The 72089-nt window shown below is 44.0% G+C and overlaps 2 long non-coding RNA genes across 2 annotated transcripts; one reads left to right on the top strand and one right to left on the bottom strand.

Moving 5' to 3' along the window:
* Window positions 1–32662: 32662 nt before the first annotated feature.
* LOC128322077 (uncharacterized) lies at window positions 32663–57535 on the bottom strand. Its single transcript, XR_008305508.1, has 3 exons — window positions 57431–57535; window positions 45087–45303; window positions 32663–33089 (listed from the first exon to the last, which is right to left on the bottom strand). It is a non-coding gene; the product is annotated as an uncharacterized LOC128322077 (long non-coding RNA).
* A 122-nt stretch (window positions 57536–57657) lies between these two features.
* Window positions 57658–70351, top strand: LOC128322076 (uncharacterized). The gene is made up of 3 exons (XR_008305507.1): window positions 57658–57774; window positions 67485–67680; window positions 69829–70351. It is a non-coding gene; the product is annotated as an uncharacterized LOC128322076 (long non-coding RNA).
* Window positions 70352–72089: the final 1738 nt, after the last annotated feature.

Below are 72089 nucleotides of genomic sequence, written 5' to 3'. Positions count from 1 at the left end.
GGACTACTTAATTTCAATGGGACCTCTGTCAAGTAATTTAGCCAGGATGTCAGCCAGTTGTCTTTTTCATTGTGAAGATAAAATCCAACCATGTGATTCCTCTATTGGAGTCTAAGATAGTACAGTCCAGGGTTACCACTTAATCTCTTATTTCTATTAAGAAGTACAGGTGGCCCTCATTCTCCATGGACTCGTGGATCACAGTTTCTTGTACCTGTGGTTGAGTTTTAGATAGAGACCCTACTTCTTTATCCACAGGTAGAAAAATAGGTGAAATCTGCCTATCTAAGATTTGAGTGGCCAGAAATATGATGGAAGATTATAACTATGTCCTGCATACTTCACAAACACGTCAGTGAAACATATTAACCCATACCTGAACATTTGGTATAGGATAGGATTAAATATGGTATAGATATAGGATTAAATATAAATTAGTCCAGGTCAGTGGTGGTGGGTGTATTTCAATGAATGCCTCTTGTACACTTGTTATACCATACAAGTTATGTTTATAAGCCCAGCTCCACGTTCTTTTAAAGGGTTGTGAAGATATTGATAACAGTTAAGATATTGATAACGTTCACTACTGGTAACTGATACAGCAGCTGGAATAACTCTGACTTTAAATAACCGATATCACAAAAACTGATATCAAAAGCTGATATCACAAATTGGCAAGTGAATGTATGCTAGTACTTTCTTGTGTTCAGATTTTATACAACTCGGAAACCAAACAAGAATATCATCAATCTATTATTCTCATCTGTCAGTCACAACTCTTTGCAGACTGTTTATAATGTTTGATCTCTATAATAACAACTTTTCTTACTGTATCCTTTGTTCTTGGTAATTCTAGTCATATATAAATAGTACTGTGGGAATTTTTATTACTAATATTCCCCTGTAGCCAGATTTTAGCTATGGGGTTATTGGGTCCTGATCAGCTGCTTCTCCACTACCCACAAAATGAGGTGCACCCTCCAAATATCCAATTAACATTTTTATTTGAACTACAGTTAGGACAATTTAGAAGAAATAATCTTTAAAAGTCTAAACATTTAAAAGAATTCAGTAGGCATATCACCACTCCTGCTGAATCAATCAGCAAATCACTCCTCAAATCAGTCTCAGCAACACTGGATAGAACCCAGAACAGGAGACCCAGTGAAAAATTAAAAGAAAAAGAAAAAAGACTATAGCTAGAGCTTGAAGCCCAAAGCTAGGGGAAAGTTCAAAAAGTTCAAAAAGTTGAAAGTTCGGAAAGGGGAAATTCTAAATTCTGATCCGTGAACTGAACTTTTATAATCCCTTGTTTTAGGGGAAGGTCCTAGCCTCCCAAGGACATGGTTTGACGTACTTGTTAAGTTGTGATTAACAAGTGCACTTCTAATTAGAAGATACCACCCATCTTAATCAGAAAGATATCATTATTGAATGATTAGATATTGATTAATATCGCTTTGTTTGCAAACAGTATGAATTGCTGACTATTATGCATCATGTGCAGAAATATATTAGGATTAAATGATCTCACTGTCAGTTGCTATGACCAAATGGCCCACTCTAAGCAGAAGAAAACCCTTTCATGTCTCTGGGGCCTTTCCCATTAAAAATTAAGCCATTTATGACATCTAATTTGCATAAATGACCTGTAACCATCTAAATTCATCTATCTGACTATATAGGTAAGTTAACTTATCTGTTCTTTGCAAAAAGCCAGGAAAGCAAAATAACTGTAAGCAGTAAGCCTGTAAGAACAGATTTGAGCCAATGTTTTCCTATATGGATTCTTGATTTAAAGCAAAGAAGCCACTTGTGTGATAGCATGGTTAAAATAATGTGATAAGAATATAACATAATGAGATAATCCTATGGTTATTTATTTATTTATTACATTTCTATACTGCCCCATCCAAAGACTCTGGGAAGTGCACAATAAGTAAAAGACGAAAACAAAACACACACACAAAACACCATTTAAAACAAACTGCTTAGAACAATACAAAAACAAATTTGAATCCATTCAAAGCCCTTTAAAACCAATTAAAAATACTTAAGAACAATTTAAAAATTTTGGAGGGCCAGGCCAGACAAGTAGGTTTTTAGGTCTCTCTTGAAGGCCAACAATGAGCCCAAGCTATGGATATGTGCCAGGAGTGCATTCCACATATATGAGCTGTATGTATATGTTTTGAATAACGGAAGCCCCATTCTCCTTCAGTATCACCTTATGAGAGACTCTAATATTTTTGGTTTAGCCGATGATTTTATCACTGGATCAGTTCAGTTAAACATACCATTCATATTGCAGTTGGGGAATGGGAATCTGCTTCTATTGATCAGGTGTACTCATCCCACCTCTGGGCACACTAGATATCTATGTATGGGAGTTACATTTCCATAGGAAATTCCCTATGCATTTATTTTTTTTAAATCCAAGACATATAGGCCCAAATCATGTCTCTGTTAACCTGCAATAAATCCAGGAAACAAGTTCATGATTTTGGACTACATTTGTTTGCTTTTTGGTGTGCATAGGATCTATTCAGATTTGGCTTTTAAATTTAGATATTTGGTGGGACTCCATTTGGCATGAACAAGTACACAGTCCCTCACCCTCACCATAGAGGAATGATAAGTTTGCCTGAAGTAGCTCACTATCTGGTATACCTTCTACAATCTTTAAAATGCTATTTGTAATAATTTTGCTAATGTGTTTGATCATCATGAACAATATATGAACCAGATAAATAAAATATATTTATCTGCATTTCAGGATGTTACATATGACTTCCAAATCATCCATGTATATCCATCACATATATAATCCTGTGTAAATGCTTTTTCTTATCATTTACATTTAAATTCTATCACATTAATAAATAAATCAACGCAAATGTGCTTGACAAATACATTTATGGAGAATTGGCAGAGGCGTAGCAAGGTTGGAGTGGGCCCAGAGACAAGATTTTAAAATGCCCCCCCCCCCGAAGCTCAGCTCGTGAAATAAAGAACTCTTAAATGAGGCTGAATAGTGGTAACAAAAAGCATAGTTTCATATATATAAGAACACACACATAACACCAATAAGGTTTTGTAAATTGTGGATGATGCAAGTCATTTAATGGTGCTAGAGAAAGACATGCTGCTCTGGTAGCTCCAGATCTTAACACTCACATCAATTTCGGAGGATGAATACAACTGAAGGAAGCCCAAGTGGGTTCGTGGCTGGGGGAGTCAGTCATGTGACTTCCCTCTGGGGGCCCCCCAAGGCAGTGGGCCCCCAGACAACTGTCTCCCCTTGCCCTATTATAGTTACGCCCCGGGAATTGGATTTTCAGAAGTCCTGGAAAAGATAGTAGGCCTGTTCACATGTCCATTTGGGAGTGGATTGGAGGGTCAGGGAGCTCTCACCCTAGTTGTAGCAGATGTTTGAGTCTGAAACCCAGAAAACACATGGGTAAGCCAGGTGAAGCCTCTGTTGCTGAAATCAGGAGCCAGAAGCATAGAAGACCCTCCAAATGCCTTGTTTTATGCTGCCAGTAGACTGAATTGGCCACAAGGAGCTGGAGTCTGACCCAATCCTGCTGAAGAAACAGCTGCATAGACTGGATCATAGAGTGCAGAGTGGTAGACCCATGGGTCAGTAGATCCTGTATACACAGTTCTCTATTGTTCCCCGGCCTGCTTTCAAGGTAGGAAAAGTGAGAGAATTCACACAATCAGAAGAGCAAAGTAGGAGGACTCTCTTTTCCTCCTACCATGGCTAAGAGAATGGTAGAGAATCTGAGTAACCCTGGTTTGAGAAACCTGGGCTGGAGAGAGTTTTGTGAGTTCACTCAAGCATTATAATGTGGGTAGCCCAGCTATTAACCTGCTATTGATGTGAAATGATTGTGTAAAGTAGCCTAGTGAGTGATTATTATGGGTGCAGCCAAATGAAAACATAATCCACAAATGCACCCTCTCATACCCAGCTCTGTTTCTAACACAAAACACACAGACCATAAACCCTTTACTGCTAGGCTGTATCGTCTGTCCTGGGAATCCAACTCCTTCTTGCTTTGCCTACATATCTACAAACTCTAGAGCAGTAGACACAATTACTCCTAAGCATCTTCTCTGACCTGCTTCAAAATTAGCCCAGTGGTATTCAGAAGAACTACAGGAGCTGAAGCAGCAAGGTAGATGACTAGAGTGCAAGTGGAGGAATACTCTGTGTGAATCTGACAGATCACAACACAGACCACATTTGAAGATCTCTGCTCTGGCAGAGCAGGCAGCAAAGAAGCAGTACTTTTCTGCCTGCATTGCTTCTGCAAATTCACATCCCACAGAGTTCTTCAGGGTTGTGAGGTGGCTTGTATGTGCCCCCTAATCCTTGAATTTGAACTTGTGACATTTTCAATGACTTTTTTGTGGATAAAATCTCTCAAATTTGGGCTGAACTGGATTCCACAGTTACTGCAGAGTCTACTGTGTCGGTGTCCACCAACTCTTCTTATAGCTTAAAATATCAAGAGGAATAAGAAAACTTCTTTAAATACATCGGAAGCAGGAAACCTGCCAGGGAGGCAGTTGGTTTGTTAGACAATGGGGGAGTATAAGGGATTATTAAGGAGGATATGGAGGTTGCAGAGAAGCTAAATGAGTTCTTCGCATCTGTCTTCGCAGCAGAGGATACTGAGTATATACCTGTTCCAGGCTTCTCAGGGATGGAGGCTAAAGAACTGAGTCAGATAGAGGTGAGATATGACATTCTAAACTGTCTGGAAAAATTAAAAACTAGCACATCACCAGGGCCAGACAGCTCTTTAAGGATATCCACTAGTCCTTAAAGAGCTCAAATGTGAAATTGCCAACCTCATAGCAAAAATATATAAATTGTCCCTACAATCAGGCTTTCTACTGGAGGTCTGAAAAGTAGCCAATGTAACAACAGTTTTCAAAAAGGGATCCAGGGGTGATCTGGGAAATTATAGGCCAATTCACTTAACATCTGTTCCAGGTAAACTGATGGAAAGTGTTCTCAAGGATAAAATAGTAAAGCACATAGAAGAACAGTGCCCCAAGAGGAAGGCAAGAAAGGAAGCGCTCTGGCCAGGGGAGAGCATAACATCGGCTCCCATAGAGATCAGCTCTGGCCCGTGAGGACTGTTGGGGAAGCCCCTCCCCCTCCTTCTCAGGTACTGAAAGACCAGTGTGCCCTGAGAGGAAGGCAAAAAGTAGGCACCCAGGCCAGGGAGCTCTTGTCCTCAGCTCCTGAAAAGACCAACAGCCTGAGATGTTTTATTATTCTCCTGTAATTTGCTTCTTTTAACATTGTAAACTGCTTTGGGTGCCTTTGTCAAGGCAGAAAGGTGGTATTAAAATGTAGCAAATAAATAAATAATAATAACAGGCCCTGTTGGGGGAGAACCAGCATGGCTTCTGCAAAGGTAAATCTTACCTCACAAACCTTTTGGAGTTCTTTGAGAGTGTCAACAAGTGCGTGGATCAAGGTATTCCAGTTGACATAGTATGCCTGGACTTCCAAAAAGCTTTCGACAACGTTCTTCATCAAAGATGCCTGAGGAAACTTAGCGGTCATGGGATAAGGGGACAAGTACATGTGTGGACTGCTAACTGGTTGAAGGACAGGAAACAGAGGGTAGAGATAAATGGAGAGTTTTCACAATGGAGGGAAGTTGGGTCCCCAAGGGTCTCCAAGGAACCGATGTACTGGGACTGGAGATTTTTAATTTATTCATACATGATCTAGAAGTTGGGGTAAGCAGCGAGGTGGCCAAATGTGCAGATGACACCAAACTTTCACTCCTCCTGAAATATCAGATATGTAGCTTGGGAGTGCTCCTAGAGAGAGATCCAAAACTCTCAAACAGCGTGCTGTTGCTGGCCCCACAAATGGCATTGACCCTGCAGTGATTCCCCTCTTCTTTGTCATGAGTGATTAGGCTTCACATATTCCAAATTCCTTGTTCTGCCCAGGCTGAAATCTCCATATTCACCTTGAATATTGCATTAAAGGTAAAGTGTGCCGTCAAGTCGGTGTCGACTCCTGGTGACCACAGAGCCCTATAGTTGTCTTTGGTAGACTACAGGAGGGGTTTACCATTGCCATCTCTTGTGCAGTATGAGATGATGCCTTTCAGCATCTTCCTATATTGCTGCTGCCCGATATAGGTGTTTCCCATAGTCTGGGAAACATACCAGAGGGGATTTGAACTGGCAACCTCTGGCTTGCTAGTCAAGTCATTCCCCCGCTGTGCCATTAGGTGGCTCTTGAATATTGCATTAGGAAACTATAATTCTAGGGAGTGCTTGGTTCATACAGTATTTTCCATGCCAGAACTGCAGCTTCATGTAAGATACGGTTTGTGCTGAATTTGACAACCTGTAAACCAGTTCACATGGCCATATGGGAGTGGGGAAGTAGAAAACATCTTACTGTGGCGAAAACAGATGATAGTAGCATCAGAGGATAGATCAGCGGGATTCCCGTGCCTGCACACAGGCCTGTATACCTGTGTTTACTGCCCCCCTGTCTGAAAATGCAGGTCCTGAGAAGAGCCCCTGAATGTGAGAACAAGTCAACCAGACCAGACTTAGTTCTTTGGCCTTTGCAGCAGTCAAACCAAAGTATGCAATAAAACCATGACCTGCAAATACAGTTGGAGTATCCACTGAAAGTTGACACTGCAAAGTACTGTTTTCAGCTCTGCAAAAGTGAATACATTCTGAGGCCATAGTTAAAATAATATGAGTGGGTTTAGGCATTCATTATAATAAATATATTATGGAAATGGAGAAGTTTAAGCAAAGGGCAATCAGATGTGAGATTCATAAGATTGTAGTTATTCAAAAAGGTTAGAGTCTCTTGGTTCATATTCCTTGAGAAGAAAAGGAGATTGTAAGCCGCAGTGAGGTATGCAGTACTCTGAAGGGAATAGAGTAGGAAAATTCAAACAAAATCATTTGAGCTGGTGTCAGAAGGAAGAGCAAGAAGACATACACTTTAGCCATGGAATGTTGTTCATTTAATTTTTTTTTATTATTATTATTTTGGTAAAGACTACTTTGCACACCAAGCAGTTCATAAATAAAACAATGGATGGATATTCTATACTATTGGAAAACCTTATTTTAGAGAAGAATAGCTTCTTGTGAATAACTCAGTGGTTATTAGAATTGCTTTCTACAGAAACCTGAAGTTCCTTGGCAACTTATCAGGGCTTCCTCAGTGTGTAACCCAGAAATGGCTGACAAGCTTTTCCAAAAAACAGAGTGCCTAGCACTATCGATTCTCTCCAGCAAGACACAGCTGCAAGTAAGTGCTGGGTGTGCTGCAGATTATACTCTCTGTTCAAGTCAGACAACAGTGAGGCCTAGCAGGCATGGTCCGTGCTCCTGCATGAACTGAGTTTGCAACTTAATGAGGCTGTTCACACAAGCGAAAACTGGGTAGGGCAAGAAGGAGAAGTGATTGTGTGGCAGACAGGGCAGCTTTTCCTCCTACCTTGGTAAAATACTGGGTATGAAATCTGGGTAAGACAGAGCTATTCTACCCACCTCCTGTCTTCCATACAATCTCGTCTCTCTCTTCCTACCTAGTTTTTTGCTTCGACACAACCAAAAATTGAGAGCATGCATAGCTCCCATACCTGGGTAAGACACTTTACCTACCCAGTTTTCACTTGTGTGAACAGCATGAATGTGTCCCTAAATCCTTTGCAATTCATTGGTGATTCATAATAGATATGCAGAGGTCCCTTGGCAGATGGATCAGTAAGAAAAGGGTCTGCTGAAAGCAGAGTATTTGAAAACTACTGGAATACACAGGGATGGGTGGAACAAGCCAGTTCCACTCTGCAGAGTTCTTCACTTGTAGCTTCTGCAACTCACTCAGGGCATGTGAAAACAACATGACTGAGCCTCTAAGGTTTCTATTTAAGTGAGAGCACATTATATGGGGCACGCTAGCACAGCACATCCCATGCCTGTAACATTGAATGAGGAAAGGGAGAAATGTTTTCACGCCCCCTTTCCATGCTGGGAATTACAAGCAGCAAGTGGGGATCTAGTGTGGCCCAGAAATGTCTCTAGGTTGTGTCTCCCCCAAGACTGGGAGACGGCGGCTGCAACACCATCCCCTCCCTGCACTGGTGACCATAAGAGCTTCTCTCCCAGGCAAATAGTAGCTTCAGGTGGGCATTTTCATCATGGGGAAATGGTTAAACATATCCATCTCATGCACTGTGGTACCAATTTTGATTACCCTGTAGCTGCTATTTAAGTTTTTAAAAAGCAAGGGCCAGACCGCACATAGTTTGGGCATTAGAGGGCAGGTTCTCCACCTCTTTTGACTAAAGTAAGTCCCATTATTGTAGATGTTAGGTTGGATGGCAGATTCTTGACTATCTTGGAAGCTGATTAGCATTTCTAATTATTTATGGTGTTTTTGAATGTCAAGCACTTTTTAGATCAAGAGTAACATTTTCTTCATCACAAATTTTATAGTGGTTTTAAACCACACATAATTGAAACAGTTGGCAGGTGGAACTCCAGGGAATCACCCTGCAGTATTTCAAAGTTTGTTCTGTTTCTTTATGGCATCTTGCTTCAATGCAAAGCAGCTTCTGCCTGATGGAATCTTACACAGTCACTACACTCATAAAAATGTACTGTTATGTTCGTCCTACATCTGATTGGCTGAAAGTTCCAGGGGCAAAACTTGCAGGGTCTTTGTGAGATTTGCTTTATTTACAAATATACAAGCAGAACATAAGAACATAAGAATAGACCTGCTGGATCAAGCCCAAGGCCCATCTAGTCCAGCATCCTGTTTCAAACAGTAGCCCACCAGATGCCACTGGAATCCACAGGCAGGAGTTAAGGGCATGCCCTCTCTCCTGCTGTTACTCCCCTGCAACCGGTATTCAGAGGCATCCTGCCTTTGAGGCTGGAGGTGGCCTATAGCTCTCCAACTAGTAGCCGATGATAGAACTCTCCTCCATGAAGTAATCCAACCCTCTTAAAGCCATCCAGGTTGTTGGCTGTCACCACATCTTGTGGCAGAGAATTCCACAAGCTGATTAGGCACTGTGTGAAAAAGTACTTCCATTTGTTCGTCCTAGATTTCCTGGCAATCAGTTTCATGGGATGACCCATGGTTCTAGTGTTATGTGAGAAGGAGAAGAATTTCTCTCTTTCTCCACCATGCATGATTTTATAGACCTCTATCATGTCTCCCTGCAGTCGTCTTTTTTCTAAACTAAAAAGCCCCAGGTGTTGTAGTCTTGTCTCATAAGCAAGGTGCTCTAGGCCCCTGATCATCTTGGTTGCCCTCTTCTGCACCTGTCCCAGTTTTACAATGTCCTTTTTTAAGATGTGGTGACCAGAATTGTATGTAGTACTCCAAGTGTGGCCGCACCATAGTTTTGTATAAAGGCGTTATGATTTTAGCAGTTTTATTTTCAACCCCCTTCCTAATGATCCCTAGCATGGAACTGGCCTTTTTCACAGTTGCCACACATTGAGTCTACACTTTCAACGAGCTGTCCACCACGACCCCAAGATCCCTCTCCTGGTCAGTCATCGACAGCTCAGATCCCATCAGCAAATACTTTACGCTGGGTTTTTTCGTCCCAGTGTGCATCACATTGGGACATAGTGGAGGCAAACAAGCTTACCTCCATGCTGACAATCATTCTGCCATCCCTGGACGGGTGGATCACCAGCCCATATGAGCACTGACTGCTGCCAGAAGCTCTGAGGGTTGGGGTGCCGGGACACATTGGGGTGCCGGGACACATTGCTGCATGTTGGCCCATCCCCCGGAGCTCCAGTAATGTAGCATGCAAGTGTATGGTGCATTATGGGAATCACCCTCCCCTCCTGAGTCTGCCAGCAGTGGCTGCTTGCAGTCACAGCTGACCCATGATCAAAGAAATGGCTCTCCTAAAGAGTGGCTACTTAGGTGGGTTTGCCGCCATGGTGCCACCAGTCAGGCCTGTTCCTGGTGGTTCACACAAAGGTGAAAAACCAAGCTGGGCTCCCTTAGCCCAGTTTTGCACGCACGTGTGAATAGCCTCAGCAACTTGTGCTACCCTCCTGCAATGCTGCATCCCACCCCTGTCCATTCTCTTCCAGCTAAAAACTCCCCATCCTCTCTCACTCTGCTTCTCTGCCTTTGCCCTTTACAACTGCAAACAATGAGGGGCTTCTTGTTGTTGTTTGTTGTTATCTAGCGGTGTCTTCTCAGCTAGAAGGGTGTTACTTTCCCTGATAGGTCTGTCATTTGGAAAGCTCAAGAATGATTCCTAGATATCAGGAGAGCATCTCCTCTCATTATCCCCACTGACAAAACATCAACCCATCATGCTGAACTATTAGCATCCACTTAGCTTTACAAATGGTAGTCTGTCTGTAGCCATAATGCCATCATCTTAACATTCTGTGGAATGTACTGATGGGCAACACTGTGAATGCTTATTAAGCATGTGGCAGAACTGACCAAGGAAGCATACAGTAAGCTTCTTTAATCAATTTGTCAACAAGCTCAGTGCTTTATATTGTGGAGTGCAGGTATAGGCTGAAATCCTATACACTCTTTACCTAAGTCCCATTCAGTTCAGGTGACTTGCTTCTGAGTAAGCGTGCACAGCATCAGACTGTCTAGCCTTGCACCTTGGAAAGGAGAGCTTCTCAATAGACCACCCTCATTTTATGAAGAGTGGCCCACTAATGGGGTGTGATGAGGCAGCTGCTCCCAGAGTTGGATTGGCAGAGGAGGTGACAAGGTGCACCGTGCTTGCCTCCACTGACTGTCTAACTGCATCATTCAAGGCCAGCGAGGAGCAGTGGGGCATTTGCCTCTTGTGGCAGACTGATGGAGGCAGTGCAGGAAATGCCCCACATGTGCCCACCTCCACCAGCTGCCTAACCACACCATTAGCTACTGCCTTGCCTCTACCCTAGCCTCATCAAGCCCATTACTGCCTCCAGGCAGGCATTTGGGGAGGTTGGGCCTCAATGCCATCATATTGCTCTGTGGAGACAACACTGCAAATGCAACATTAGCACCACGAAAGCAACATTAACACCACTGTTGCTGTAACAACAGTAGGGCCACTAATTTCCTTGCATTTTGAACAGGCGGAGGATGGGGAATGGATTGGAAGAAAGTGGAGTTTTAGAGTGGTGGTCTATCAGGTGAAGGGAGCTAGATTGCTTCAGAGGATGGCAGAAGATTGCCGGAGAGGAGGGCATGTGACACTCTTTGCATGCTACAGGTGAGGTGGTGATCAGGTGAGGGGACTGGTGCACAGTATACCCACCATAGGGTGGGGTCAGCACCATGCTGCCTTAGGCACCAACAGGGGGCATGGGCTTTGGGTAGGCTTGCTTTGTTGACCTAGTTTTCAGCAGGCCTAGCCTGCACTAATGAAAATGGATTTATATTTGGTACTGTGTTTTTCAGTTGATGACCTGATCACAAGCAGAAATCAGTGGGAGTAGCAAGTACATGCTTTGGTTATGTGCACTTATGGTACAAAAATACTCATATTGCACTTCACTTTATGTCACATGGAGATAATGCCCAAGTAGGTTATCAGTAAAGGGTGAAGTAGTTCTTACTTAAATTGAAGAGTATTTTAAAAAATAAATCCTAGAAATATTGACCTACTAGAGATGAAGTTTGTCTTAAAAGGTCAATGGAAGAACAGAATTTGCACAAGAACATTGTCGTACATATACGTGTGCATGTGCACACACAGACAGACACGCAGAGACAGCATAATCTTTGAGAGGACTCATTTCCTCCTGCCAGCTCTTGAAAAAGGATATGGAGTTTGAGCGGAGATTTATACATGAAATATAGAATGGGTACATTAACTTTCATTCTAATATTTCTGTGTTCAAAAGAGATCTTAAGGCTATGCACACAAGCAGCCCTACCAGGTTAGGGAAGCCTTACCTGGGCAGGACTGCTCGGGTGCAGCACCGGGAACGAGGCCAGTCCTGGCACTGCCTCGGCCATGAGCCTGGGTTTAGTACCCAGGGTTTTACCTGGGTTAAAGGGCATGAGTGTGCCCTTTACCCCAGGTATGAGGTCATGTGTATGCTCAGACTGCATGATCTTAAGGCTGTGTTAAGGTTATGCACACGAGCAGCCCTACCAAGGTTAGGGAAGCCCTACTTGGCACTGCTCATGTGAAGTGCTAAACAAGGCTGATCCTGGCACTGCCTCCCTTGCAAGCCTGGGTTTTGTACCTGGGCTTTGACCTGGGTAAAAGGGCATGAGTGCACCCTTTACCCCAGGTATGGGGTCGTTTATATGCTCGGGCTGCACACAGCCAGAGTATAAACAGAGTCAGGTGCCTAGAATGCCCGACTCCTGAGGGAATCCCACAATGCACTGCACTCACTGTGTGATGCATTGTGGGATTCCTGGAGTCCTGGCCTCTGGAGATCGACACTGCATGGGTGTGCAGTGCCACACCAAAGGCAAATTCTTCAGTCATGGGTAGATGAAAACTTGCCTGCCCCCACCTGCCCCCAATCATAAGTATAGCTTTGTTGCATTGCATTGAAAATGTGTGCAGGGATCAAGCTTCTACTCAGTCAAGGGGTAACTTGTCCTGAATGGGCAAGGAGGAAGTCAATCCAATGTCTCAGTCTAAGGGGCTAATTTATGACTTTATGTTTTGCATTTTCCTCTCTCCCTTTAAAAAGGTATGGGGGTCAAATTGTTATTTGAATTTGAAAGGTATAATTATGCCCTGAACATGTATACCAACTTTCATTCCAGTATCTCAATGTTCAATTGAGCTATTGTAAACAGACAGATTTACTGACTTAACAGAAGGAATTTTGAACAGGTCAGTAGTTGAAGCAAAGTCCTCTCTTAGCTCCTCAAAAAGGCAGTTTACACCTTCCATCTCTTGGTCTCACTGAACTTCCTGTATGCACAGCATATGCCAGTGTGGCCAGAGGACCACTCTAAGCTAGAAAACTAGCTTGGAGTGGCCTCTCCTCAGTCTCTGGATCATACTCTCAAGTTGCTTGTAGAACTGGCCAAGCCTCTTGTCTCCTTACTGGCTCCCATACTGTGCACCAGAGTTTGCTTAGTGTTTTATAGCTGCTTCCCTCACAAATACTAAGTAATCTTATGTAGATTTCACTAAGAGTTAGAGTCACCTCCAAATTCTGCCTAATTTGGCAAATTTGGAAGTTCCTGCTTGAGCACAAGGTTATGAGAAATTTGGAAGGCAAATTTGGAAGTTCCTGCTTGAGCACAAGGTTATGAGAAAAACAGTTATTTCTGTAAGTGAAGCATGTTTTCTGTGCATCCCTAAACACACTCTGTAATCCTTTGTGTAGCAGACTATTTACTGTATTGTACTTTATTGTAATGTTCTGGTCAGCCACCTAATGGCGCAGCGGAGAAATGCTTGACTAAGAAGCAGAAGGTTGCCAGCTCAAATCCCTGTTGGTACTATCTCGGGCGGCAGTGATATAGGAAGATGCCGAAAGGCATCATCTCATACTGTGAGGGAAGAGGCAGTGGTAAACCCCTCCTGTATTCTACCACAAGAAAACCCCAGGGCTCTGTGGGCACCAGGAGTTGAAATTGACTTGATGGCACACTTTACCTTTACTTAAATGTTCTGGTCACACTCTCAGTTCACTGAGATAACTAGTGAATTGAAAGAGCCTGACTAGCTCCCTGAACAAACTGGGTCAGCAGATGCAGCAGGTTGGAGAACTTCACATCCTACCACCTCCCTCCATTTTCTCACTGCATTCCACCCCAGCCTGTCTTTTTGACAGACGTTGACTGGTAAACTAGTTTTTGAAGTGAGAGAAACTGTATTTTTAAGCTTTGGTTTTCAGACTCCAACTGCTTTATGACAAAGACAGATTATGGGCAGGCAGCTTTTTTCATTGCGTCTGTGACGTAGGCTTCCTAGCTATAAAATCTGTTGTAAAGTGAGTGCTCTTGCAAGAGATAAAAACAGAAGTTTTTCATGCTGAGACTGCAACCTGTTATGATTTCCCATGCCAAAGAATGTGAAGTGCTTAGTCCCAGTTCTAAATGATATCTCGAGTGAAGACTCTTCTCTGTGGTGAAGAGAAACCATCATATCAAAGAACCACAGATTAGAGGGTCTTTTCATATGAACGATTGTGTGGGGTCTTATATAAACCTGGGTAGCTGTTTATGCAGTTTGGCTCCAGTTGATCCTTGTTTGGTCCTGTTTGATTCCTAGGCCCTATTGGCAGGGAGCCAGTGACCCTTGCACCATAGATTGGATGTGCAGGGGTGTCCACCAGGAGCTGGGTAGGCTGGTTCAATCGCTTGGTGGGATTGTTATCTCGCACTGGGCCATTAGAAATGGTGATCAAAACTTTAAGAGGGAGGATGGTGTTCACCTTTCTGAGCAGGGCAACAACATCTTTTTGAAGGATCTGCAGCAGGGCATTTGTGAGGTTGTTGGTAGGATATGGGGAAAAGGAGGCTAAACTGTCGTTTGCCCCCTTTTTGTGGCAAGTGACTGTGGGCTTTGGTGGTTAAGATATGGACTAGTGTTCAGCCGTAGGCACCTTTAAGGTGATTAGTGGTTTCATGGAACAGCCCCTCAGGCTCTTGCGGCCCAGGTGATGTCTGGGAAAGGACCACTAGTGGGGCGCTGTTCAACTCACCCACTCAGAGTCTTGCAGCTTGGGTGGTGGTGACCTGGACAGCTACCTCCTTGACACAGGTAACTCTGTGGTTTGGTGGGGCCATGATGAGGCTTCAGCTGGCATTTGCCAAGCCCAGCTGTTTCGCCCAACAGTCAGGGGAGGCCTGTCCTCTATAGGAGGCTGAGCTTACCCATGAAGGGGTGGAGTTGCCTGCACTCTAGGTCATGTGTGTTATGTTGTTGCTTGTTGCAGATCCTTGCCCAGTTATTTAATCAATAAAAGTGTCCCTAGTGTTATCCATACATGCTTGTCCTGTCTTTCTTTGGGGTTCTGGGTGCAATTGTGAAGCTTTACCTACCAGTTTTTGAACTGATCATCCAGGAGAGATGTGTTTGAAAATTGGTACTTGTGAAATTCAGTGGAAGACTGTTGAGAGTAAGCCTCGCATGCACTTGTTTCAGTTTTATCAGAGTTCAAACTATAGAAATACAAATACACAATAGGTTTTGCTGAATAGCAGCTGGCATTCCCAACAGCCTACAAAAACCAACCTCTTATACATGTTCAGCAACAAAATGTTATCAACAGAGAGTTAAGGCGGTAATATCCAATTTAAATTCTAGAAGGCTAATCTTAACATGAATACCTGGACAGATGATCTTAACTCACTTCCTTGACAGGAAATAAAAACATAATCAGCTGTATAAAAACTTCAAAATTATTGTATAAAATGTTTGTATTTTGAATCAGCATTGAGCAGAGCTTTGTATTTCAGTTTTGTAGTACTCTCTCTGAAGGCTCCTTGTTCACAGCACCACAGTTGACACAGTGGATAATAAGTCATGGCTACAGCTGCTATTTGCTATTTAATATTTGTTTTGTGCCAGCTGTATCTGGTAGGGTTGTGCGTTTTGTATTTTTTCTGTTTCAATTTGTACCAAATCTGAATCAACCCCATTTTGTATTTTGTCTGAAATTAAGCCTTCCGAATCACCCCAGTTTTGTTTTGTATCCGAATTAATCCAAATCTAAATACGAATTAATTCAGATTTTAAAATGGGTCATGTGGTCAAAAGAGTGGGTGGGGGTTATAGTGCCCAACCACCCACATGGATTGCCAACCCATGAAGTACAGGGTTTTGTTGTTCTAGAGGTGTTCTGAGAGTAGATTCTCTAGTAGCATATGAGAGTGGATTCATGGTTTTTCATTAAAAATCTCATTTGCTACCAGAGAATCTAAACTCAACACCTCAGAAACACAAAGCCCAGTACCCCAATGGGTTAGCAATCCAGGGGGTTGGTTGGCACCCTCTGTGCACTACACCACCACTCGCTTCAGGCCATCCCAGTGCCCCCCAGGTGGAGTTATGGGGCTGCTGAAACCTCCATTATTCCCTATGGGGGAAATCTTAAAGATGCGTAAACCTAAAAAATTCCTAAGAAATCAGTCCTTTGCCCTATTTGGAATCTGGGTGCACCACCCTTGGGGCACTGCCACCCAACCCACTGTTTTGCCCCTGAAGCCCCACATAAACAACTTGAAAGAGTGAGGAGAATGATGAACAACAACACTTAATTTTTTGGTACAGTTATTTGAGAATTTTGCAGCAGGTGGGAGCCTGTCCCTGTGGCACTAGCACAGCAGCACAACCCATTTGTGAATTCAAGCAATCTTTCAATAAAAACACTCCCTCCCCATGGAACAGTGACCACAGGTCATTTGAGATAGCAAGATAGACTAATGAGCCAGTGTGGTGTAGTGGTTAGAGTGCTGGACTAGGACTGGGGAGACCCGAGTTCAAATCCCCATTCAGCCATGATACTTGCTGGGTGACTCTGGGCCATTCACTTCTCTCAGCCTAACCTACTTCACAGGGTTGTTGTGAGGAGAAACCTAAGTATGTAGTACACTGCTCTGGGCTCCTTGGTAGAAGAGAGGGGATATAAAATGTAAAATAATAAAATAAAACTGCCTTGGTACTATGAAACATCTTCAAATGTTCATTTAACTGAACTGGAGTGAGCCGTAGCCCAAACAAATCAGCCTACTGTTCAGAATTGTTGAGATTTATCATCACTGCATTTAAGAAAGTGCAAAACCATGGATCATGGTTACAAGAAAGAGAGAAGCAACTAAGATTCCTGGGAATGTCAATAGATTGACAGGTGTATTCCCCACCCCCCTCCTTTTGTCTCCTGTAGTCCCATGTGGATGACCTGTCCCTGCAATGGCAAAAGTTGTGAACCCCTGGCTTAGACATCATGTCCCACCAAATTACATTGTGGCCTAAATTACATTAGACTGCTCAACTTGGGCATCAAAACTTAGACACCACCATAACTCATAAAAATCAGAATAAAAACAAAATAGCTCTTCAAAAGACCCCTGAACAAGTCAAGAGATTATTTCTAAACCTTTGGAAAGAAACACCTGTGTAATTTCAGAACTTTCCTAACCAGCTTCTTGAAAATCTTCTCCACACAATTTACACCATGGCTTTTAGCAAGAGCTTTGGAATTGCATTGAGCTCACAAAGATATTTGGGTATTTCTGCCTCAAAATGCTGTCTTCCAAATCCTTTTGCAAGGTCAGTTTGCATTTCAATCACACTGAATACAACACTTAACTAAACTATTCATGCTCAACAGTTTTTGCATATCTTATCTTCTGCTAATCACTCAGTGCCTCAGCTGGAGTGGAGAGAGTCAGAGAAGTCAATTTGAATTGCAATGCTTTTCCTAAGGACAAAGCATTCTGTCCAAAACACAGTCATTTCGATTTGGAAACAAAAATCTCTGTTTCTTAATTCTTGATTTTGTTTTGGTTACAAAACCTCTGAAATTGCCATTTTTGGGCACAAAACGTTTTTGTACCTGAATCAAAATGCACAAGCCTAGTATCTGGTTTGCAGAACATAACATGTACGTTAATTGCAGTACATTGAACCCTTTTTATGGGCATGGAGCTTGGGTAGGGCAAAAACTCATGGGCAGATATGATGCTTCTTGTGGTAGCCCCTTTTTTTTCTCCAAGGAGCATTCTGGGAGGGAAATGGCAGCCACCAACCTATGACTACTAGAAAGGCCACTGCAGCTGCCACTGCAAAGCAGGCAATCATGGTAGCAAAGCAGAGCAGCAGCAGCAAAAAAGGCAGGCTAATTTTGCTTTCCCCTTTCACCCCCAAATAGCTTCAAACATCTTTGGAGAATGTTTGCCTCAGCCTTATAAAGATCCTGGCATGTAAAACCACATGTATGGAGGGCTCTTTTGTTGTGTCCAGTAATGGCATCTCTCTCTCTCTCATTTATATCCTGCTCTTCCTCTAGGGAGCCCAGAACAATGTACATGGTTATAGCTACCCTCACAACAACCCTGTGAGGTAGGTTAGGCTGAGAGATACATGACTGGCCCAGAGTCACCCAGTGAGTTTCCCTATGACTGAATAGGGATTTGAACTAGTCCAATGCTCTAACCACTACACCACACTGCTTTCATTTTTAATCTGTTTTATTTTGTTGCCCAAAGACAGAACTATGTGGCAGTCTACAAATTTGAGAAATAAATAAATAAATGAAATGAAATGAAATGAAATAAGCACATGGAGAAAGCCCTCAGTGCATGCAGGAGTGCATGTGTGGGCTTTTTTTTAGGCCTTACAATGGCCACACATTGATCAGAAGAGGAGTGTGCCCCCACAATGCCACATTCTCCATATGTGTGTTCATTTCAAAGGTCTGGAAAAGGTCTATGATTACTGACAACCGATTGTCTTGAACAGCTGCTATTCAAAAGCACTGTGTTAAAGTAGATGATATTGAAGTTTTTTTCCTGTAGTGTTATACTCGCAATGGCCTTTCTACACATGGAAGTCATCAAATGATGAACATGTAAAAATGAACTACTCTGTAGAATGGGTTTTTGGACATCCAAAAGAAATGGTGGGTGAAGAAATTTAACTGTGAAACAGAAACCTACCAGGCTGGACCATAAAAAAATCCAGATGCAAGGACAACTGACACATTCCCAACAACAATGCAAACGTTGTGTCAGAAACTCAGTATGTCAGCTCAACTCATTTATATTTCCTCTCCAATGGCTTTATTAGAACCATTCCCAATGAAAATAATGGCTGACGTGATGAGGAACATTACTCAAAGTAGTCCTGTTGAAATTAAAAGGACAGGTTAGGTATTAACTAATTTGTCCTTTTAATTTCAATGGGATTATGCTGAGTAGTTTTCTTCATTATATGAGCCAGCATATTTAAAATAGTGCAAGATGCAGTCAAATCCTGTGCCTGGCTTGGTCATCTCCCATGGCGTTCCATGGAGTTTATCCCCAAATATGTGCATTTAGGATTATAGCCCTCATCTTCAGAGCCAACATTCTTTCCGTTTAAATGTGACCTGCACAACTTGTGACTCACCAAGCAATGGAACCCACCATGTCATTATACTAGGGACTCAATAAATCTCCTGGTGCTGGTTTTGGTGTTGATTGCCAGTGCTATCCAATGATGGGCAGGTGCCAGTGATGTCGGAGGGAAGTGGAATGCTGCCGAAATTGGCCCCAGGGTCAGAGTGGGGATGGCAGCAGAAAGGGTGGCTGGAGGTGATAGGTAAACAGAGAGGAGGGCACACAGGGGCTGGGGAACAGGAAAGGCAAGAGAGCCTGAGCCTTTAGGGCAAACTAAAAAAGGCATTGGTGGAAAGAAGAAGAGGGGCATGGACAAGAGGAGATGGAGAATTACCCTGGATAATATTGGTAGGATTGATGATGAAGCCAGCTGGTGCAGGGAGCCTGTGTCCTCTGGTGAGAAGGCAGGCAGTGAGAACAATACATGACTCATAAGAGTGAGGTAATCCTATTGAGCACCTCTGAGGCCAATCCCCATATTCAAGAGGCGCTCATCCCAGACCATTCTCCCATCTTGAATGGGGAGGAGAACGGACAAGTACACGAAAAGAAACTCTACTTCCAACACTATAGAGTTGGGAGAAGAGGAATGTCAAAGGCATATAGGCAATGACAAAGTTAGATTCTCATAATGATTATTGATGCCAGATCTGCATGGAGATTGGAAGCATTAGATTGCAGATTATAAGAATTAGTTTAGGCTGAAATTCCATTTGCTTCAGTTTAGAAGTTGATAAACATGGTAGTAATCCTGCTAGTGTGCGGGGACATTGAACAGGAGCATATATTTGATGTGCCCTGAGTGACATTCATCCATTCTCTTTCTCTCTCAATTATAGATTAATTGACACTAACACAAATGTTCTCAGCAGAATACAAAATATTGCTGAGTGCACAAAGGCATTCACAATTGCCTTTCAGAAACATAATGCCTTTGTGTAGAAAATGCTGTTTTAATGTAGCATAAAAATACAATTTTAATCTTTAAGCAGGTGTGACTGTAAGGGGAAGAAAGGGTAGTTACTTTTTTCCATTTAACTGTCAACACTTGCTATTATTATTTTGTTCTGCTGAAGACATTATTTTCCTTGTAACATTAGAGCTAATTCAGGTGACTGCAACTGATGCAGATTTTTTTATGAATATGTAATAGTGTCACATTATACATTAGCAAGGGTAAAAAAAATGTCCACTGTGAAGCTGTTTTATTTCTGCAGTGAAATTCTTGGTGTGCCAGACAGATGGTTAAGTGGATGAAGAGCAAAACCTTTGGACCCTGACAATGAGACATTCCTTCCTTCAGGAGAAGAAAGTTTCTTCTTCAGTTATGTGCTAAAAGTTGGTGCTGAATTCTACCCTGTTTATTTTTTTCTAGAAATGGGATAGCTAAATAGTGTGACTGATAGCGCAGTGCTATGAATTAAGTGCTGGATTTGATGGATGGAGAGCTGTGTTCAAATCCCATCAGCCAAGAATCCAAGAGTCTTGACTGAGTTGTTCTAACTGGCCCACCTCATGAAGTTTTTGGGAGGAGAAAACTGGATAAATCCACATAAGCTACATTAAGCTTCTTGGCAGAAGATCTGGTTAAACGTGTTATGAGTGGTCAGGTGGGGATTATTATTAGCTTGTGATGGTTGTGATGGGAGGAAGCAGATTAATGCAAATGGATCCATGCAAATGGATTTGCATTAAATCCAAACATGATACGCACACTTCCGCGCAAATACAGGCATGAAGGAAAGAACAAGCAGAAGAAAAGAGTCCTTTTGCCCTCACTGCACTGCCCACATGAAATTCTGCGAGTAATTCTAAACTAGTAAAACACAGTGGCTGACATCCTGACTGGAGAGTGGTGAAGCATTAGTGTAATAGAAGGAGCATCCGGGCAGCGCCAGTGCTTCTGAAGAGTTCCAGACTAACACTGCACCAGTACTAATCAGGGTGTACAAGCCAGCTTGGAATTGAGCTGGCTCGAGCTTGAACTGAACCAACCCCATAAAGGAATGGGTCCGGCCCGAGCTGAACCTGGTTCTAACAAGCTGGCTCAAAGGTGGCTTGATGGCTCGAGCGGCCATTTCGTGCTAGGTGAGTAGTGGTGGCCGTTTTGTGACACGATGTTTCACTTTCCCTGATTGGCTGTCTTGCCACTGCCCTGATTGTCCAGCTGTGTCCAGTGCTCTGGTTGGCTCGCTAATCATGCCACTCGGAGTGTTGTGGCAACTGTGACACCATTGGCTGGTGAGGGAGGAACGAGGTGGGTGCAGCAGCAAAGGAGGGGGATTCAAATTGTATTTCAGGACATCCCCTGGCTTTGCAAAATCAGTGCTTCTCAGAGCTGCTTAGATCAGAAAGAGCTAGTGCTGCTGGATGAGTCAGTGTGTGTGAAGTCTCTGATCTTTACAGAGCTTTGCCTTTGCCTGCTTAGATTACTTGTTTAATTTTTTTCCCTTGGATTTTTTTCTTTCCTGGTTGGCTGTTTGTATTATTTTTTTTAAAAAGCAGATCTGTGCCTGTGGCCTGCTGCCTGCTGCCTGAAGCCAGGCTCTGGGTGCTGCTAGGCCATCTTGGGCCTTTACCCTATTCTTTGATTTTTTAAAAAAAATCAATGTATTTCTCCCTGGATGGCTGCTTGCTTTTAATTTTTATTATAAAAGCACAGTTGTGCCTGGCTCCTGCTGCCTGTGCCTGCCCAGCCAGCCAGCCAGGCTCTGGGCCCTGCGGGGCCCAATGGGCTTTTGGCCTTGTTCTGTCTGCTGCACTTTATTTTTATTTTTCAAACTGCACTGAGTGACTGGGCCTGAGTAACTGAGACAGAGAGAGTCTTTTATCTGTTTTTAATTTCTTTACATTTTTCTGATTGATTGATTGATTGCCTTTTGGACTTTTAATTTATTTTAATTGATTGGTTATTTGAAGCTGAGTGTTGGGCTGGGTTGCCCTGCTGGCCCCCATCGCTCCCCCTCTCACGGCTGTTGGCAAATGCCAGGTGTTCCTTTGCTGGGCCTGCCTGCAGCCCCTGGCCTTCCATCCAGCTGAAGACATTTAGGCAATGGAAGTGAAGGACTATACGCTGTCTCTTGTCTCAGTGACAGTGGAGGACAGACTAGTGAGTCAGAGGACTAGAGGGCCAAGACATTGGTCAGCCCTTCTCTACTGCTCTGACACTATCCCCTTGGAATGTAGATTGCTACTCTTAGGGACACTTCCTTCCTTCCAGCCACTTCCTTCCTCTCTCCCTCTTTTTCTCTTCCTGTTCCTTCTACCTTGCAACATGCAAGCTCCTCTCCCCTGCATCATGTGTGCAGAGATGCAGAATCCATCTGCATCCAGCTTGACAGATAGATTGGAGATCCTAACTCCTCACTTTCCTATCTAGAATGGAGTTCTCTAATAAATACCACTTATATTGATTTGAAACTATGAACTGGCTCCAAGTTACTTTACTCTCAGCATACACGCATGCCTAACTAAATTCCGCTGTGTTGTGCCTCTGTGCACTCTGCTATAATGGAAAAGGGTTTCTCCTACCAGAGAGAATTCCCAACAAGTAGAACTTTTTTAAACCTATTGCCCCTCTAGATTTGTGATTTAAATTAGGCCTTCCTGGTTGGAGGAAGGGTCACTGTTGTTGCTGTTGTGGCTGTGTTTTTAAAACAGGTGTACTATTGTGTAGTACACCTGTAGAGTGCTAGGTGGTTTTTGCTTTGTGTTTTTTTTACTGCTGTACTGTGTGTAGACTGTTAGGTGTAGTATAGGTGTGGTGCTCGGTTTTTGTTTTTAAATTTAAATCCCCAGAGGAAGGTCAGAGTGTCCTGAGCAGAGGTCTGACCTGAGTGGTGGTCAGAGGGAGGGAGGGTAGGGGCTGGGGGCATGGTGAGGAAGGTGGGGGTGGGGGTTTCGGCCACCAAGTCCCCAATTCTTCTGCTCCTCCTATCCAGAGGAGCCTGCTGACCAGTGTTCTCTCTATTTTTTATCATCTGTGTGCATAATTAGTTTTGTTCTGGGACACAGTGTCCCAAGACACTGTGTGCACACATGCTAATTCAGAGTGGGACCTTCCTGATTAAACCTGAGTGGGATCTAAAATTAACTGAGTGGACATCAAAAAACATGTGAGCGTGCGCACACATGCAGACCTCAGAGGGAACACTGCTGCTGACCCAGTGCTGCCACCCCGCGGCACTTGCTGGCAGTGCAGAGGAGCATTCCCCTGATAGGAAAGCTGATGTCTCTGTGGTGGGAGTGCTGTGAGCGAGCTCAATGGCTGATAGCTCAGTCAGACAGGCCCTCTCTGTAGTCACCCCCCCCCACACACACACACTCATCTTGTCCCTCATTGAGATCCCCGCCATCAAGGTCAAGTCTGGGACTGAGTCCTCTGGGACTGAGTGTGAAGAGGAGGCTGCTGAGTCTCAGCCTGGCCCTTCTTGTGCCCAGATAGAGGGCAGTGGCGGTGGGCAGCCAGCAGCCCCAGTATAGCCGCCATCACCCAAGCGCTCCAAGATTACTGCTGCCACTGCAAGCAATGTCTAGAAGCACTTTCAGGTCATTCAAAATGTCCCCAACCGTGCTTCTAGTGTCCACTGCAAGGCACAAGCAAGGGGAAGGATGTCAAGCATCTGGAGATGTCCTTGATGTGGTGACACATCTCACACAGTCACCTTGGCATCTTTGCCACTTCTGACAGTGTGCCTTCGGCTAGTGCTGGAAAGGGGCGTGCACCAGCTTCTCTGAAGCAGGGGACGCTCCCTGTCAAGCAATGGGCACAGTCATCTTTGGGCAAGCCTCCTGGCCATACAGACCCACGTCTCATAACCCGTACCATAGGTGAGATGATGGCTCCTGGAGACCAGGCATTTCAGATGGTCAAGAACGCCAGCTTCAGCCGGTGACTCCAGGTCTTGCCCCTGACTACAGGATCCCCTCAATGACCACCTCCAATCAGATGGTGGTCCCCTCCGTGTACTGGGCATGCTTGTGTCAGGGGCATGCTGTAGGCAGCGGGGCCTGGCCTGCATTTCACAATTGATCTGTGGCACAGTGTCAGTGGAATGTACACTGCTTTCCTGACCCTCCTTGCTCACTGGTGGGGCTGGAGAGAGAGGGGACATCCATTGCTGCTGCCACCATGGCCTGCCCCTCCCATGCAGTATGGCACAGGTGGGCTATGCTGCATGTGCAGGCAATGGATGTGGCACACACAGAGGATGAACTGCCAAACGTCACCGGGTGCCAGACTGAGAAATGGCTAACTGGAAGCCAAACTTCAGGCAGGGCTTCATTGTCACTGACGATGGCTCCAATATGACCATGGCAGTAGAGTAGATGGAGTGTTTGTCCATATGCTCTACACCTGGTGGTGTCAGATGCCCTTGGCCGCAAGGAGGCCAGGATGTCCAGAGAACAGGGTGGCCCACCAATAGATCCTGCTGCTTCCACGGCTGCGTTTGTGGAGAAGTGCTGCAAGTTTGCAGCCTGTTTCCATTGGAGTGAGAAGGGCAGGCACATGCTCCATGAGTGGCAGCATGAGCTCGAACTCCCTTGACACCTCATCCCTGGGGATGTCAAGAACAGATGATATTCCACCATTCTCTTGCTCCAGCACTTGCCATGGGTGAGGGAGCTGGCACTGACCAGGCCCTTTGGTGGTACTGCCCAGAATGTGCTGCAGTAACTACAGGACCCGGTGGAAGAAGATCCGGAAATAGATTGCATCCCGTTCTGGTCAGCATGTTGCCAAGTATGGCCAGACTTGGTGACGGTTGCAGGACATCTTCTCTCATGCCCACCAACCAGTGACCAGAGTGAGAGGGTGTTCTCCATAGCTTGGGATGTGGTCACACCCCATCACTCACGCCTAGTCAGATGGAATGCAACCGTTACTGGTCAGAAGATATTCTGGATTGTAGAGGAGAGGAATCGATATATACTAGCTTAACCCGTGCAGAGCATCTTGATAGCTCCCCTCACTCCTTGCCACAGCCACCCTCACCTTAGAGATCTCTCCACCCTCACCTGAGCCACACTCCTCCTCCTCCTCCATCCCATAGCTTCCATCCCCCTCACCCTTCTTGGTCGTGGCTGAAGCGTTGCTGGCGCCTATTGGCCAAGCTACAACCCCCTATCCCCAGAGACCTCCACACCCTCACCTGAGCACCGCTCCTGCTCCTTCCCACCAATACTTTGTTAGTCAAGATGTCAGCCCAATAAACTTATCCCATTAATATCAATGGGAATACTCAGTGCTAATTTTCTGAAGCCTGTCCATCAGATTGAGGGGAGGGGTCTGCTGAGCTTCAACATGTAGCCAGCTAATCAGGAGCAGAGGAGGTGGGTCTTCAACCTTCTCCTTCCCCTTCTGTACAGGACCCATCAGTATCAAGTCAGCAATCCTCAGATGGGAACAAATAGAGGTCATTCACACAATTTAAAAACGGGTTTGGGAGCTGTGTGTGCTCCCAGTTTTTGATTGTGTGGAAGCAAGGTAAGAGGAAAACCTGGGTAGAAATGATTATGTCGAAGCAAGGAAGGCGGAAAAGCTACCCAGGTTTTCCTCCTACTTTGCTTACATACAACCAAAAATGGGGAGCACACACAGCTCCCAAATCCGGGTAGAAAACAGTTTTTGATTATGCGAATGACACAATCTCAGTGTCACTTCAGTGTGGGGAGGCAGGAGGTGGGGAGGCAGGAGAGTGTGGGGAGGCAGGAGAGAGTGGGAAAGGGGAATCTCTAGCACTGGTACTTTGAGAGACAGAGAGAAGTGTGTCACCTTATGTAACACTCTCTTAAGAACTACAAGTCCCAGAATTCTTTTGTTCCTGCTGACATGTGCTATATACACAGGCAGAAAGAATCAAAAGGTGTAGCAGTGGCTGACATTAGGAGGAAAGAAGAGCACAATAATCAGGGGCACTGGGATTCCAGTGATATTGGGAACCAGTGCATCTGAAAGGTTTAACAGGCCCAAAATACATGTGAGTAGATGAATTAGGCCACAGATCTCCAGCAGGCCAAGACTGACACTAGATCCTAGGAAGAGGGAGCTGTTCCTAAACGATATTTATCAATGGACCAATTCTGATAATACAGTCCCAGCCCAGGCGATTAGAAAGGGGGCAAGGATTTTCATGGTGGTGGTGCAGGTCAAGTTGTGTTACAAGTCTGTATTGGAGAAATGTTTCTTTTAAGGTTGCCAACTCTGATTGAAGCTACTCCTGAAGTCCCCCTCCCCACGAAACAATTAAAATCTCCAGGAGTGCTTTCAATAGTCTCCTAGAGATTTCAAGCCAAACCTGAAGTGTTGGTAACTCTACTGGTACTGCAAAAAAACAGGGGGAATTGTTACGCCTTTGACAGTACATGGCTTCATGCCTGATGTGTAGGCATTTAGGGACCTGCAGAGAAGGATTTTGAAAGACTAGCAAAATTTCAAAGGGGAGCTGTGTATGAGAAGCTGTTGGGCTCCAGCTTGTCTCTCAGGCTGCTACCTCTGACCAGGCAAATAAGCAACTTATCTAAAGACATAAACTATCAGATAGCAACTAAAAAATTATCCCTTACCCCAAAGTTCTGTCTGTCTCCAAAACAACAAATAAACCCCTCCTGCCGGTGCTATGCCGCTTGCTGCCCTATGCTCATGTGGGTGCACAGGCAGCTTTGTTCTCTCAAACGTCCTGCTCATCTCCAGGGACAGTGATGACCAGTGAAGATGGCGATGGGGAGCGCTGGCAAGAGGTAACTTTAAAAACTGGTTACAGATGGTACGGCCAGCACCTGTAACCTGCCATAAGCAGTAGTGGCATCCTGCATGGCAGCTGCCGTGGCTCCGGCACTCACCTGGCCTCTGGCATGCAGATCGTTTGCATGGTCAGCAACACCATGCTGATCATGCAGATGGCATCGATGCACCCACAGAGGCTAGGTGAGTGTCGGAGCCGTGGCAGCCACGGCGGCTCGCAACTTGCAGGTGCCAGCGCTACCACCAGTAATAACTTTTTAAGGGTACCTCTCGCGACCCCACCAGCACCGCCCTCACCAGTTACCACTGTGCATTGAGGCAGGGAGGAGCCTGCCTCCCTGCCAGCCCTCCCCAGAGTGAGTGTCAGTGGTTGTGTGAATAACCTTAAAGACTTCTAAGGGACTGGATGTTCCAAATATTCATGTTGTGATGGCTATTCCATACTGTATATCGTGCTAGGGTGGCTTTAAAAGGGGCTTAGATGAGTTCATAGAGGAAAGGTACAATGGTGACTAGCCTGGTGGTTGTAGGCCACTTCCAGCCTCAGAGGCAAGATGCCTCTAAATACCAGTTGCAGGGGAGCAACAGCAGGGAAGAGAGTGTGCCCCCACCTCTTGCCTGTGGGCTTATCAAGGGTGTCTGGTGGGCCACTGTGGGGAACAGGATGCTCAGCTGGACCAGATGGGCCTTGGGCCTGATCCAGCAAGGCTGTTCTTATGTCCTTATGAACTTTGCAGTCTCGTCAGTGCCTTCTGTACATGTTTTAGAATGGCAAATTTCGATAAAGAGATGTTTTGATAGCATTTCTATAGTACAAAGCTAGTTGAAGAATATTTTCCTCTTGCCAGGGATCTCTTGGAACTGTGAATGGGGCTTGGGATTGATGACAGAGAATACTTAGTGCCTTGACCAAGCTATAGTTCCTAGGATTTCTTGGAGGAGGCCATGACACATTGGTACAAAACCATTATAATTCCATAGTGTAGGTGTGCTTGCAGTGACTGTTCCATAGTATTCGAACATCTTTCCCTCAGAGCTCTGACAAAGCAGAAGCCTTTGTTTGTTTGTTTGTTTGTTTGTTTGTTTACAGAAGTACTGCAAGGCCTTTGTGTTTTGGGCCTTCAGTGGCTGGAGGACAGGCATAGAGTTATTTTAATGGCGCATATATTTTTAATATATTGTATATTCAAGGGTTTTTTTAACTTATTATTTTTAAATGCCGTTACCTGCTGCATAACATTGGGGGGAAAGAAGTACAAACTAATAAAATAAAATAAACAGCAACTCCCAGTTTTAAATATAAATGTACAAAGAGAATTGACTTATAAATGTACAAAATGAACTGACTTTGTATCAATGTAAGCAATTCTGTATCTGTGCAAAAAAGGTGTGCAGGGGGGGAGTGAAGAAACCTCCTCTAGTTCTGAATTCAGGGGCTGAGCTTCGATCAGCTTAAATATAAACAGGATTGCGAGATGTAGTGGTTGCCAGCAGGGCTGCTCCATCCCTCCAAAGTCTCCATAAAAATGCAGAGAAATCCAGGATCCATTTATATGCTCTCTCCATCTCATCAATATGAGCATTCCATTTCTGGTGCTGTACAGAGGGCAAACTGAAAGGAGGAAAATGTTTTAACTCTCTAAGTCAAACTGCCATCCATCACAGTGAAGGTCCCTGATGGCAGGCGGGACGATGGACCTTCTTGTGCACTAGAGTGCACCAAAATGATCTGAATCTCATTGAGAGTATATTCAGTTTGCTATACAAGCAGCAAAAAGATAGCTTTGTCTAACTGAACTTTTTAGCTATGTGCTGACATCATATATCCGGTTACTGTGTCCCAGACAGGGTTTATTTTGAGCTATGACTCAGACCCAGAACCTATTTAGACAGAACATGTCTTAAGTTGGATCTAAGCATGAAGAAATGAGGTAGAAATGAGATGTTAGAATCTGGGGTAATAGAATGGACTGAACCATTTCAGTGCGGGAATACATTGTTTAATGCTCTCCTTCAAAAAAAAACACCCTACAGCAATAGACTCTTTATAAATACAAAACTAGCATAGCAGAATGAAGTCTAGGCTAGAATATTTCTGCTTTGCTAGATTTCTCCCACATATGGACTTATAAATGTAGGGAGTTTTCCCATCTGTGCGCTCTTTGGGGCCGGCGGTTACCTCTCCCCTCCCCCCCTTCTGTCCCAGTCTCCGCTTCCTAACCACAGCCGGCCCATGCTGGGCCCAGCCGCCTCTCCTCCCCACCACCACTTCTGCCCCCCAACTTTCTTTTCCCTCCCCCCAGGCCTTGCCTCTATGGCCAGGCCAGGCCCGCCACCTCTGGCCTCCATGGCTGGGCTTGCTGCCACCGCGACAACCAATCCTCCTGGGTGCACCTCAGCCAATCAGGCGCCTCTGCCACCCAGCCAATCAGCTGGGTGTTGGGATGCACATTCCAGGGCATACCCAGGAGAATTAATATAATAGATGGGGAAATGTTTTAAAATAGTAACTCCCAACTGTAGTTCACTCAGCTTCTTCAGTTCATTACTAGCTCATTATCCAGTATCTGTAGACCAGAGACTCAAATGCCTTAAAGGACCGCACTGGATAGTTGGCAAATTATCCCTCCTTAAATATTTATAAAATGATGGGTTAACAAAAAGGCATCATTTATACACACATGCAGTACAGTCTTGTGTTCTGCCTGGATTCCTAAAATGCATTTCCTTCTAAACGGAGTGACCTCAACTAGTACCGTGTTTCCCCGAAAATAAGACAGTGTTTTATATTAATTTTAGCCCCAAAAAATGCACTAGGGCAATTAGCGGTACATCAGAAATTACTGCTAGGTCTTACTTTCGGGGTAGGTCTTACTTTCGGGGAAACAGGGTACATTGTAGCCACTAATAACCCTCTTAACTCCTCTGCTATGCAGTAAGAGTCATTAAGGTCGTTCTCACAACTGTTCCTGGGGCGAGGAGGGCAGGTGGAGGGGGGAAGGCTGGGTTGAGCTTACCTTCCCCTCAGACAACCAGTCCTCCTCTATGTGGTGTGTGGCTCACACACTCACACGATATGTGCTGATCTGATCTCTGGAGGCTGGGAAACTGAAGCCGGCCTCCAGGTATGTCTGCAGACATTACAAGAGGAGCATGGTGCATCTCTTCAAGCCAGGTGCTCTAGGTGCTCAGCTCTGGGTCTACTCAGGCTGTGTGCAGCCCAAGCAAACACATGACCCTGTACCTGGGTAAAAGGGTGCACTCACACCCGTTAACCTAGTTTATCAGTTGGGTAAAAATCCTGGGCTACCCAGGAAGACGGTGCTGGAATTGGCCACTTCACACTAGCAGCCAAGCCTGGGTAGGGCTGCCCAAGCAAACAGCCACATCGACAAGTCAGAGCCATTCCTTTACTGAGCCCTTTACTGAAAATGGTTCAGTCCTTTGTGTGATGAATTCCAGGATGCCTTGGGTCACACTGAGGATTCCTAAAGGATACGATCATGTTTTTAGGTTTTGTATTGGGTACCCTGGGTTAGAAAAATTTATGAAGTCTAGGTATGTCAATGGCTTAATTCTCATGGAGAAGGGAAACCGGTGTGTGAACTGTACTACAGCAGGTGGGGTCTCATATGACAGAATACTCCTCCATACCCACCCACCCCCAATCCTCACAACTAGGTCACAGAGAAGGCTAGGCTAGAATTCTTCTCTCTGACATCAAATTTTTTTTTTAAATGCAGGGAATTTTTCCCCTATAAGGATCAGCTCTATGCGCACCTCCATCTGCAGTCTGGAAACACATTTGGTACACCAGTGAAAATGAAGCTAAAATCTCTTAGCCATGATAGCCAAGTGGAACCTCCATAATCAGTGGCAGTATAGTTTTGGATGCTGAATGCTAAGAGAAAACAAGGGAAGTGCATCACCTTCATCTTCTGCTGCTTCTGAGTGCCTAGAGATCCAGAATTTGGCTGTTGCTGGGAAAAGAAAGTTGGAATGGATAGAGCTTGGTCTGATCCAGCATGGCTATTATTCTTTTCAACTTGAAATATGTGAAGTTGTAATAAAGATGTGTCTCACATCATGTGCCAAGAATGTTTTCCCATACTGTTGAGCAACCACACATTTAAGGATTATGGAAAGTATTTCTAAACCAGAAGGTGATTTTTATCTCTACCTAAGGCTTTGGACCAAGAACTTTTCCAGGCGACAGCCATAGCACTCTGAAAAGATCTAAAGTAAGAGCTTTCAGAACATTCAAACATTCCTGCACATTCCTGGGATCTGATGGGGAGGTCATGCAGGCATAAGGCTTGTGGCTCAAATTCTGCCGTGCCATCATGATCAACCCAGCATTTTTCAAACTGCTTTTCTGGCAAATGTAATTTAATCTTGGAAAGCCAGAGCTGGCCCGCAGGTGGTGCAGTGGAACCCACACAAGGAGCCTTCTGTGTGACTTGTCCATCAGTTCCTGAAGGAAAAGACAAGGGGGATCTTTGGGAGTGTTAGGATGCTCTGTAAGCACTCAGCTTATACTTATCTGCAAACTCTTTTGGGAGCCTTTTTAAATGGGATGGAGTTCTGCCCCAAAGACATTTCAACTTCAGAAATTCTTTAAAAATCAGCCCTTTCCCCAATTCCTTTGGAATCTGGGTGGCAGTAGGCACCCATTGGGGTACTACCACCTGAACCACTCTTCTGCCCCTAAAGCCCCCTTTCTGCCCCCAATCCACCCCAAATAACATCAACATCACACATCAACAACAGCAGAGCTTTGGAAAAAAATCAGGCAGATTTCCAAAGGTCATGCACATCCACACACAACCCCTCCCCCACCCAAAATGCAATTGATCTACACACAACAGTGTGAAACAACAACAATGAAATGCACATTGCCCCACTGGCCAATGAGGGTAAAATTTACCATTAAATTTGCTTAAAAGGAATAAGGAGGCAATTGCCAGCAGATCAGCCCATGCTTTCCTGGCCAATCTGCAGGCTGGAAGGGCTGGAAATTTAAACAGATGTCAAAACTTAAAATGGAGACAGGAGGAGAAAGACTTTTTGCGATTGCAAAATGGAGTTCCAAAACAGCCGAAACAACAAAACATTTTGTATCCGAAACAGGGACGTTTTGTTTTGGCTACAAAATTTTCTGTTTTGAGCACTGGGTGTTTTGTTTTGGCTACAAAACAGCCGAAATGGCCTGTTTTGTTCACAAAACGTTTTGTATCCAAAACGAAATGCACATCCCTAGGAAGTAGCACAATGACTTAAAACAATGTATTTCACGCAAAAACACTTATGTCACACTTGCTCCATTGGGAGTAGCACTGGAAAAGGCCCTGCATGCTGCTTTCGATTGCTGCACCACTTCCTGCCTCTGCAACAACCCTGGGGCTGCCTTTCGATGTATGCAGGAGCCCCGGTGGATCCGTAACACCAGCGTTCTGCAGTGCGGAATGCCAGCCAGTGTTTGCTGTTACTTGTAATGTTGCTGTTGCTTGTAATGTTTTAATTGTGTTTTTATTGTATATTTCACTCTGTTTTTATATTGCGTGCTGCCTTGGGGCCACCTAGTGAAAGGCAGCTATAAAAAATATAAGTAAATAAAACGAGCCTTGGTCCTTGCTGTTCTGACAACTGGCCCCAAACCCCCAAAGTCCAGACTATTGTTTGTCTCTACTTTGCTCCTCGATCAAAAGCCCTCTGTCTTTAGGCCTAGAAGCCATGATGGCTTCTCATATCATAAGCCTTCCTGCCAAATGCCTCTTGTACTTGCACAAAAAAGTGTCAATCATAAAACGAAGCCACTGCAACAAATCCTATAATATGTCTCTCGAGCTTTGCGTTCATTATAAATTGCATAATAATACCGCAACACCGTAATTTCCCCCCATACAACATTATCACACTGTGAGAGCTGCTCAGGGCCCCAAATTGCCATTCCAGTTCCACAATCACTCATCTCTTCTCCTTCTCTATACAAATGAATAGACAGAACACCTCTTTAGCCTTTTCCATTATTCAGTAGCCAATATAGTTAGGAAGAGAGGGAGAGAGAAAAAACAAATCTATGGTGCAGTCCCGCTGCGTCTCTGGATGATTGGAATGTTTATTTTAGTAGCATCCTCATTGCTAGGCAAGTAATCATTCATCAGGTATTTGTCATTCTGTTGTATAACAAAATGGGGGTGACTCATCCAGTACTAGATCTTCCAAACTGTTCAGCTGAATCTGGGGCAGGGAGAAAGAAAGACATTTAGTTTAGACCCCGCTAAGGGATCCACAGACTTCCTTGCATATGCTGCTGCTGCCCTTGAAATGATAGCTGCATGCTTAACTAAAGGCCACCTACGTAGCTGAGGAACAGGGGAGATTGAAAAGCAGAGGCAAATTATGCACATTAAAGTCACTTTCAGTAGATACAGTTTCCACCTGAAATATTAATAGAGCAAAGAGAAAGAATCAGAGGGGGGGGGGGAATGCGTCCAAGGGTGATAAAATTGCCCAACCAAAATAAGGAGTAAGGGGGGACATATTTTTAACTTAGCAAAAATGCAGAAGTATGAATCTGTACTCCATATTCACATACATTCTCCTTGCTTCTTGCTCTCTCGCTCTGTGTGTGTGTGTGTGTGTGTGTGTGTGTTTCCCTTTCTTGCCTCAAGGAAAAAATTCAATTTACTGTTATGCTAATTGGCAAGAGGAATAGACAATATAAACTGTACAGTTTCCCATTTTTTAAAAAAACCAAAAACTTGAAAATCATCATCTTGTGCTAGGTTTGCACTCTGAGCAATTCAGCCAGATGTTTTCATTTGTAGATTTAGGTGTATTTAATTACATAGCTTTGGGAAGATGGATGCAAAATAGAGAGAGGCTGGCCCAAGCACCTGAAAAAGTGGGTTGTTCAGGAAAGGCAATTTTAGACCTGTCTTTCTTAAGACTTGACAGAAGGTTGCATTTCGGTGCCTTAAAGTGACAACGCACCTCTCTTTTGATGAAAACTCAGCCTGCTTTTTTTATATTGGCTACCATTTTCAGTTTGTAGGTATTGCCAGAACAAAAGCTTGACATATATGGCACATGGAGTGTGTGTGTGTGTGTGTGTGTGTGTGTGTGTGTGTGTGTGTGTGTGTGTGAAAAGAAAAGTTAATATGTGGACCAAAATTATATATTTCTTTTAAAATATTGCTTTGTAGTTAAATATGAACTGGTCAGGGCACCGATTAATTTTGTTCAGTACCATCTACTCCAATGGTACTTCATTCATTCATTCCAAGGTGGCTCCCATCAACCCTAAGCACAGCTCCCCGGCTAGTTGTTTATTAGGCTTGTGCAAAGCTTCAGCCAAAGCCAAATACTCTGCAGATCTCCCCTAGCACCACTCAGTGCAGCACTTTCCCCCGAACTGGTGGACTCCCTTAAGGGAAACTGAGACCTCTCAAGCCCCAGCGCCATCTTGGAAGGTGCACATGGAGCATTGGGAAGTGTAGTCCATCCAAGCACTTTCTACATAGAGCTCCATGGAAAAAGCGCTGTGAAGGTCTACAATCCCCAGCAGTCTGTCTGCACTTCCTAAGAGGGCATTGAGGCTCCGTTTCTCTAAAAGGGTCCCTCCTCAGCCGTGGTCAGCAAGAGAGAAATGGCTCTCACATGAAATTAAGAACAGCCCTGCTGGATCAGGCTCAAGGCTCATCTAGTCCAGCATCCTGTTTCACACAGTGGCTCACCAGATGCTGCTGGAAGCCTACAGGCAGCAGTTGAGGGCATGCCCTCCCTCCTGCTTACTCCCCTGCAACTGGTATTCAGAGGCATCCCGCCTCTGAGGCTGGGGTGGCCTATAGCCCTCAGACTAGTACCCATTGATAGACCTCTCCTCGATGAAGTTATCCATAAGAAAATGTTACTTTTACCGAAATGGCTTACACTTGATAAATAGTGAAGATCACTGGACTGCTGAAACTAGCAACTTATGTAACTCATAAAAGTCTTTTCCAGCTCTGCTACCTGAGATTTTTATTTTTATTTTTTAAAGCTGGAGGTACCACAAATTGAAGTTATGCTGGCCTGCATGCAAAGCATGTGTTCCATCACTGAACTACAGACACTCCCTGTGTACCCTGGTAATTGCTTAACCTTTTGCTAATATAGTCTCTGGTTGATGTTAGAGCTCTAACTACAGCATGAGCAGGAGGCTGTTGCACCATCAATCCAAAGGAGGGAAGAGAGGCTGGGCATAGATACTCAGAGAGGTAGGGATGTGCAAAGTGGCTCAAGCCAGCTTACCATTGGACTGGCCTGGCTCATCAAGCCAACCCCCACCCCAACCCCCAGTTGGCTCGGGGGCAGTTTTGGAGTTCTAAAGTAGAAAATGTTTAAAAAAAAACAAAAAACACCACCTCTGGGAGGTGCTGCCACACCTGTGGCTATGTGTGTCAGCCCGGTCACACAAATAGCCAGCATGCGTGCACAGCAGCCTCCAAAATGGAGAGGCCTGGAATGGGTCTGAACCAGGCAATTTGAGACTGGGGGCGGCCAGCGGGGATGTTGAACTGCCGGAGACCCACCCCAGTCATGGCAGCACCCCCCCCCCCGAGGCAGTGAGTGTTAAAAAAAAAAAAAGCGCTACTTTAGAGCCCATGAACCGGCTCAAATTTGAACTGAGCCGGGGAATCTGTTCAAGGGGAGGGGCAAAACCGAAAATACCTGTTTAGCTTTGAGTCCGGTTTGGATTTGAACTGAACGGGGCAAACTGGTTTTGTGCACCCCCTACAGAGAGGCAAGAGGCTGGTTTTACCCATACCTTGTCTGGTAGTGTGTTCGGTGCACTTGCAGATCTCCTTGCAGAAGAAAGGCAGAAAGGAGAAAGTTTTAGGAGCATAAGCCTGCTACTCAAACCCTTGAAAATCAGCAGGGTAAAGATCCATATAGATTCCGAGGCCATGTGACTTGGTCAGGAGTACTTATACTCCAAAACATGCCCAAAGGCAATTTATATGCTATGCTCCATCCCCGGAGGGGAAGAAACTCAGGTAATGAACTCAGGTTGCATGAACTGGTCAGTCTTGGATGTGACTTGCCAAACAAAAGGCAAGACTAGCTTCTGGAAGTGTCAGTGTAAATGTGAATAGCTGGACTTAAGGCTTATCTTGAGATGGAAATGTCATTTCAGGTGCAAAGATATATGTTTTAGATTTTAATGAGCTGCCTCCACTCTCGTCATTGACAGCCATTAAGCTATTGCTGGTGGGTTGGGCAATATTCACTCTTATCTGTGTTACAGAGAGTGTTGGCAATGCTATCTCTCTTGTGAAAAGGGAGTATTTTCTTCCCTGGAGGTGTACCTTTTGAATTACGTCTACTTGCTGACTGGGTGCCTTCTCTTGAGATAAAGAAGGAGGCTGGGGATGTCGCAGTTTTAACTATTATGACCCTGGGACTCCTTGTCTCATGGTTTCTTCATGCCAAGCAACCAGCTGGAAGGCTTGCCAAATATGGGCAGGTGAAGAGTTCATGATCCCATGAACTGCAGTATCCAAAATGGAGTCTGTGAGTCTACAGTTCCAACTGCATCGAGGGGTGCTTTTGTGTCACCCCAAAATAAAGCTGTTCTAGCAACATGTGTGAAGCCTACACACATCAGGTTATCCGTAAGATGTGTGCACAGAGCTTTCTGTTAAATGAAACAATTGTAAACAGATGAGTTATAAGAAAGTTTCTGTTGCCACTGGATCTTAAGTTATATAGCATAAACAGAGTCAGTATAGTGACACTTCAGACTCATGAGTTGAACTAACCCAACAAAGAGGCCCCCACCTGTTTGGGGCCCCCAATTCTCCATGCTAAAAAATAGAACAGAATTGCCGCAACAACAAACAACAACAACCCTTCCCTTTGAAGTCTTGCACATACTTAAAGAAGATTTTGATGCTCCATGTGCAAGGACAGGGGGCCGCGTGCGAGGACAGGGGGAACATCAGGTTCATAGACAGATCTTTAAACCCATTCAAAATTCCTGGGTTCACTCCAGCATTGTGCCATATGCAGATCTGCCGGTGTGGGGAGTTGCGGGAGAGGGGAGCTCTGATTTCCAGCAACCCCATGAGAGCAGGATTGTTATTCTGGGGCACAAGCAAGGGCGCACATGACCACATGGGCAGATGGGCTGTCAGGGGGCAAGCTTTGACAGCTACCTGGCAGCAGTCACCAAAACAGGGAGAGCAATCCTCAGGGTGCCCATCCCTGTGGTTTTCCTCCATAAAGCAACCTGGCTTGATATAGAGCCCCAATGGCCTGGCACTCTCGTGAGAGAGAAGTCCATGGGATAAGAGGATGCTGTTGCTCCCTTATTGGGTAGCATAGTTCCCGCCCTGACATTTTCTCCCTTTTCCCTCCTGCTTGGCAGGTGGGGTGAACAAGGGACAGACTGCGAAGAGGGAATACCCCTGTGTGACTGTGTCACTTGAGAGGCAGACAAGCCTGGGGTGAGATGTAGTGGTGTCCCTGTTGCTGGGCAACTCCATAGCTGGATAGGTGACAGGAGGACTGGTGCTCGGTTAGGAATCTCCACAGCCATGGAGTGGCCACAATCCTGGGTGCGTCTAAGCAGCCATCTCTATGATTGTGCTTTGGAAATCAGCATGACACCACGGTTAGGGTGGTGTCCGGATCAGATGTAACGCTTCAGCGGCCCAACAGGAGATCTCAGCAGCAAACATTTTTTGCAAACCAAAAATTCAACTTGGAGTTTGGTGGGGCAAACCTCAGGTCGCTTTTGCTGCTAAACGGCGGTTTCACAAATCCAGACGTACTGGAGTCCCACCCTCTGCCACGTCTGTGTATTATTTATTTATGTTTACTCCGGTTGTGTATTATGTCTGAATTCAGCCAATAAATTCATGTGAGCAATGATAGCTCAGTAGAACCTCCAGGTTCAGGGCCAGCATCCAGCTCTGGATACCTGTTGCTGGGGGTGCACAGTAGGGAAGGACTGTTGCTCTCATGGCTGGCTTAGAAGCTTTCCAGAGGCATCTAGGTGGCCAACGGAGGAAAGACTGTTGGACTTGTCTGATCTAGCAGGACTATTTTGGGCTGTTCTTGTTTGTCTGTGGAAGGCCTGCTTCACATTTTTGCTTAAACATGTAACTCACTAGATTTACCGTGAAGCTCACTGTCCATACTTGAGCAAGCCACTCTTTTTAAATTGCATTAAAAAAAAAAAATACTTGTATCCTACTTTTCTGTTCAAAAATCCACAAAGCAGCTAACAATAAGAACTAAAGAACAGCCCTGCTGGATCAGTCCCAAGGCCCATCTAATCCAGCATTCTCTTTCCCACAGTGGCCTACTGGATGCCTCTGGGAAACCCACAGGCAAGAGGTGAGGGCATGCTCTTTTTCCTGCTGTTGCTCCCTTGTGACTAGTATTTAGAGGCGTATTGCCTCTGAAGCTGGAGGTGGCCTATAGCCATCAGACTAATAGCCATAGATAGACCAATGAATTTGTCTAAACCCCCTTTAAAGTCATCCAAGCTGGTGGTCATCACCGCATCCCATGGCAAGGATTCCAGAGATCAGTTGTGTCCTGGGTGGGGAAAAGTACTTCCTTTTGTTGGTCCTAAATCCCCTGGTAATCAATCTCATGGGATGACACTTGGTTCTAGTGTTGAGAGAGAGGGACAAAAAAATATCTCTGTCCACCTTCTCTACTCCATGCATAATTTTATTAACCTCTACCATGTCTCCCCATAGTCACTTCTTTTCCAAACTAATACGCCCCATATATTATAGCCTTGCCTTGTAAGGAAGGTGCTCTCAGCCCCTGATCATCTTGGTTGCCCTCTTCTGCACCTTTTCCAGTTCTACAATGTCCTTCTTCAGATACGGTTTCCAAGTGTGGCCACACTATAGATTTGTATAAGAGCAATATGATATTATTAGTTTTATTTTCAGTGCCGTTCCTAGTGATCCCGAGCATAGAATTTGGCTTTTTTTACAGCTGCAACACACTGAATCAATACTTCCAATGAGCTGTCCACCATGACCCCAAGATCTCCTCCCTGGATAGTCACGGCCAGCTCAGAACCCTATCAGTGTATATGTCAAGCTGAGTTTTTTTGCTCCAATATGTATCACTTTACGCTTATTTACATTGAACTGATTCTGCCATTTTTGTCCCCCCCCCAGTTTAGAGAGATCCTTTTGGAGCTTGTCACAATCTGTTTTGGGTATTATAACCTTGAATAGTTTAGTGTCATCTAAACTATCTGTCACTGCAAATTTGGGCAATATGCTGCTTACCCCAACTTCTAGATCATTTATGAATATATTAAAGAGCACTGGTTCAGTACAGATCCCTTGGGGACCCCACTGCTTACTTTGCTCCATTGTGAAAACAATAAACACAAAAATCCCGGATATGCTATCAAAACAACAGTGATTGTTAAAGATCATAATAAGATCAAGCAGCAACTCATTAGAGATCAGAAATATTAACAGTGTCAAATACATTCAAGTCAGAATCAGGCACAGTAACAAGACTTCTAAAAAAAACCTCTTCTTAGCAGAATATCAGGAGTACAACAAAGAAAGTCCAAAGGAATATTGGTTTCACATGCAATACCAAAAAAAACCTTCTTTGCTCCTATTTTGAAATGTGTGAAACCAACTTGAGACGTTTTGATAGTCTTATAGGAAATCTGTTTTTAAAGTCACCACCCTTAGCCAGCTGCCTTCTCTCTCAGCCCCCTGGATTCTACAGAGGAGAGGATCTATGGATAGGAGAGCTGGTCTATGGAGAGGAGAGCTGGTCTTGTGGTAGCAAGCATGACTTGTCCCCATAGCTAAGGAGGATCTGCCCTGGTTGCATATGAATGGGAGACTTGATGTGTGAGCAGTGTAAGATATTCCCCTCAGGGGGTGAAGCCGCTCTGGGAAGAGCAGAAGGTTTCACGTTCCCTCCCTGGCTTCTCCAAGATAGGGCTGAGAGAGATTCCTGCCTGCAGCCTTGGAGAAGCCACTGCCAGTCTGTAAAGACAATACTCAGCTAGGTAGACCAATGGTCTGACTCAGTATATGGCAGTTTCCTATGTTCCTATGTACAGTACTAAAACCATGTTCCTCTCACCCCACTCATTCTTATGACCATCTGTATGCCTCTTTCTAGTGACTCAGCCAAAGGCAGACAGAGAACATTAGGATCAGAGCAGCTCAGCCAGTGGCAACTGAAGACACTTCTACCTTTCTGTGACATTAAAACGGGCCAGCCAATAATTGCCAGTTGTTCACCTCACCAAATTCTACAGCACTAGAATGCTGTTTGTTATAGCAGAGATAGTAACAAACTGTAGCAAGGACAAACACAGGAGAATTAGAACATTTATTCTCTAAAAGCATTTGATAAATATTAAGAGCCCATTGTATGGTGCAGTCTTAAATAATCAAATAAAAAAGGCTTCTGATTAGTCCATCCTATCATTCATTTTCTTGACGAAGCTGTCCCTTTCTTTGAAATTGCAGCTCTTCATCATTGCTCTTTGAGAAGAGATGATTTTCTGATTTCTCTTTTTGATGTTAGCTAGCAAGATGTATAAAACAGATTTCTATAAGTGTGTTTATTTTCAGGTGAATGCAAGTACAACAGTACCTCCAGTGACCGTTGCTGGTGTCTATCTTATGTTTCTTTTTAGACTGTGACCACTTTGGGAACAGGGAGTCATCATATTTATTTATTATTTCTCTGTGTAAACTGCCCTGAGCCATTTTTGGAACGGTGGTATAGAAATCGAATTAATACTACTACTACTACTACTAATAATAATAATAATAATAATAATAATACCTTGCAGCTCAGGTGGAAGAGGAATGCTGCAAGTCCATCAAACAGTAGAGGAGGAGAAAAGAGGCCTTGAAGAATATATCAAGGACAGTGAAGAAGATGCACTTCAAATGGTCAATAATGAGAAACTATTCAACACCAATGAAACAAAGCAGGCCTACAAGAAAGAACAAGTCGAGAACCGAGCAGAAAAATGGAAAAATAAGCCCCTGCATGGTCAATATTTGCACAATATAAGTGGAAAATCAAACATCACCAAGACCTGGAAATGGCTTATGAATGGCAACTTGAAGAAAGAAACAGAGGGTTTAGTACAGGCTGCGCAAGAACAGGCACTAAGAACAAATGCAATAAGAGCCAAAGTCAAAAAATCCACAACAAACAGCAAGTGCCGCCTTTGTAAAGAAGCAGATGAAACAGTGGACCACCTAATCAGCTGTTGTAAAAAGATCGCACAGACTGACTACAAACAAAGGCATGACAAGGTAGCAGGGATGATACACTGGAACATCTGCAAAAAATACAAGCTACCTGTAGCCAAAAATGGGTGGGACCATAAAATTGAAAAAGTGGTAGAAAATGAAGATGTAAAAATATTATGGGACTTTCGACTACAAACAGACAAACATCTGCCACACAATACGCCAGATATAACTGTAGTGGAGAAGAAAGAAAAACAAGTGAAAATAATCGACATAGCAATACCAGGGGATAGCAGAATAGAAGAAAAAGAAATAGAAAAAATCACCAAATACCAAGATCTACAAATTGAAATTGAAAGGCTGTGGCAGAAAAAGACCCAAATAATCCCAGTGGTAATTGGTGCCCTGGGTGCAGTTCCAAAAGACCTTGAAGAGCACCTCAACACCATAGGGGCCACAGAAATCACCACCAGCCTATTACAAAAAGCAGTTTTACTGGGAACAGCCTATATTCTGCTATAAGCCACCTCCATGCAGCCTATATTCTGCATAATCATAATCATAATCATAATAATGTCCCCCAGCTCTCTTGCCCCCACCAGTTCACTGTGAGGCACAGGAAAGGAGTCTCTCACTGGGACTGGTCCACAGATCCACAGTGAAGTGCATGCTGGTGTCAGGTGCTGCTTCACACAGCAGCCCAGACATGGCCTCCTTGCATACATGGTATGGGGGGAACCACCCACCTGTTGAAAGTGGTGCGTGAGGGGATCTTGTAGTTGGAGGAAAGCAGTCAGAACAGCTAGCAGAGCTGGCATTCTCCACTACTTGGAATGGCTGGTTGTCCAAATCGATCATTTCCCCAGTGGCTCGGGTGTTGAGATGTGGTTCTGGGTGACCAGACTGCTTGTCCACTAACTGCACCAAACACACAGGCAGCTTCCCCTGCTTGGGAGCAGGAGCAGATGCCTTGCCACTACTCGAAGACACACCTGGCCTATTGCTGCGAGCAGGAGTAGGGACCACCGGGCGATGCTGCCACATTCTTCTGCAGCATTGCTTTCATCTCAAGATGATTGGAGTCCTTACCCCTGCTGCCCTGAATCCTGCAGTGGGTGCAGCCAGCATGGTGTGGTTCACCAGGGCAAAGCACAAAATGGTTCCACGCCATGTGACTGACGAGGAGAAGGATCTTGGGGTTGTGGTGGACAGCTCGTTGAAAGTGTCGACTAAGTGTGCAGCAGCTGTGAAAAAGGCCAATTCCATGCTAGGGATCATTAGGAAGGGGATTGAAAATAAAACAGCTAATATTATAATGCCCTTATAAAAACTATGGTGTGACCACACTTGGAGTACTGCGTACAGTTCTGGTCACTACATCTAAAAAAGGACATTGTAGAACTGGAAAAGGTGCAGAAGAGGGCAACCAAGATGATCAGGATGATCTATGATCAGATTATCATATGGCACCTTTCTTATGAGGCAAGGCTACAACACCTGGGGCTATTTAGTTTAGAAAAAAGATGACTGCGGGGAGACATGATAGTGGTCTCTAAAACCATGCATGTTGTGGAGAAAGTGGATAGAGAGAAATTCTTCTCCCTCTCACATAACACTAGAACCAGGGCTCATCCCATGAAATTGATTGCCAGGAAATCTAGGACCAACAAATGGAAGTACTTTTTCACACAACGCCTAATCAACTTGTGGAATTCTCTGCCACAAGATGTGGTGACAGCCAACAACCTGGATGGCTTTAAGAAGGGTTTGGATAACTTCATGGAGGAGAGGTCTATCAACAGCTACTAGTCGGAAGGCTATAAGCCACCTCCAGCCTCAAAGACTGGATGCCTCTGAGTACCAGTTGTAGGGGAGTAACAGCAGGAGAGAGGGCATGCCCTCAACTCCTGCCTGTGGCTTCCAGTGGCATCTGGTGGGCCACTGTGTGAAACAGGATTCTGGACTAGATAGGCCTTGGGCCTGATCCAGCAGGGCTGTTCTTATGTTCATGTTGCTCTAGGTATGGGACCATTTTGGTGGTGGTGGTACTGGGGCTTCTGGTTTGTTCTGGGTTCCACCACCGCTGCCACCCTCCATCCAGGGCTGAGAAGGTCCAGGAACAACTGGAATGACTTCCTTCTGCTCCTCAGTCTCAGATGAGGATTGCACTGTCAAATGGGATTGGGGAGGATGGAGAGAGTGATCTGGCTGGGCTAGCAGCCGAAGACACCTCCTGCTCTGCTGCCACAGGAAGAGCTTATTCCCTTACAGGGGAGGAACACACACACACTTTTCTGCTTGCCAGTGGAGAACAATGGAGGATTGTTGCTTGCCAGCAGGGAATAGTGCAGATCACTGCTTGCCAATAGGGAACCATTGTTCCCTATTGTTCTGTATTGGCAAGCACTGACTTTCTGTTGGTGGCGGATGATCTTCCGTTGTTCCCTATTGGCAAGGAGTGATCTCTGCCACAGAAAGTGGTGGCCACTAGCTTGGTTGGCTTTAAAAGGGGCTTAGACAAATTCACAGAAGACAGGTCTAAAAATGGCTACAAATCTGGTGGCTATAGGCCACCTCATAGGCAAGATCTTTCTAAATACCAGTTGCAGGGGAGCAACAGCATGGGACAGGGCATGCCATCTCTTGCCTGTGGGCTTCTCAGAGGCCTCTGATGGGCCACTGTGTGAAACAGGAAGCTGACTGGATGGGCCTTGGCCTGATCCAGCAGGGCTGTTCTTATTTTCTTAAGCCAGTGCCAGAAAACCAATCAGTAAATTGGGACTGATTCAGTTTGACCTTGAATCAGCACCTTCATTTAAGGGGTGTTTCAGTTCGCGGTCGAATCCGTAAATCATCCCCAATTTGGCACGAATCAAATTGCTCATCCCTAATATAAATGTAAAAATACATAAATGTATTTAATGATAAAGAAGAAACACAAACTTGAGCTTATGTTTATATTACAACCAGATGATTATTAAAAAATATAACAGCAAAAATTGTTGGAATTTTTTGTTTTTAACCTCTGTCCTCCTTTCACTAGAATATCACTAAATGGTGTTTGTTCAGTAAATCACAGCAAAATGTACCTCATAACAAATTATTGCCTTATTCAGCCCTCTATAATAATATGCATTATATACCTCCTATTGTAATAATTACATCATGAATATAGTAACCCTAAATTTTATGCCCCATATACTTTCAATATGACTGAGGTTTTGCTCAGCATATTTATTTTATTCAAAGTATGCACCCCCAAATTAGTAGATATTGATATTAATCAATTCCATCCTATGGTCATTTCTTAATGGGAATTTCTCACCCCTGTGAATGCTAATTTGGGAAGTGCTCCACAGGCAGTGTCACTGAGAGATGTGATAAATTTTCTTTGCATAAGATGAATATGCTGAGGAACAGGAAGCATGATGTACTTGCACTTCCTGTCCTCTTTGTGCTAGTTTAGCATCCAAATCTCCTCAAATTTTTATTAGAGAGAATATTCATGAAAACATAATACAGCTGTTTCTCTATGAATGATCTCAGGTCTCTGTGTGGGGAGGGAAGCTAAATTAATAATTGTAATCGTGTCATGATTTTTTTTTATTAACAGTCATATTGTTCTATGTCCTGGTTCTTCCAGTCATCCTAGAATATAGGTGGTTATTTGGTAAAGGTCACCAACTGTAGCTGGTAAATGTTAGACACATTCATCATTTTTAGATTTAATAAAGGTTTCCAGATACCTACTTATTAGTTAATAGAGAACCAATATTTCTGTCCCTTCCTTTTTGCTGGGATTTATTTAACCACCTGCAAGAACCACAGATATAATTTATTCTTTGTCACTGTAAACCTAGAAGATGCTTTATCTTATTTAAAGCTCAGCAGGAATAGCAAAATTCCACATCCTTCTCCCCAAGGAAGGGAGAGGGGCTGACACTGTAAATAGATTGCTCATGACATTTACCTTACTGTAGGAGGTTCGCAGTCCTAATAGTAGAATTTTCCTTGGAAGGCAAGCTGGTGAGATGCTTCGCTGCATTTACATCAGTGGATGCAGATTTCCATTTTGTGCTAAATGAAATACGTTGCATGTATGCCTGTGCAATCCAGGGGGCTCAGTCTCTGATCTCCCCCATCACTGATAGCTTAATCACAGTCTGCCTGTAGGCCAACGCGGGACCCTAGATGGCAGAAAATATGTATTATTAAAGCAATCTGGATAGTGGCGGTTTCACCAGGTTACCAGCTCTGGGCCCAAATATAGACATAATATTTTAAGAGTGGTAGAGATGGATTGACATTGATCACACAGCTGTTGCCTTCAAAACATATTATACAATGTTTACTGTCATAGGATGAGCTCTTAAAAAACCTGGAGGTTTGGATATTTCAGGTTGAACCAGGGAAAAAGTGGCCATAGTGGCAACTGTTGGCTAGCACCTCTGCCATCACCAATAGTACATCTCCCTCCCCGACTTCATCCCTGGAACAACTATTTACTGAATGCATTAACTTTACTGATGGCAGCAGAAGTAGCTATAGAACCATTACTAATAGTACTAGGATATTTAAAAGAAACTGGGACAAAAATCTCAATATTGATTTAATCCAAAGTGTATTGATTGCAGCAATTCCAATGAAAATCCTGGAAAGCACCAATGTTATCTTCAGTTTGACAACTGATAAGCAAATCTGGGCAATAATTAGTATTTCAAGATTAACACATTGTACAAATTGTACTAAATTAAATTTGAGGATACGAGACTGCAATCCACATCTGAAATCATTGGGAAATGTACAGAATATATTGTTTTTCAATGATCTATTTCATATATTTATAGATAAAACATTTTGAAAAGAGTGGATTGTAGCCCTTTTTTAAAAAAAAAATGTGCATTGACACACACTAATGTTATTTTTATTATTCTGGCACTAGCTAGACCTCCGTCCATTGAATAACATCTCCTAAACTGACCAAAATGAAATGCTCATTATTAAGAAACCTGTTATTTTCTTCTGTTATCCTCATCATTTGTGCCCAGAAGTTCAAGAATTTGCCCAGAGTGTTGGTAGATTGTTTTAAGAGTGGGCACAAAACTGGAAAACCTAGTTCAGCTTGAGTTGAACCAGACTCAAGCCGAACTGGGCGCGGTCCAGTATTGTGTACCTCGAGCTGGGCCGCGGTCTGGCTTGACTCTGAACCAGTTTGGGCTCAGCTCAAGGGGGGTGAAGAAATATATATATTTGAAACTTACTGCCTCCTGCAGCTTTGGGGGATGCTGCCATGGCCGGGGGGGTGTCTCCAGTGGTTTCCCCTCCCCTGCCAGCCTCCCCCTGCTCTTAAAAGGGCCATATTGTCCCTTTCTGCACTGGCAGTGGCCATTTTGGAGACTGCTGTGCATGCGCACTGGCCATTTGCATAGCTGAGTCATGACCCAGCAATGCAAATGCCCAGTGCGCATGTGCGGCAGCCTCCAAACTGGCCACTGCCAGCACAGAAAGGGCTGAAACACCCCCCAAATGGGTTGAAACAGCCCTTTTAAGACCTGGAGGAGGCCAGTGGAGAAGGGGAAACTGCTGGAGACCTCCTGCGGCTGCGGCAGCACATCCTAAGGCCACCAGAGGCAGTACGTTTTATTAATTAAAAAAAAATCCATGTAGAACCCCCAAACTGGCCCCGGGCCAGTCTGGGAGGGTTTGGGCCCGGTCCAACTCTAGGGTGAGCCGTTGAGCCAGGCCAGCTCAATGTCAAACTGGCTCGAGGTCAAGCCAGTTCTCACATCCCTAGATTGTTTCTTACCAAAACACTAGCTGAACCTGAATTATTTGATACTTCTTCATTTCCTTAGGGTTGGTTCTCCCCTCTCACCTCCTTTTTTTGGTTGTTATAGGTTCATTCTATTTTTATACTTTGTAAAATAACTCTGAAATGCCTTGTGTTTGAACTTAACACTCTCAACATTCCTTCAAATGCGGCCCATAGTGAAAGCTAATTGCAACATATGTTTTCCTTATGTCAGACTTTTCTAGTGGCACTTGAAATAATTAGGCACAGCAGGGGTTATATGTAGCAAAAAAAAAAAAAAAGAATGCAGCCCAATCCTATTTATTTGTGTTCAGAAGTAAGCCCCACTGAGTTCAATGGGATTTATTCTCAACTATGGTAAATTTGCATAGGAGTGCAGCCTTAGATTAACTTTAACTTTAACTTTCCTCTGTCCTTAATAGATCTTAAACTTGATTAGCTTTCACTCTGCATTATCTGGGTCTTTATTGTGTTTATTTCTTATTTTTTAGTCTTTTCATGATACTGTATCTTAAGTGCTCTGTACAGCATGTTTTCCTCTCAGATGTACCTATATTTGTTTTCACAATATACACACAGAGGATGAAATTCATACAATAAGTTGCTCAGGAAGAACTTTTATGGCATGAGGAAAATACAGTGAAAAATAGAGATGTGCATAAAACCGGTTTGAGCAGTTTGGTTTGAGTTAAAACTGGGCTGAAACCAGGTGCCCCAGCTCAAATACTGGTTTGGTCAAGCCAACCCATACTTTGGATCACACCTGAACCATTCTTGAGCCTTTTCTAAAGGGTTCACCATATGGAATAATGGAGAGACGAACTGCCCAATTCTTCCTCATGGATAGCACCTAGTGGCACCAAAATGGGTTGGGTGGTAGGGCACCCAACCAAAAAATAGAAAATAACCAATGTAATTAAAAAATAATAATAATTGAAAAATGAAATAAAATTTTAATGAGAGAGAGAGAGAGAGGGAGGGAGAGAGAGAGAAACCCAAAACCTCTTTCTGATTATCAGGCCCCTAAAGTTCAAAAATAAATAAATAAATAAATAAATAAAAATTACAAACAGTAGCACCACTGGGCCCAGCAGGGCACAGAGACTGAGAGCCTGGGTGGCTGGTGGCTGGGCACTGGCAGCAGGTGAGCCAGGCACAGCTGTGCTTTAAAAATACACATTAAAAGCAGCAGCCATGAAGGGGAAAATTAAATTGAAAAATAAAAAATTTTAAAAACCCAAACAAGCTGGCCAAAGGCTGGCTGGCTGGCTGGACAGGAGCCAGCAGGCACACTGCTTAAAATAATAGAAGCAAAGAATCTTCCCACTTTCATACAATCTCTCATTTCAGGAGCAAAGAGCCTTTTCTCCCCATGACATTTTCAGAAAATCAAACTGTCTTCTGGCAATCATGAGCTTTTCAAAGACCTGGTATGACCCTGTCACTTTGAGCCGAGCCTCTAATTGCATTATCAACTGAAGGACTTCAGTTTGCTCTTTCCTTCATTGCCAATTGCACTGCACTGCTGCCTTGATTATGCACCCCCTAATTGTTGCCTTGTTTAACAAGAAGAACCAAAGTGTAATGGAAGCTTTGAACAAGCAGGCTTCAGGCTGATAATTGCAACCGCACCATGAGAAACCTGACAAGTGTGGTCATATGAATGCATCCTGTGATCTTCCCATTGCCACATTTGGCGAGATAAATAAAAAGGCCATTTCACACTAACAATGGACAATGATTTCAAGTGAGCAAAGTCATCACCGAGAGTGATTAAACATTAGTTGGATCGTCATGGTAGATTAGTCTTTGGGTTTTGTTAAATGATGTAACGTCATTTGCTGCCTCTGCTCATAGCATTTTGGGGACTTTAATGTTTGTTTTTATTTAACACATCTGTTTCCTGCCCTTCCTGAAGATGGCCAGGGTATTGTATATGGAGTAATCCCAGTGTATCTTCATAAAAAAAAAAATCCAGTGAGGTGAATTTGACTAGGTGATTGCAGCCTGCCCAAGGGCTTTTTGGCTGAGTGAGGATTTGCATATAGGTCTCCCCAACCACCCAACATGCCATCCATACTCCACCTGATCACATGGGGCTGGAATATTCAAACTGGCCCCTATTTGTGACTGAAATACTGCATTAATACCACTATATCAAGTTGTACAAATGCTACATACAAAGCAATTTGGGAGGCTTGTCCCCTCATGTGATGGGCCGCACCTCTGACAGTATTGTCCAACCTGACCCAATGGCTTTCCAGCACTAATTGCAGGAAGACAACAGCTTTCCCTTATAGCATTTGAAAGCTGTTGAGTCAACTTGCACAGTACTATCTGGTGGCCCATTTCTAGCCAAGTAATTGGCAATTTGAGTTTCACAAGTTCTCCTTTTTAAATGAATCTCTCTCCCTCTTGAATTGCAACCTTTTTTGTTTTGTTCTTGTTTTTGAGGAGGACCTCTCAAACAATTTTCTTTATATTTATCCAGTCTATTTTATATATTTGACTGCCTTTCCCTTTTTTTATTGTATTCTTGTGATCATGGCAATGCAACCCCTTTGTACTGAATCTTTATGCATCGTCGTACTGAATCTTTGTGCATTAAGTTGTTTGCACAGTTTCTTCTTTTGTATGGATTCCCTGAAGAGGTGCACTCAAACAGTGCATTTGAACATAGCTGGGAGTAATTCAGATAAATGATGCTGTTCGAAGTGATCTGTTAAGACCAGAGCAAACTGTCTTCTTCACAGTATCATCCAGCTGTGATGGAGCCCTCTGGCCAGGAGGAGAATTTAAAATGTTTAATTGATGTGATTATAGATTCAGTGGGCTCTTTTCTGCAGTGGTTGCTGAATCACATTCCACACCCTGGCAACAACAGTATGCTAAGACCATATTCAAATATCAAAAAACCTTCAGCGAAAAGATGAGATTTGAGGTGCTCACAGTTTTCACTCAAGTGCTAAATGTGTGGAAATTGTGCATTAAAGTGTTTACCTTAACTTCCATGCCAAACTAAGCAGTAAAAACTTTGTATTGTCTTGTATATTATGCTGGCTTTAAAGATTAGTACCTGCATTTTCCCTTGGTCTTTCAACTTGATACTGAGTTGGGGAGGGATGCATCCAGGCAGAAATTCAACCAGTGTAGTTCCCCAATAACTTGCTACAGCTAAATGTTTCACAAACACATCGGGGCGGGGGGGAGGCAGTCCATCTTCCAAAAGCCATCTACTATAGTAAACATCCAGATATAATATCTGCGACAACTTCCACAATCACTTCTTAGTGAAGCGGCTGTTGAATTTCTGCCCTCCCCACACAAATCAACTGGCTATAGTAAATGTACAAACAGAAACTCTGTAGCTTCCAAAGCCACTTTCAACCTACATTCTGCCTGTTGCTTTCTAACATTATCCATCCCACAAATGAGCTGTCCAAGAGAATGTGAAATTAAGTATATGAAGTACATATAAGTTCTCACAATACACAGCTGTGGTCCTCAGGTACATTCCACTGGATTCTAGAGGCAGGGTTTGTTTTTAAAAGAAAGGTAGGTTACCCTCAGCTGAAAATAGGTTACCAACAAGTGAATCTGTTTACAGTGTATTAGGGGTAAATTTTCAAACTGCGCTATCTCAGTTACCAGTGTTTCTTAACAAGATTACATGAAATCTGGTTAGATGGTGACACTTATCACCTAGTTACTCTGTGCCAAATTTCAGGCAATTTGGACAAATGCTTTGGATTTTAGTATAAACAAAATGATCAGGGCTTATAATAATGGAATGCCACTTTCACACATCACTTTGGAATGCCTGCATACATATGTTACATGGCAGTACGGAATACCCCTCAATCTATATTGTCATTTGTTAAATGATTTTGTGATGGTCAGAATGAAGCCTAAGACAGTGACTGACTAAATCCCCTAATGCCAAAGAGAGGCCAGACAGAGAGAAGACTCTCTGTTTGCCATTGGCCGAGCTACTCTGTTCCTAAGGGACTCTAGTTGCATTTAGCTGAGCTGCTCAGATCCTAAGAAGAGGCAGAAGGATCTAAGAAAGGAAGAACAGAATCAGTATGGGCCTGGGAAAGAAGAAGACAGAAAGGAATTGGTAGAGTTTAGTAAATGAGGACTGAAATTTGAAGAAGAGCAATGAAGGGAAGAGGGGAAATTCAGAAGGGGACTTCCATGAGAAGGAGAAAAGTTGGGAGAGAGGAGAGTCCAATTTCGGCCAGGAGCTGCAGAAATGAGCAACTATATTGACTGAAAGTGACCAGCCATCTCTTTGGCCGCAGTCCTCCAGCTTTACTTTAATGAACTATCTTGGTATTTCTTATTGTCATGGGAACAGGTTTTCCATGGGTGAATACATCATGCTGCCATCTTTAATGAACCACAGCCACATAGGGTGATTGTGTGGGTCTTTCCCACAAAATTCATAACCACCATCACCGCATGCTGATTCCATCAGAAAGGCTGCTTGAGTGCCAGAGTGTAAGCCAGGTTTCAGGGGCAGCATGACAGAGCCCCCAGTACTACCCCCCATGAATGGCCTGGAAGGAAGGAAGGAGAAATGGCGCCCTACTGCTTTTCCTCTTTTCTTACTAAACAAAAAGGAAGGAAGGGGAAGAAATTTGAAAGGAAGGAAGGGATTTAGGGGGTGATGTTAATAGGAAATGAAGAGCAGGAAGAGGGAAGGGCGAGCTGCCATTATGTGCTCTGCTTCGGGCAACAACATGTCATGGCTGTCATGAACTGACATTGGCTGTGACAGACAAAACAGTTTGCATTTACATAGTGCAGATATGCCTGCACTGCTGCTGATTTTCTGCACAGCTTACAAATTCTTACAAATTACCAGGGGAAAGAGGAATAAAGACAAATTGGAATGTCATTGCTACTATATTTTAGAGTAATGCAGCAGGTTATAAATAAAAAGAACAGAACAGCCTCCCCCAATCATTGTGTTTTGTCAGTCTGCATTAATGTAACGAAGCGTGTTCACCTTACACAGGTGCTGATGAAGGTGATTTTTCCCCTCCCTTCTCATTTGCTTTGGGAAGTTATATATAGTACAGAGAAACTTTAAACTCATCAAAATATATTGGTGGAGAGAAAGAAAGAAGAAACAGCATATTGTTTGTGCTTTAATTTTATCTCTGTGCTATTCCCAGCCTAAGCAAGAACATGGTTATCCAGTGTAACACTGGTTCATTCTCATATAATGCAAAACCGCAGTTAAACGAAACAGAGGATGGAATTTGGGTACATCCGAATGCATGCAACTGCAGTTTTGCAGCAAAAGGGACCTGCAGTTTCCCTCACCAATCTCAAATTTGAACCTTCAATTTGTAATGTGTTTTGCTGCCCCAACCTGTGGCTTTTGCACAGCGACAGCATTACGTCTGAACACAGATGCTGCCATAACCACAATTTTGTGGTGTTTCTGGAACCATAATCATAGAGAGGGTGGCACAGATCTGCCTGTGATCACACCTGCTCCATGTCTGCCTCATGTCTCACTGGCCGCCTCTCTGAGCACTTGTTCCACCCCCTGCTTCCAATCTAATAAAGGAGTTGCCTGGCAACAGGGACATTGCCATGACCCATCCCAAGCTTGTCAGCCTGTCAAATTGGTAAGTCACATGGGAGCATGCCATCCTCCTACTCTGTCCATTGCCCCCCCCCACCGGCAATCAGGAGAGAAAAGGTACGGGATGGAAAGATGGGCATGTAAAGCCCTCCGCTTGGGCGGGGCAAACCAGCCAGGGTAGCAGGGCAGGTCAGCCCTCAGAGTCAAGTCACCAGGGTTCTTTCCTGCTGCTGCCTGTTCCCTTCACAGCCAGTCAAGACACTGTGCCCCAATGGCAGGCTTCTGGCTCCTCAGACTCCCTTCAACTGGGCAGCCCTCACAGCTCTGGCCCCTCATCATGAGCCTGCCTGCCTATATATGCTGGTGAAATCTCACAGGTAGTCTTGCAAGATCTCAGAGTCCCGTCAGAACTCCTGCAAGACTAAGTAGTCACACGATAGTTCAACATGGGATCTCGCGAGGCGGAAACCTCGTCTTGCAAGATCTCATCTTCTCCAGGTGGCAAACAGCCATCTGGCCATGGGGATCAATCAGCCTCTTATCAGTCAGTGGGGGATTCGCCCACAGGGGAGGCTCAATGGGGGTAGCAGAAGATACCCTTCCACTCCTGGGGCCGAGTGGGCCCAGGGGATCTTTGGCGGGCCCCTGACAGGGCATTATGTGCTTTGCTTTGAGAAAATGAAGCAATAGAGATGTATGTTCACAAGCACAGGCAGTCACAGTGCAAATAAAAACAGGGCAATCCCTTTAGATCACTGGGTCTGTAACATATGGCAGGGTGGTGATGCCCATGGTCAGGCTTCAAAGGCAGGAATCCCCCCAGGAATTGTTGAGTGGCTCAGGTCTAATTTTTGTAGAGAGATGTTGGGGAGGGGGAAGCAGTCCCTTTCCCCTTGGGTTAACATGTGCTGTCCCTAGGCTTACTCATGAGAAGGGCCAGGCAGCAGGATAAGCACTGCCTCCAGTGAAAGGACTGATTCTATATGTGTGATGATGATAGATGTTGCTCCTGAGCAAACCACTCTCTCATGAGAGTGGAAGGCCATGGGGACACCCCTTCACAGCTCATGAGAAGAACTGTCTGGGAGGGGGCGGGGGGGGTTAGACAGAATCACTAATCATGTGTGATAGGAACACAGAACATAGGAACATAGGAAGCTGCTTTATACCAAGTCAGACCACTGGTCCATCTAGCTCTACCAACCCTGAGCTTCTTCGAAGAAAGATGGGCTTAAAACTGTAACAAATAATAACAAGAAGTTCTGGTGAGAACTAATCTGCCTACTTTCATTTCATTATCACTACAGCTGGGCTAAATTTGGTCCAGAATGGTCGGGCAGTTCACAGTTTAGCCCACTTGCACCTCAAATGTTCATGTGTCCACTATCTTGAATTTATGGGGTGGATGACCTCATCAAAAAGAGATTTGCATTTTGGGCAGTATACAAATGTGTTAGATAGATAGATAGATAGATAGATAGATAGATAGATAGATAGATAGATAATAAAAACTATACCTGAGGTATCCCTATTTCAGTATCAGGCTACTAGTCTGATGGCTGTGGGCCATCTCCAGCTTCAGAGGCACAATGCCTCTAAATATCAGTTGTAGGGGAGCAACAACAGGAGAGAGGGCATGCACATACCTCTTGTCTGTGGGCTCCCCAGAGGCATCTGGTGGGCCACTGTGTGAAACAGGATGCTGGACTAGATGGGCCTTGTGCCTGATCCAACAGGGCTGTTCTTATGTTCTTATTTGTGCATACAGCTGTAACAAATTTGTTTCAAATTGGTTCCAACTTGCACCTCAAATGTTCACATATATGCCTCCTTGAATTGGAGTGGATGACATCAGCACAAATGACTCCATTTAGGTGTCCCATTGTGTCACTCACTACAACTGAACCAAATGAGTTAGGCATTCCACAAGTGTGCCCAATTGCACCTCAAATGTTCACATGTCTACCATCTTGAATTGGGGTGAGTGACATCACTACAAACTATGCCCTTGAGCCATCCCTATCTGTCCCTATAGCTATAACAAATTTGATTCAAATCAGTTAGGTGGTTCATAAATTAGCAGAGTTACACCTCAAACATTCATCCATCTGCCATCTTGAATTGGGGTGGATGATATCATTATAAACTATACCACTGAAGTGTCTCTATGTGTCACTCACCAGAACTGTACCAAATTTGGTTCAAATTGATTAGACGGTCCACAAGTTAGCCCACTTGCACCTCAAAGTTTATGTTCCACCATCTTGAATTGTAGTGGATGAAATCAAAAACCATTGAGGTGTCTCTATGTGTCCCTACAGTTGTAGCAAATTTGGTTCAAATTGGTTAGGTGGTTCACAAGTTAGGCCATTTGCACCTCAGATATTTACACATCCACCATCTTGAACTGGGGTGGATGACATCATTACAAACTACACCACTGATGTGTCTCTATGTGTCATTCACTACAACTGTACCAAATTTGGTTCAACTTGGTTAAACGGTACACAAGTTAGTGCACTTGCACATCAAACATTCACATGCCCTCCATCTTGAATCAGGGTGGATGACATCATTACAAACTATGCCATCGAGGCATCCCTATATGTCCATACAGCTATAGCAAATTTGGTACAAATTGGTTAGAAAGTTCACAAGTTAGCCCACTTGCACCTCAAATGTTTACACGTCTGCCATCTTGAATCAGGATGGATGGCATTATCACCATAACAAATAATAACAAGTAGTTCTAGTAAGAACTAATCTGCCTACTTTCCTTTCACTGTCCCTACAACTGGACTCAATTTGGTCCAAACTGATTAAGCAGTTCACTAGTTAGGCCACTTCCACCTCAAACATTCCTGTGTCTGCTGTCTTGAATTGGTTGAGTGGATGACATAATTACAAACTGTGCCTTTGAGGTATCCCTATTTGTCCCTACAACTGAACCAAATTTGCTCCAAATCAATTCTCACTTGTGCCTCAAACGTTCACGCATCTGCCGTCTTGAACTGGGGTGGATGACATAAGCAGTCATGTTCCTTTGAGTCACTCACTATAACTTCATCAAATCAGTTAGGTAGTCCACAAGTCACCCCACTTGCACCTCAAATGTTCACGAGTCCACCATCTTGAACTGGGGTTTGCAACATCATTACAAACTTGAGCCGCCCCATGTGTCCCTACAGCTGCAGCAAAGTTGGTTCAAATCAGTTAGGCAGTTCATACGTTAGCCCAGTTATGCCTCAAATATTCATGCGTCCACCAGCTTGAATGGGGTGGGTGACATCATCACAAACTACGCCATTGAGGTGTCCCGCTATGTCCTGACAGCTGTAGGAAATTTGGTTCAAATCAGGCGGTTCATAAGTTAGCCCAATTATGCCTTAAACCTTTACACATCTACCATCTTGAATTGGGGTGGATAACATCATTACAAACTGCACCACTGAGGTGTCCCTATGTGACACTCACTACAACTGTACCAAATATGGTTAACATCAGTTAGACGGTGCACAAGGTAACCCACTTGTGCCTCAAACATTTATGCACCCACCATCTGGAATCGGGGTGGATGACATCATTACAAAATACACCATTGAGGTATCCCTATGTGTCACTCACTACAACTGTACCAAATTTGGTTCAAATTGGTTAGATGGTCTACAAGTTAGCTCACTTGCACCTCAAATGTTTACATGTCCACCATCTTGAATCGGGGTGGATGACATAATTACAATATACGCCGTTGAGGTGTCCCTATGTGTTTCTACAGCTGTACCCAATTTGGTTTATATTCGTCCAGACATTGCCATGTTGTTAGGGACTCACACACACACACACAATGCCGGGTGATCTCATAAACTTACTTTCCTTAACGAAAGTAGGCTAACAAAAAGAAATAGGTGCCTGCTTTATGCAGTGACTCAAAGGGATTGAGGATTTCCTTTCTACAGAACCTATCTGTGGAGTTCTCACCCAAGGATTTCTACACTATATTTTATATTTATTTTATACCAATAGTGTCCCTCATAGAATCCTGTGAATTATGGTTGGCTAAGGCAGCTGAACATTCTCTGTTAGAGATCCCTAGCCCTCCCCTCACAGAACTATATTTCCCAGAGTTCCCTTGGAATGGGGGGGATTATTAAGCCATTTCAAGTACATATACCCAGAAGGAGAGAGAGAGAGACAGAGAGAGAGGATCTCTAGCCCTGGTATTTGTTTTCTTCTATCGGCAGTCAACTCTCAGAATCCCAGCACTCATGATCTTGCTTGCACATGTCCTATAGCATAAAAACACAGAAGGAATGATCTCTCAAATAGATTATAAGATATTGTGGTTAATAATTAATCCAGTAGTTTGGTGTGTAATTTTGATCACCTACCTTAAATTAGGTACTTTTTTTTTTCATTTGGAAGAATAGAAATTCTCTTTCTTGCAAACTTTTTTTTTTTTGCACAGCAGATGTGGAAGTTTGCCAGTATTACAAAGAGATAGCAAGAAGTTGCCAGCAGAGCTGTGAGCTGTAGATACGTGTCAACAGAACAAAATGAATGTTTCTCTGCAAAGTGATTTCTAAGGCAATGCATAAATGTCCTTATAGGAGACTCACTTGCATTTTGCCCAGCACAGCATTCTTTGCATCTTGAGTGAGATGCTACTTATGCTGCATAAAAACTGTGAATTGGACTCAAGAACAACTTTTTTTTATTCTATAGAACTCAGCATTTTAAACTCTTCACTTGCTGGCCAGGGTGGATGTTCTTTTGCTGCATGAAATTTATGCATCTTTGTTTTTTTCCCTGGTAAGGGAAGGGGTCTTGGCCCTAGGTTTTCTCCTCAAACAGAGTTAAGGGGGAATGGGCTGTGAAATGTTTTAAACCAAGCTGGACTCACCTCTCCGTCAATATAGGATTTTGCAGCATCAACTGCCCTGTGTAGTGAGGAACTTAATGCAAACACATTTCACTTCTTCTAACAGCTGCATATTACAGGTCGAAGTTCTAGGCAATTGCAGATCACCTGGGAGACTGCCCAGGTGGAACAAATACATTCCACTGGCATCAGTAGGACTTCTCATGAATAAATTTGCATAGTAGCATTGTTATGATGCAGGGCCCAGTGATATTTCAACATATCTCCCCAAAGAATCTTTGCTGCAAAAGGAAGATAGAACCCCATCAGTTATGCCATTTATTCCACAGGAATCACAACAGCATTGTGGACATCTCCCTTCAAATGTAAGCACAACCTCTTGTACAACTATAGTCTCATGAAGACCTGAAATTAATGAGGAGTTATTCTTTCAGGCTGTTTCTATTGATCTCTCAATCCTTTTCTGCAAAATTGCTTAGAAAGATATATCCAATGAATGTCTCAAATTTGATTGAGTAGGTCAATTGGATTACTTATGAGTAAATTTATAAGTGATATAAATTTACTCAGAAGTAGTCCAATTGGCCTAAATGAGACTTGTTGCATCTGGGTGATTTGCAAACTTTTATATGCACAAAATCTGGAATATGCAGCTGATCAGATGTGAAATATTCCAGCCCTATTTTGTGCTAAGTTCCTCCACTGGCACAAGAGAGGCTGGCATACACTTTCTGTCTGGTTCCATTTGGGACATGCTCCTTCTGCTTCCCCATCCTCTTGTCCAGAGGAATAAATCATATTTCAAGAGTGGAAGTTATATCGAGCTCAACTTTCTAAATTCTACTTTTCCTTGTTTCCCTCTTCTAAACCTCTTTGCCCGAATACACTTGTAGAGTTTATTTTTAATTTAAAGGATATGGAGCCACCTATATGTTACCATGGATATCCAAACATATGGTGAATGTCAACATATATGTCGACATATATTTGTGAATGCTGACAATCACTGGCATATTTTGTGAATCTAAAAATACAGATATGCCAATGAATTGCCAGCTTTCACATGTGAAAGTCATCATTCGCCAGGTTTTGGATATTCTTGTTAACATATATCAATAAATAAATTATCTTTTGGTTTATGGTATGATAACAGGGTTGCCACATTCACTCATGCTCCAAAATGCTAAGATAATTATGTGAGTTAGCTGCAGCCTTAACCCATGTGTTAGGTAATAAAGGTAACGTGTGCCTTTGAGTTGATGGCAACTTCTGGCAACCACAGAGCCCTGTGGTTTTTCTTTGGTAGAAAAACCCAAAGAAAGGAGAGGTTTACCATTGCCACCTCCCATGCAGTATGAGATGATGCCTTTCAGCATCTTCCTATATAGCTGCTGCCCGATATAGATGTTTCCCATAGTCTGGAAAACATACCAGCAGGGATTTGAACCAGCAACTTCTGGCTTGGTAGTCAAGCCATTTCCCTGCTGCGCCATTAGGTGGCTTGTGTTAGGTAATACATGGTACAATATCCCATATTGGTAGTATAGCAAGATAGGAGGAAAAACTACCCAGGTTTTCCTCCTACCTTGCTTCCACACAATCACTTCTACCCAGGTTTTCCTCTTACCTTGCTTCCACACAACCAAAAGTTGGGAGCACACACAGCTCCCAAACCTGTGTAGAACACAGTTTTTGATTGTGTGGATGACCTCATAGTCTTCATGTGTTCAATTGTACCAGTATCACTACCATTCTGTGGTAACCTATGTCATCAGGAGAATTCTTTTTGTGCTCCTGAAGGAAATATTTCCACAGAAACGTGTTGGACATAAAAATATTTTATCTTCCTAATAAACACCACACCATTTTAAAAATCTTGTTGGAGCTCACCTCCTCCTTTTCGTCTTCAGAGACTGCATATAACCACCTCTTCACATAGTTGTTTTTGCTATACAATAAAGTTTTAATCAGCCACCGAGTGATTCGTAATAGTAGTAGTAGTAGTAGTAGTAATAGTGGCTGTAGTAGTAACAGTAGTAGTTCCCAACTGCCCATCCCTAGTTCCTTGTACAGTTCCCTTGAATCAGAATTTATCTCCTTTAATCTTGTCTTTAGTTCTTGTGTCCTGTTGGAAGTTTCTGAAGCAAAAGCATTTTGCTTGAAGATTAGTACCACATTTTTAATAATAGCTTTAAATAAATAAATAAATAAATAAATAAATAAATAAATAATCAATATTGATAGCCCTTTAGCATAAAGGGAATCAAATATGGGTGGTTTGAGTTTTGATATGGTTATTATAGATCCACTGGTACAGACAGTAAGCACACATCCCACTTCTATCTAGTTCTGTCCAATTTACTTGATGTCAGAAGGGGAAAATACAGCTGCTGGTGTGGATGTGCAAACTCACACACAAGGTGCCCTGGATGGGAACTGAGAGTTAAGAATGGGGATACATAGATTATTGTGAAATGAATGTACATCCCTTGGAAAGCAAAGGAAAGCATCTGCATTTGGATGCACATCTGGATAAGCATTCAATTGAAAGCAAAAGACAGCACCCACATTTGGATATTTATTCCAGGTCACATCCGATTTATGTCTACTGTTCGTAAAAGCAAAGATTTCCAAGATACTCTGCAGAATTTCTGTGGCTACCCAAGGCCATAGGTTGGAAAATTAGAAAGCAGTCTTCACAAATCTTTATAATCAAGGAGCTTGGATATGTTACATCTTCTAGACCAGAAGATGTATGCTCCATCTTCTACATCTTGTAGGCCATCACATTCTAGACCAGGCCTGCATAAATTGTGACCCACCAAGTAGAGCACATCTTAGCCATAGTTTTTTAACTCATGTGCCCTCTTTTTTGCCATCCTAGGCAAGCATCAAATCAGAAGGTTATTCAACTGCAGGTTATGCAGATGTGTTCTAGTAACTGGCCTTGATGATGCAGCTCTGGAGGTCTCAAATTTTCAACATGTAAGAGTGTAGAGTGATCACAGTAGTTGATTTAGCATTTTGATAGCTGATTCCATCTTGCCTGAGAGGGCTCTCATCATTTTGCCTTGTCAGATAGGTGCCTCTGTTTGTTCTTTTAAAAAATAAGTGTTAAAATTATTGCAATTTCCCACCCACTCTTCAGTTTCCAAACTCTTCTTTATTTGGGGTATGCATGGAACCGGTTTTGGTGGTTCGGTTCAAATTTGAACTGAATTTGAATCAAACTGCTGGTTTGCAAGCTGGTTCAGTTGAGCCAGCCAGAGATCTGGATCATTTGGTCGAACTGGGTTGAACTGGTTTCACCTGGATCAACCTGGTTCATGGGGCTCTGCTTGTAAAGGGGAATCCAATGAGAATTCCCCTTTACTAACAAAAAATCCAACCTTTAAAAGGGTTCTAAGGGCAGCCAGGGAAGGCAGTGAGGAGGCACCCTACCAGCTTCATGGTAGTGGCTCCTCTAAACACCACCAGTGCTCTCCCCCAGCAGCGTGGGCCAGTACCAGCTTAGTTCCAGCCTCCACGCATGTGTGGAGGTTGGAAGCTGGCTGCTGCCGGCCTGCACTGCTGGTGGGGAGCACGAGCATCAGCAAGGTTTAAAGGAGGTGCCACTGCCACTGCCACAGCTGGGTTTAGAGGAGCTATCACAGTGCTGCCACCAGCAATAAGCTGCCATCTCACTGCCCCTACCTGGCCACCCTTAGAACCCTTTTAAAGGCAGGATTCCTCTTTGCTTGGAAAGGGGAATCCTCACCCGGTTCCCCTTTGCAAGCAGAGCCCCTCAAAATAGGTAAACCAGCCTGTATTGGACCAGGACCAGTCTAGGTCAAACTTGGACCAGCTGCCTTTTTTTTTAGGCTGGCCTGGTTTGAGTTGGAACCAGTTACCCGGACCGGTTCGCATCAAACCTGGTTCGTTTTGAATCCATTCGGCACACCCCTATTCTTTATGCATTTTTCCCCTTATATCTTTCCTCTCCCCCCCCCCCCCCATACTGAGTTATAGGATGGATTCCAGATCTTTTTGCCTGCTTTCCAATTTGGAGAAAGACGTGTTTTCATGACAACTCATTGTTATGACTCTTTCCTGGGAACTGTTTATGACGTCTATCAACATGCTCAATATGCCAACTAATGACTGTTTTTAGGGTAATTCACAGGCTGTTGTATTTTGGCCTATGTTTATTTAATTCAATTAGGAATCTACAGTAGCAAAGAAGATTAATGCAATTCAGCTACAGCAGGGGCATCAAACATATGGCCCATGGAGCTCAATTGTCCCGTCCCCCCCGCTCCCCTCCATTATCATATGAGGCTCAGTGCTAGCCCTTCTACACCATCCTGTGCCTTGCTGCCGCCTCCTCCTTCCTCTGCTACCACTTCCTGCCTGTCACTTCACCGCTGGGTCTTGCCACAGTGAGTGGATGGAGAGATTATTTCTCTAGTGTGAGAGAGAGACAAAGCACCCCATCTGCCCTCTTGCTGCAGCAGTCAAATGAGGGCAGATGGGCTGCCTCATCTTCTGTTCATCACTGCAAGACCCAGCTATGGAATGATGGTGGCAGCAGTGGAGGCAACAAGGCAGGGGGTGGCACAGAGGGGCCAGCACCAGGCCCCTGTGTGATAATGGAGGGGGATGAAGGTAGTGTGGGGTGGGGTGGCAGGGCAGTAGGGGACCTCCTGGAGCTGCATTTGCTTCAGATCTGGCCTGCTGCCCAGTTATTTATTTATTTATTTATTTATTTTTACATTTCTATACCGCCTTTCGTTAAAAAGAAAACCCCAAGGCGGTTTACAAAAATTAAAACATACAATAAAAGCAGTAAAAACATCAAGCAATAAAAACATCAAGCTAAAAACATATAAACAAGCATAAAAACACGACAACAGATAACAGATAAAAACACAGAGAAGCCGCAGTAAAAACGATCATGTAAAAGGCTGGGTAAAAAGCCAAGTCTTTAAAAGCTTTCTAAAAGCCGTGATGGAGTCTGAGGAACGAATGGCCACCGGGAGAGCATTCCAGAGTCTAGGGGCAGCAACAGAGAAGGCCCTGTCCCGAGTGCACGACAGACGGGCCTCCCTCATTGTCGGCACCCGGAACAGGGCCCCCTCAGATGTCCTTGTCAAGCGGGCAGCAACCCTTGGGAGCAGGCGGTCCCTCAGATGCCCCGGGCCCAAACCGTTAAGGGCTTAAAAGGTCAAAACCAGCACCTTGAATTGGACCCGGAAACAAACCGGCAGCCAGTGCAGCTCTTTCAAAATGGGGGTGATATGTTCCCAACGGGCAGCTCCAGATAACACCCTCGCTGCCGCGTTTTGCACTAGCTGCAGTTTCCAGATATTCTTCAAGGGCAGCCCCACGTTGAGCGCGTTACAGTAATCCAGCCGCGACGTGACTAAGGCGTGGGTAACCGTGAGCTTGACACCCCTAAACTACAGTTACCATAAAGTGCCAGTGGCCTCTTGAACTAGGGACTCTGGCAGTGGGATGCAGGCAGCTTCCTCTTTCTACCACCATAGTAGCTTAGCAGAGGAGGGAGTGGCTAGGCTGTTTTCTGCTGCACCATAGCAGCACCGCTGTGGACAGCGAAAGAATGGTGTTGGGGGTACTGCCTCAGCAGAGATCTGGTGCCAAGAGCCCTTAAAGGTCTACCCCCGCTGGTGCCGAAGCGACGAATTGGCCCCCGGAGCTGAAACGTTTTGGAGGCCTTCATAATGGCCTCCGAAACGTTTCGGGCAGAAGCCTAGTTATTGCACTGGAGGGGTGGATTATAAATATTTGGGATAAATAATACAAGGAGGTTGTTCTACTATTGCGAAGTCACCAAAGCAGGGCATTCTGCTTGCTGCATTTCAGGCTCCTTGCTCAGGCCACTGACTTTGGGGACCACGAGGTGAAAAACGTACTATGCAGGTCAAGATTTAGTAGTGCTCAGTCAACCACAGCCCGGTTGCAACAGTATTATTCTCCCTGGTATGTAAGTTTCATATCTGCGGCAAAGTGTTCTGTTTTGGTTTTGTTTTCATTTTTACATGAGGGAACATTCCAGCGTGTGATGCACTATGGACAATACCTGAAGGGGTATAATTTCAAAAGAGATGCACCTTGTGATGTTTTCTGAATCTGTAGCTTGACTTTTAAAAGGATCATTGCTACCTACGGCATCTCAAAAAGCAAGAGGCTTATCTTCTCAGTATGGCAGAATATGCTGTGGGTAGGAAGCATCTTAGCAAAGGAGAATCCCTTTGAAGTCATGACAGTCTTTTTGAAGTGTCAGCACAATGGATCATTTCCATAAGTCTAATAAACGTAGCTTGTCCCATAGAGGGAGAAAATTACATTTTAAACTCTGATCTGAGTGGTCAAATAGAGATGCTACGATTACTTGCTTATGTGATCTGGTCTAACACAGGTTCACAGCTTGGGAGTGCTCCTGGACCCAGATCTCACCCTGGTGCCTCAGGCTGAGGCTGTGGCCATGAGCACTTTTTACCAGCTGCAATTGATTCGACAACTCCACCCATTCCTTGAGGAGAATGACCCTGAAAACAGTGGCACACCTGAAAACAGTGGTGCACCAGCTAGTAACTTCCAGGTTTTTGGACTACTGTAATGCACTCTATGTAGGGCTGCCTTTGTACATAATTCAGAAATTTCAGTTAGTTCAAAATGTGGCAGCCAAATTGGGCTCTGGGGTATCCCGGAGAGACCATATTATGCTTGTTCTTTAACTGTTGCAGTGGCTGCTGAAATGTTTCTGGGCAAAGTACAAAGTGCTGGTTATCATCTTTAAAGCCCTGATTGGCTTAGGTCCGGGTTACCTGAGAGACCACCTTTCTCTACAAGATCCCCACCACTCATTAAGATCATCAGCAGGGGTCTGTCTTTGGGTGCCTTCTTCGGGTTCATCTGGGGGCAACCCAGGATTGAGCCTTCTCAGTAATCACCCTGGGTCGTGGAATGCACTCCCTGTTGAAATAAGAGGATTTTCTTTCTTGGAGGCCATCGGAAGAGCCTTAAAGACCCATCTTTTTAGACTGGCTTTTAATAATATATAGTTTTAATTTTAATCTGGTTTAAATACTTTTTATTTTATTTTAATTGGGGTTTTTATTTCAATGTAAATGCCCTGAGCCACTTTAGGAAGGGTGGTATATAAAATGAATCAATAAATAAATCAATTAATTAATTATTAATAAATACTTAGATTTATCATCCTACACAAGAAACAGGAAGAAATAAAAGAATATCAGGCAGATGATTATGTTGACAAAGATGACTGATCTAATGAAGATGCTTTTAAAAATAAAAAGGGTTGTTTATTGGGAAATTAGCCAGTGATAATTAAGACAGCTTTGCAAGCCTGCACAGGCTACCGTGCTATAGAGCAAATCTGCACAAGAACTGGGTTATAGAGACCAACTGTTCACAGATAGTTAATATTATTCATTTATGGACTTCTTGACAGAGGAGGGAGAAAATAATCTTCTCTCTTCCTGTTTACAAAAGCTTCCCTGACTTGTGGTCTATAAGCAGCTCTTACTTAATCATGCAGTCCTGGCTATGCAATCCTGAGTTATGAGTAGAAGCCATACTCTGAATTTTATAGAACATTAAGTTAGGCTTGAACGCAGAAAGAGATCAAGCTTCTGCTGTAGCTCAGGTGGACAGCAACAAATGGGAAAAATTAAATTTTGTCTGACTTTAAAACCTAAAGGATTCTTTAAAGATATTATCTCTTATTTCTCCCATTCCTGTTTTGCCTCTTTTGTTCTTGTTACCCTTGCCTCTCTGAATTGTTCAAGACAGGGGGGCTATTCACATGATTGAAGAAAATCAGGCTAGCCTCTGCTAGCCCGATTTTCTTCAGTCATAAGAACCACTGGGCTCACAGCTGAGCCCGGTGGTTCTTGAGTGGCTAACCCGCTCCTGTAGCCCGCCCCTTAGCCTGGGTTTGCAGAGCGAGCGCTCTGCAAACCCAGGCTATCTGCTCGTGAGTAGCTCCCCAACCGGGAGGTGAAAAGCTGCCTCCCGGCTCCGGAGGTCTCCCCAGTATGCCCTGTGTGTGGACTCCAAGTTCCCCAGCCCCCACCGGCTCTGTCTTGGAGCCGGCAATCGTGTGGGTGGCCAATCCGGCCACCCAGGGCTCCCTTCCCGCTCACAGCCCCAAACCAGGTCTCACAGATCGTGAGACCCGGTCCAAGCAGTTTTCCATGGGGTGTGTGTTTTTAAGTGTTTGTTAGGCTCTACACACAATCATCCAAACCTGGGTTATCTGCTGCTAACCCAGGTTTGCATGCACATGAACCAGGGCAAAACAACCCACAAGAACAAGCTAACCCTGGGCCTTCACTCAGGTTAGTGCAGAGTAGGGGCCCCAGTACCTAGGTGTGTGGATCGTGTGTCCACTTTCCCCTCCATCCTGAAAGCCAGCCACTATGTTTTTAAGAGAGCGCTGCTGCTGGAGAGACTCTGCTCTGTGAATGTACTGCTCTGAACTGGCCACTCTATGATCACTTGCTTGAAATGGCTTGAGTGGGACTAGCCCTTCCCCCATCACCCTCAGAGTGTGGCTGTTGACATCACGGCTTTTTCCTTCTCCTGGCCATGCAGTGCATTGTGGGAAGGTTCCGCCAATTATTGAAGGACTTCCTAGCTCCAAGCTCATCGCTGTGGCGCTCATCTATGAGCAAGGGTTGCAGAGCCCAACTGAGGCTCTGCTTGTCTCTTCAAGATGAGGTATGGACTCTTCCAAGCCCAAAACCACCCCCTTCTGACAGTGTGAAAGTGCCCACTAAGAAATAAGGGGTTGTCTATATCCACTCAGTGAAATGTGATTCTGTGAACCTATACAAAACTATCCTTAAACTAAGTCAGACCATTAGTCACTACTGCCTACTCTGGCAGGTCGCAGCTCTCAAAGGTTTCAAGCTGTGGGCTCTCCCACCGTCTGTTACTTGATAATCTTTAAACTGGGATTCCAGGGCCTGAACCTGGGACAATATGCTATCCAAACATGTGCTCTGTCACTAAGCTATGGCATAGGTGGGTCTGTGGGGACAGGTGTTGAGAGCACCTAGACTGCCCTGCCTTTTGTGTACAGAACTGAGATACAGAACCCTTTGTTTCTCTAGGAAGCTGCTTTATACCATTGGCTCATCTAACTCAGCATTGCCTCGACTGACTGGCAGTGGTTCTCCATGGTTTCTTTCCCAGCCCTGCTTGAAGATGCCAGGGATTGAACCTGACCCCTCCTGTGTGTAAAGCAAACACCCTACCACTGAGCTATGACTCCATTCCCAAAGGTGACATACATGGGTCTCCCATCCAGGCATTGACTACACCAAGACCTGCTTAGCTTTAACAAGGTGGCTGTATTGTGTGCCCTTAGACCATACTCAGAGACCATGTTGGACTATGCTTAATATTCACCAGTTTTGATTTTTCAGGTTGAATGTCATATTTCTGGCAATGTAGACCCCCCCCCGGCCAAAAAAACGTAGACTGTGCTATATACAAGGTTTTCTTAACCCTGGGCCCCCAGATGTTGTTGGACTACAACTACCATCATCCTCAGCCACAAAGGCCATGTCTGGGGATGATGGGAGTTTTAGTCCAACAACATCTGGGGGCCCAAGGTAAAGAAACCCTGCTATATACACTTTAAGTCACCTAATGGTGCAGCAGGGAAATAACTTGCCTAGCAAGCAAGTGGTTGTTAGTTTGTATCACCGATGGTATGTTTCCCAGACTATGGGAAACACCTATATCGGGTAGCAGTGATATAGGAAGATGTTGAAAGGCATCATCCCATACTGCATGGGAGATGGCAATGGTGACCCCCTCCTGTATTCTTCCTAAGACAACCACAGGGCTCTGTGGTCGCCAAGAGTCGACACTACTTGTACCTTTTAAAACATTAAAATTTACTCTTTAAAAATTCAGCATGAGTGTCCCCGCCCCCTCCTCTGGGTGCTGCTACTACTTCCACTCTGTTCCCCCCACTCCATGGTCTTGCTTATTTCTCTTTCCTCATTTAGTCACTTTGGTGATCTCTTGCTCTAATCAGGTGTCACATAGTAAACAAGATGATGTCATAATGCTGTGTCTGACCTGACACCATCAGATGTCTGTCCAAACACCTGGTGACATTGCTGCAGGCAAAAGAGAATGACTGAGACTGAAACAAATGTTAAGAAAAGCTGGGTAGCTGCCAAAAAGGAGAAGCATTTTGTGAAAATGCTGAAGGCATTCACAAAAAGATGGTGAGTAGTTCTATAATCATGTCATTATTATATGACATAATAGTATTTGGAGATGAGGGAGGTAAAGAACCCCACAGGATTTTAATCTCATGAGAGAATCAAGTACATTTAGTCTTTGTTTTCTTCAGTCATGATTTTAGAACAGATAATCCCAGATAGTTTTTTAAAGAGTAAAACAATGCTCATTTAGTGCCCTTATCTTCTTGCAATCTTTTGTTGCCAAAGATGCTTGCCAAGATAACATAATTATCTTAGCATTCTTACTCGTTAAACGTCTTCTTCTTCTTTTTGTGGGAAGAGATTAACATACAGAAACACTTTAAGCATTTAAGCAGTGGATAAAATGCACTGTTGAATGCATGTTGGTTCTGCAATTCAGCTTTATATAAAAGCTGTATAGTGTGCTTTATTAACCTTCTCAATTCCAACTTATAGACAATAAACTAAAAGTCTGTGACACAGTAACTTGCTTGGTTTTCCTTCTGTTCCTTGGCTTCATAAATACTAACATGACACTTCAACTTCCTTTTTGGCCTAATCCATCATCACTTAAGGTTTCGCATCAGGTATGACATCTGATTTGCCTTAGTTAATCAACAGACCTTTTTGTTACATAGACCACCATGCATAGCACATCAGGCAAGAGACACTCTATATCACTGGAAAAAAGCATGTTCTCTGAGCTTAATCATGGATTTTAATTGCCAGCCTTAATTTGAAAATAATTGTTCACAGCAATTAAGTAAATGCCCCAATTTCATTAACAGACTTCCTAATTAGAACCTACAACATAAAACCGCCAATGTTTGCTTCATTAGCTTTGATTTACTGTGTCTAATACCTTTTTTAAAACCCAAAAAGCCCCCCAAACCCACCCTAACCTATTAGTTTTATCATGCACTAGTGCAGATAATAATTGGTACTAGATGTGTTATGTGTCCTGGAGAAGTTTTGAATTTTACAAGTTGTTCCTTGTAGCCTATAAGTCCAGAAGGTAGAGAATGATGCATTTATTGTGATTTAACAATTGGGGCATTTGGTTTAAATGTAAGAGCAGAACTATATGTTACAAAGAACACAAGGCTGCTACCAAAAGTGGCATTCTCATGTAGAGTTCTCATCTTCTCCTCGGTAATGTCTAGCTCAGCTTCCTATTGATTGTATTTGGGAGGCTGGGCTGTCTGAACATTCACCTGTTCAGACTAAGGTTGCTGTAATCATGAGTGGTGAGGGCAGGGGGAAGGTGACTGATGCACCAGGATGGGACCTCTGGACCCACTTGGGATGCTCTGCACATGTAAGTCTGGATAGAGCTCCTGAGTGTCCTGCCGTCACAACAATGTGTATTCTTCAGCCTCCGACCATGGCGATTGCCATGATGTAGAGCAGGGCTGCTCAGCTTCGGCCGTCCTGCAGATGTTGGTCTACAATTCCCATAATCCTTGGCTATTGGCCACTGTGGCTGGAGATTATGGGAGTTGTAGTCCAAGAACAGCTGGGGGGCCTAAGTTCAACAGGCCTGATGTACAGAAATGAGGAAAGGACATTAGGCCATGGGCTAATTTGAGCTGCATGTAATGGAGAGGAAGGATGGGAACATGACAAGGGGCTGCCATTCTTGGCAAGTCAAAGTAGATGTTATAAAGGGAGAGATGGGAACTCATGGAGTTGCTATTTTCTACTGCAGCCCCATAACGTAGGCCAAATTCAGACATAATAGGAAACCGGAGGTCTTTTCACCTCCAGTTTCCATAGCCTCACGTCCAAATGCTGGAGTTAAGGGAGAAAGGGGACCTGTGGTTTCCCTCCCCAAACTCAACTTGGAACCTTCGGTCAAAGTGGAGTTTCACTGCCTTTAACTCCAGTTTTGTGGTGCCAGCATTACATCCAAACACTGGTGTTGTAGTTTTGGCCCCATGGAACTGGAGTTGAGGAAGGAAGCTCCTCCCTCCCTCCGGCCCGATTGGCTGTGTGGCTCTGTCAAGAAGGAAGTCTGCACAGCCAGCTCCCCCACCTTTCTGCTGTCTCGCTGACTGTAGAGAGGCAGCTCTTGCCAACTTCTGAATTCAGATGGGAGAGTGGGGGGTGGAGATTCGGCCATAGTATGTGTTGTCCTAAAGAAACTTTTCTTCTTGTTTTGTTTTACAGAATGGAATTTGTCCCTGATGTGTGGTAAAACACATATAATTCAAGAAACTGGAGGGAGGAGAGAGCGTACAATCTCTCTAGTGTTTATGGGTAACTAATCAAATGTAACAGAGTCTCAGATTAATTGGAACTGATGTCCTAGTCATAATCAGTTGATGACATACATTGCCCTTAGCCACAATATGCCCCCAAAGTAATGACTTTATGACTTCAGAGAGAGAGGACAATTTCATTCGCTGTCAGAGCTGTATAACAGTTCTGCTGCAAGAAAGTACAAAATTTCAGTTGTGACTTATGATCAAAGGGTTGTAGTCTCTCAGTGATAATGGCACAGTTGCTGAAAAGCCTCACAGTACTATGAGCAGTCAGATAATTACTAGGAAAGATGACAGTAAAACCACAGAATTGTTACTTGGCATTTTCTCTTTTTCCCCATTAAAAAAGGCATTTTGTTGCCTCTTAGAACAACTGATAAAAATGTACTTTTTGGATGGATGCAGTTAAATTCACACTTCCAGCCACTTGAAGCCCAGCTCTTACACCATCGGCCAGGTATACAGGGCTTTCTGATAATAACTGATCCATATTTGTCTGAAAAGGGAAGCTCTGTATCTCCCCTGCTTCTGAATTATGTCCTTGATTGAGAGCATACAAATGGAACCTCCAGATGCCTGACTACGCTTTTTACCTTAAACCCCCCAACATGAAAAGGCAGGAGTCAGCCATTCATATATGGAGGCCGTGCACATAACCTCACTGAGGAGGGCAGGTGGGCTGTGGAGGAGCTTGCCTACCTTCCCCTACAGGTAAGCAGCTGCTGTCCTCCCCCCGCCACACCACGTGCCTACACGAGTGGCGGTGCAGTGGAGGAAGATGCTTGAAGTCCTAGGACTTCCCTGCTCCCACATCCCAGGGCGCCCTGCTTGTTAGAGCAGCCACCGCACTTGGCACGACTGCTCCCCCCATCGACTTGCTGCTGGAAATGGTGATGGGCGGGAGTTGCATAACCCAGTTGTTTAATCCAGCAGTGGTCACCCAGATGATTGCCAGTCGTGGTTAAGTGAACCATAGTTTCACTTAACCTTGGCTAAACACCAGGTTGAAAACTTGGGCTTGGCGCAAAGGCAGCGCCGAGATCGATCCCCGCACTCAGCATGTGCAGCCTAGCCCAGGCTGGGCTGCCCTAGTCTGGGTTAGGCTGCCCTTGTGAATGCCTTTATGATCTGCTACTGCCTCTAGGTGCCATTCAAAGTGCCTTAGGTCCCCGTCTGTTAGTGCCCAAGTGGTGTGGGAGCTACTGCAGCAAAGCTCTCTCTGGCACCATAGAGGCAAGATCAGCAGCCTTGGAGTGCATGAGAGGAATTCACTCCAGGGCTTCTTCCCACACCAGCAGCACCCTCCTAAAACTGAGGCAATGTTGGTGGCATGGGAAGAAGTTACCTTGTGCTGTCCTGCAGTTTTGTCTGTGACTTTATGTGACTTTTTATATTACATCGAGAAGAGGTTACGCTGGAGTAGTTTATTGACCGCTTGGGTAATACTAGAAACTGTCCCTAGAGTCAGCTGAGGTCAGATGTGGTGACATTACCTAGTAAGCAGGAAACATGATATTGTGCCTTCACAGGGCTAAGTCCCATCTCTGAAAGCCATAAGGAATTTTCACATGTCAGGCTTTGAGCCTCTCTTGTGCTGTTGATGTTAGCATCTGATCCTTGCCTCGTTTTTCAAGCAGAAGAGAAAGCGGAGGCGGAAAAGCATTTGCCATGCGGAAGAGCATTTGTGGTCAATGCAGTTTTTTCCATTTACATTACAAACCTGATTGAAGCAAAAGCTACTTTAAGCTTCATATCTGAAAATGCTTGTGGCATCTATTTAAAAGAGTTCTGAGAGGAGATTTTGCAATATAACTCTAGGGTGTTTTTTTTTTTCAATTGCTGAACTACCCTTATAATTCAGCGCTCGCTCTCTTTCTCGCTCGCTCTCTCTCTCTCTCTCTCTCACACACACACACACACACACACACACACACACACACACTCTTTATGACCTAAGATGAATCTGAGATTACTGCCATGTTGTGGATTCACACAATCATACTAATAGTCAGGCCACTAATTTGTTTAAACTAAATGTCTTTTCTCTAGTTTCAGGTTTTTAACAAATTGTTAAACAATTGAGCAAATATTGTGTGACTTTTTTTGATTTTACTACAATCATGTAATACAAAGAGGAAAAAAGTAAGTGGAACATACAGTTCATGA

This window comes from Hemicordylus capensis, chromosome 4, assembly GCF_027244095.1.
Source record: "Hemicordylus capensis ecotype Gifberg chromosome 4, rHemCap1.1.pri, whole genome shotgun sequence".
In the NCBI taxonomy this organism is placed as follows: domain Eukaryota; kingdom Metazoa; phylum Chordata; class Lepidosauria; order Squamata; family Cordylidae; genus Hemicordylus; species Hemicordylus capensis.
This window is presented reverse-complemented; position numbering and strand designations above follow the sequence as displayed.